This window comes from Mirounga leonina, unplaced genomic scaffold (genome assembly GCF_011800145.1).
Source record: "Mirounga leonina isolate KUSES-001 unplaced genomic scaffold, KU_Mleo_1.0 Mir_153, whole genome shotgun sequence".
NCBI lineage: Eukaryota > Metazoa > Chordata > Mammalia > Carnivora > Phocidae > Mirounga > Mirounga leonina.
Genome location: NW_023270387.1, coordinates 7,075,246 through 7,147,334, shown reverse-complemented (window position 1 = coordinate 7,147,334; position 72,089 = coordinate 7,075,246). Strand labels below are relative to the sequence as shown.

The following is a 72,089-nucleotide window of genomic DNA, read 5'->3' as shown; positions in this document are numbered from 1 at the left end:
CATGGTGCATGCATAAATGTTTACAAGTGTTATATCTTCTTGTTGGATTATCCCCTTTATTCTTACCTCATGCCTATTTCTCTTGTTACAGTCTGTTTTAAGGTCTGTTTTGTCTGATATAAGTATTGCTACTCTGGGTTTCTCTTGACATCCAGTTGCATGATAGATGTTTCTCCATCCCCTCACTTTCAATCTGTTAAGTGTCTATAGGTCTGAGATGAGTCTCTTGTAGGCAGCATATGGAAGGGTCTTTTTTTTTTATCCACTCTGTCATTCTAGGTCTTTTGATTGGAGCATGTAGTCCATTTCCATTCAAAGTAATTATTGATAGGTATTTATTGTCTCTTTGTTACTTGTTTTGGTGGTGTTTTGTAGTTTTACTCTGATCCTTCTCTTGCTCTCTTTCATGGTTTGCTAGTTTTCTTTAGTGATATACTTGGATTCCTTTCTCTTTATTCTTTGCATGCCTATTAGTAGTTTGCGATTTGTGGTTACCATTAGGTTTGTATATGTCATCTGCATAGAGCAGTCCATATGAAGTTGATGGTTGCTTAACTTTGAACCCATTCTCTTTCCCACCCTCCCCTCCCAACATGTTAGGTATATAGTGTCATATTTTACATCTTTTTATTTTGTGAATCCCTTGACTAATTTCTTACAGAAATAATTATTTTTATTGCTTTTGTGTTTCCTACTTTTCGTACTGTCACTTACGGTCTTTTCTTTCCACTCAGAGTTTCCTTTAATATTTCTTGCAGGGCTGGTTTAGTGGTCAAGAGTGTTTGTCTAGGAAACTCTTTATCTCTCCATCTATTCTGAATGACACCTTGCTGGATAGAGTATTCTTGGCTGCAGAGTTTTTCCTTTTAGCACAGATACTCTTTGCTAATTGATTTTCTTCCTGAATGTTTTATCTATTAATGCAAATGGGCTGTAAGGTCCCCTACTTTTATTACCATCAATTTCTCCCTTTTTGTCTGTTAATATTTCCTTACGCATGCATTTGCTTTAATACTGAGTGAACTTCTAACTGTTATGCACTATTGTTAGATTGATTATTATTGTGTAATGCTCTTCTTTGTCTCTTGTTACACTTTGTGTTTTAAAGTCTGTTTTGTCTGATGTAAGTATTCCTACCCCAGCCTTTTTTTCCTTTCCTTTACATGGAAGATCTTATTCTATCTGCTTACTTTCAATCTGTATGTTTCTTGAGGTCTGAAGTGAGTCTCTTCTAGGCAGTATGTAGATGGGTCTTTTAGAAATCTATTCTGTCACCCTGTGTCTTTTGATTGGAGCATTTAAACCACTTAAATTTAAAGTTATTGCTCTGAGGGTCACTGGAGGGGAGGTGGGGGGATGGCATAACTGTGGAGGGCGTTAAGGAGGGCACGTGATGTCATGAGCACTGGGGGTGTTGTATACAACTAACTGAACTCTACCTTTGCAACTAATGATACATCAAGTTAATTGAATTTAAATAAAAATAAAATTTTAAAAAAGTTATTGCTGATAGGTATGTACTTATTGCCATTTTGTTAATTGTTTTCTGGTTGTTTTTGTTACCCTTTGTTTCTGTTTCTTGCTCTCTTGTGATTTATGAGTTTCTTTAGTGTTATGCTTGAGTTTCTTTTTGTATTTTTTTCTTTAAGATTTTATTTATTTATTTGACCGAGAGAGACACAGTGAGAGAGGAACACAAGCAGGGGGAGTGGGAGAGGGAGAAGCAGGCTTCCCGCGGAGCAGGGAGCCCGATGTGGGGCTCGATCCCAGGACCCTGGGATCATGACCTGAGCCGCAGGCAGACGCTTAACGACTGAGCGACCCAGGCGCCCCTCTTCTTGTATTTTATATACCTTTGGTTTTTGGTTTGGTTTGACGTCACCATGAGGTTCGTAGACAACATCCTAAGTCTGTAGTAGTCTATATGAAATTGATAATTACTAAAGTTCAAAAACATTCTAACAGAATTCCATTTTTATGCCCCTCTACATTTTATGTGTATGTTGTCATATTTTGCATCTTTTTATTTTGTAAGTCCCTTAACTAATTTTTTAGATATAATTGATTTTACCACTTTTGTCTTTTAGCCTTCATCTTAGCTTCATAAGTGATTGACCTACTACCTTTACTATGTTTTTACTCATGAAATTTTTTCTCTTATAATTCTAATTAAGGCCTTTTCTTTCCACTTGAAGTCCTTTAACAGTTTTTGTAAGGCTGGTTTGTTTGTTTGTTTGTTTATTTTTTGGTGTAAAAAGATGGTTTTATTAAAGCACGGGACAGGACCTGTGGGCAGAAAGAGCTACCTATGTAAGGCTGGTTTAATGGTGTTAAACTCCTTTAACTTTTTGTTTGGGAAACTCTATCTCTCCTTCAATTCTGAATATAACTTTGCTCGGGTCATGTTTTTGGTTGTAGGTTTTTTCCTTTACGTTGGCTATATCATGCCATTCCTTTCCGGTCGTTGCTTTTTCTGCTGGAAAATCAGTTGATAGTGTAGCAGTTGATAGGGTTTCCTTTATACATAACTAATTACTTTTCTCTTGCTGCTTTTAAAATTCTCCATCTTTAATCTTTGACATTTTAATTATTATACATTGTGGCCTAAACCTCTTTGCATTCATGTTGATTGGATCCCTCTGTGCTTCCTGAAGCTGGATGTCCGTTTCCTTCTCCACATTAGGGAAATTTTTGGCTCTTATTCCTTCAGATAGATTTTCTGTCCCCTTATTTCTCTCTTTCTTTTCCTTCTGGGACCCCAAAACATGCATATTCTCTTGATATTATCCACGAGATCCATTCATTTATCCTCATTTTTAAAATTCTTTTTTTTCTTTTTGCTGTATAACATGGGTGCTTTCCATTACCCTGTCTTCCAGATCACTGATTCTTTCTTCCACATTCTCTAATCTGTTGATTCCCTCTTGTGTATTTTTCATTTCAGTTATTCTTTGGTTCTGATCGTTTCTTGCTTCCATTTGCTGTCTCTTTGTTGAAGCTGTCACTGAGTTCATCCACCTCTGAGTCCAGTTGGGTGAGCATTTTTATGACTACTTCTTTGAATTCTTTATTGGGTAGGTTGCTTTTCTCTGTTACATTTATTCCTTTCTGAGGTTTTATCTTGTTTTATTTGAAGCATATTCCTCGTTCTCCTTACTTGCTTGACTTTCTGTGTTTGTTCCTATGAATTATGTGGAATAGCTACTATTGCTAAAATTGAAGGAATGATTTGTGGATGGTTGTTCCGTTTGTAGATTTTGTACGTTTGGTGATTTTGACTGGCTGGCTGGAGCTGTGGTTGGCATTGGATGGGGGTGCTGGGGCATTCTGTGCTAGAGCCTACATGGTGTGATGGTTGGAGCTGACCTGGCAGTGGGCTGGGGTGATCTCTGGGCTCTCCACACAGAGTTCCTGGTTGGACAGCTGAAGCCAATTTGAACATGTTTTGGGCAGTCCCATGGCTCTCTCAGAAATCTGAAGCCTGAGTGGGTGCAACGTGGGTAGTCCCAGGGCTATCTCACAGAGGGCACCCTTTCAGGATCTATGAAGCTAAAGTGGGTGCCGGCCAGGGAGGTCCTGGCACCCTCTGTGCCGAGGATGCCCTGGGTGTACAGTTGAAGCAGAGTGGGTGCAAGCTTCGGTGTCCTGGGGTGCTCTGTGCAGGGGACACCCTTGTGGGGTGGCTGGGGTTGATGCAGGTACAGGCCGGGGTGTTGTGGCATGCTACATAAAGGGGGTGCCCTGGCAGGGTGATGTAGCCAAGGTGGGTGTGGGTGAGGGAATCCTGGTACAATCCTGGCCAGATTGCTGAAACTGAAGTGGGTGCAAGCTTGGGGGGTTCTGGAATGCTCTGTGAGTCATCTGAAGCCGAGCTGGCATGGGCTTGGGTGTTCCGGATTCCTTTGTGCCTCTGTCACTTGGGCGAGATGGCGGGAGCTGTAGTTAGTACTGACCACGGACATCCCGCTGTGGATCACTCTGGGGTGGTCTCGGTGGGATGGCTAGGGCTGGCGTGCCTAGAGACCTGGGTCTCACTGAACTGATAGGTCAGCTCCGGTGCCCAGACCTGCTCCAGCTCATGCTATCAAGGTGAAGGGGTAATGTAAACAGTGGTGCTTGCCAGTGCCTCTGGCCCACAGAGAGCGCCAGTAGCTTCCCTGCCATCTGGCAGAGTTCTAGAGCTGCATCTTTTCTAGTCTTTTTTTAAACCACATCTTCTTTCTGTGCCCCAGGGCATCTGGGGCTGATATGGCTAAGGGCCTGGGGCTTGCTGGCTGGGGCGTCTGGACCCGTTCCCATCTGCACTATCAAGGTGGAAGGGGTACATACACAGTGCTGCTCACTGGGGTCTTGGGGCCTGCCTTGGGGAAACAGCCGGGGCTGGTGTGGGCTAGGGTCCTGGGCTGGCCGGGGTGGCAGGCGGGGCGTGGGGGGTGGGGGGGCGGGAGGGTGCTAGAGCCCTGCTCCTGTCTGGGCCACCAGAGTGGAGGGGGGATGCAAGCTGTTGTACTCGCCAGCACCTCTGACCCCGGAGAGAGTCCCAGCAGCCCCCTTGCCATTTAGCAGATGCTCTAGGGCTGGTTCCTTTATATTCTGGTCATCCTTTTCAACTACAGCTTTTTTTTTTTTTTGTCCCCAGGGCAGACAGATCTGCTCCGGGTCCCTGAGTCCTCCTCCCCACTGCGTTGGCAACACTGGGTGGGCTGTGTACCCCCCACTGTTCTCTCTGTGGTCCCCTGTCCCTTGGTGTGTGGAAGCTGTTCCACCAGCCCTCAGTTCTTCTCCAGGAGGACCTGCTACATGCAGGTGCAGATTCGGGGTGGCTTGTGAACCTGTGCTGTGTCCACGAAGGAGGTGAGTTCGCGGCCTTCTGAGCCGCCATCTCGGACCCCCCAACTTTGGAGCAGGAACTTGAGGGCTGGGGGTCAGGAGGGCCTCGCTTGAGGACAGACTGAAGACGTATGGGAAGGAAACCTGCAGGGACGTGGGGATAAGAGCAGGGGGAGAGAGCGGAGAGCAGAAGTGCCCCGGTGGCGGGAGGTCGGAGAGCTGGGAAGCTGTCGGGAGGCTGGTGAAGGGGCCAGATTTCCATGGAGCGGAGCCGAGAGACCCTGCTTCCCGAGGGTGACGATGGTGCCGTCTCCTGCCCATGGAGCGCCCGGGGGAGCCAGGTGACTGTGCGGGGCGGGACCTGTCCTGAGAGAGGTGTTGGAAGACGCGCCCACGGGGCACGCTCCGTGCTGGGAGCAGCCTCAGCTCTGCGCCCGGCGTGGGGAGGACCGAGGCTAGGCCCCCGGGGGCAGCTAACCCGGACGCCCTTGGCCGCGGCCAGCTCTCACGGTGGTGAGCACTGATGGGCCAGCCAGATCTAGACATTTGGCCTCACATTTGCAACTGGGTGCCTTTCACCCGGAGTAGTGGGCTGAGGCCCGGGGGATGAGTGTGCAAAGCCACTGCAGGGTTTCCAGCATGAGAGTGCCCGACCTTCTTCACAGTGGTGAGAATATTCTGGTAGGTATGTGGAGAGTGGGTCTGGGTGGCAAGGGGGCAGGGGAGACAAGAATTGGGAAGAAGGGGTCTTAATGTTCTAGAGGTTCTTTATAGGCCAGGGCCAGACAGGTATCGACATTGGGCTAGCTGCCCTGGACCCGGAACACTGGCAGTCTTTGTGGCGGGCACAGGATTTTACATGTCCTGGATGGCCGTGTGGCCAAACCCTCATCCAGCATCAGCCAAATTAAAAGTCCGATTTGATGTGACTTCAGAGGCGGGTCCTTACATGGGCTCCTGGCCACCCCCTGAGTTGGTCTTATTGATCCTCTCACAGGGAGGAGCAATTGCTGCCGGCCCCCCATTGCCGACCCTCTTCTAGATTTGTCATCTTCCTCAAAATTGTGATCTGCCATTTACTTTCTGTTTAAAAACCTCCAGTATTTTTACTGGCCCCAGTATTGCCTCTTTGCAGGGACCCCACAACCCAATTCTTGAGAAAGCAGCCATGACAAAATGGAGGGGCCAGTGGTGAGGGCCCCAGTCCTGAGCTTCTCAAGCAGCGGCATCTGCCATCTGGCCTCTGTGTATCTCCTAGCTTGCTCCCCATGAGCTCAGTAACTCAGCCAGTCTAGGGGCACCTGGGTGGCTCAGTCGGTTGGGCACCCCACTCTTGATCTCAGGGCTTGATCTCAGGGTCATGAGTTCAAGTCCCGAGCTGGGCTCCATGCCCCGCTGGGTGTGGAGCCCACTTAAAAAAAAAAATATTTCGGCCCCTCTAAACCCTCTGTGCTTGGAAGGTGCTCTGACACACCCCGCTTCCCTCTGTGCATGTTTCTTCTGACTTTTATGTTCTCTGCTCCTTGCTCTCTTTTCCCTGGACTAGGATCTTTGCAGGGCAGAAGGCAAGGGACATAATAGCTAAGGTGTAGCCCTGGACGTGAAGTAGGTGGTGGTAACCATCAGTTCTCTCCACATATTGTCTTCTTCAGCACCTACCTCAGCAAGAGCTAATTTAGCAATTGATGAATGGATGAATGAATGAATGAACGAATCAGACAAAGAGAAAAGTTGAACCTGACACAATCACCGCTCTTGAGGCATACCTGATTTGGGCCAAGGGAGAAAGACCGTGGACAAGCTAGCCAACTCCTCGAAATCCAACACCCCACAGAGGTCTGTCCGAGGGGAGCGTGGGCCTCACTTCTGTGAGAAGGGCTGGAGGGAGGTGTCGGCGTGTATATGGAGCCAAGCATTCTGTCTTGGCCCGTGAAGCAGGGATGCCTGTAGGCCACTGCCTGGAGGGCTGGGAGCTTGCCGGCTGCTGGTTGGGAAGGGTCAGGGGTCTAGAGTCTGCGATGGGTGTGGGGTGAGATGGGGCATCTGGAGGTCACTGTGACCGGGTGGGCTTTGATTCCTAAGGCTGTCTGTCTTCATCATACAGGCAGTGTATGTGCTGGGGATGAGCTGGAGGTGGGGGTCCAAAGGCTTCTAGGAAGCGCGTCGGTAGAAGGTTAACTTTAGCTAGGGAGTGGAGGGAGGGTTGGAGGGAGGCTGGGAGGCCGTGGCTCCCGGGGGCCTGAGTCAGAGCAGGGGTTTGGGGGGGTGGGCAGGAGGTGATGAACGCGAGCTCTACCAAGAGGGCCGAATGGAGGGCTTGGCAACTGCCATGTGTGTGGTGTGAGGGAAGGAGAGAGCGGGGTGCAAGGCGTGCGTCTCCTGCAAACTGTGTCTTTCAGCCCCTGTTGTGTCCCAGCCTCTGGCGCTGGACATTCTACACAGGTATTTTATTGTACTGACAGCCCTGGAAGGTTGGGGAAAAGAGCGCCCGTTTCAATAGAGAAAGTGGCTGAGCGTCACGATAAAGGACTTAGCTGCGCAAGGTCGTGCGTGCCCCATGGGGGCATCGGACTGGCACCAGGGTCTGGCTGCCAAGTTCAGGCGCTTCCCGCTGCACCCCAGCACCTCACCTTCCCCCAGCGGAGAGGGGGCGGACCCTCGCCAGTTCTGGTGTCACCAGCTGGAGGCGGGAACAGGGGAACAGCTCAAGTGCCTTCCACCCAGCTCTCCTTGTAGCTACTTTTCCTGCTTTGGCCAAGTGTTGCTGTGAACTTCCATCTTCTGCTTTACAACCGGAAAGAGACAGGGCCTCTCGGAATGTGCTCTTTTCCTCTGGGAGGACAGTGAGCCTCAGGAACGCTGGCTCTCAGGGCCGTGTGGGCAGAGCTTGGCGGGCGGTGGCAGGGGGTGCTGTACCCTGACCTGAGGCTGATCGGGGGGTGGGGGGTTGTGCTTGTCCCCCCAGGTTAGCAGAGAAGGCTTGGAAGGCAGCCCGGGGACAGTGCTGCCCGTTGAGGTGGACAAACAGCCCCGCAAGAAAGCCAGCTGTGACACTGTCCCCTGGCTTCTGCTAGGACCTCTAGAGCCTGGCTGCTTGATCCTTGATGCACGTATATCTTTGCAACGTAACTGGAGCTTGTGCCTGGATTCAAACGTTCCCTGCGTCCCCCCCTTAACCACGAGGCATTTCCTGCTCCCCGTCCAGAACGTGGCATCGGAAATCTGTATATTAAATTCGTGTTTGATGGATCAGGATCTTCCAAGGCCATTTGTCCTCTTTCCCCACCCCCATGACCACGGCCACCTGGTGAGCTGCTCAGTGTCACCAGGCCGCCTCTGGCAGCGGGGCTGGGGTGGGAGGGGGTGGGGAGGAGCAGAGCTGAGGATCCTGACCTTTCTGCATGACTGGGAACCAGGGAGGGTGGGGTGGGGAGGGTGGCGTGTGAAGACAAGGGCCTGATGGAGGCAGTGAGGTTTTGCAGAACCTGGGGCTGGTGGAGCCTTGCTGTGCTGCCCTTGGGCCAGTGGCAGCCTCCAGTCCCGCTCAGGCCCCCGCCCATGGCTCTGGGCCTCCCGAGTGCACATAGGCCACGCAGCTGAGCTTGGACTAGAAGAACATGCCTTTGCTCTGCATCTCCCTTGAAAGATTCAGATTCACCGCATTTTAGTGCGCGTTGCATTCGCAACTTGCAGTGCGCTTTGTCCTCGCCTTGTTAATGTGGTAGCATACATAGCAAACCCATGAGTCTCCCCCGGGGTGGACTGAATAGCGTTTCATGTGGTTAGAATTGTGTTTGCCATCTCCCACAATCTTTCCACGTGCACATTCGAAAGTTACTCGAACGAATGGTAATTACAGGTTTGGAAAGTGGAGTGTAGAGAGAGCAGTTGTGAAGGGACCCAGTGTTAGGTGCTGGCGGGGCTCACGGGGCTGGAGGGTGGCCGGGCTGGGACGTGAGAAGGGCAGGGCATTGGGTGAGTGGGATGTGCATTTCAATTGCGTACTTCCTGCCCCTCACTGAGCTCTCCTGGGGAACGGAAGAGAATCTGCTGGGCCACCTAATTAAACTTGTCTGGCTCTAATCTCATGCTGGATTTGTGCAAATAGAAGGCCTGGGAACTGCAAATGGCAGCCCCTTCACATGAAAGGTGTATTTGCGGTGGGCATTGTGAGAGTTGCAAGCTAAGTGGGGCTTTGCAAAGGACACCCAAGAAAGGGAGCTGTGTATGATTGGAAACAGAAAAGAATGTATTGCCTTCTACTCTTTAGGACCATAAAGGGTGCTGGGGGGGTGGTGCAGACACGGAGTCCAGACTCCAATCCTTCTGGCACAGAACTGCCCAGCGTTGTTGGTTTTCCCGAGGCCCTGAGCAGGGAGCCCTGGTCAACCGGCCTGCGTCCTGGGCCAGGGCCACCAGACAAGCCTTCAGGACAGGCCGATCTCGGGTCATCTTTCCCTCCAACACGAGTTACCCCTCGTCGTGACTATTGGTGCATGAAAGCAGAGTCTTGAATGCATGGGGGTCTCTTAAAGTGCAGAAACACAAGTTCTAATTCCTGTTTTTCCCTAGTCTTCCCCTGCCCTCAGTGAAGTCCTAGCATGGTGTTCATTCCTAAATTTTTACACAATAACCCACACCGTGGATAGTCACGTGCGCGTTCTGAATGTTGTCCTGTAGCATAGTAAACAGAAGAAGGAATTTTGGAAGCAGTAGAGGGATTTGCCTCGGAGCAAGTGCTTTAACCTTTCTGAGTCTTAGTCTTCTCGTTTCTAGAATGGGGTAATGCCTATTGCACAGGACTGTGGTTTAACTCCACTATGGTACTGGGCCCCCACTAGCCCTCTCCAAATCTGAGGGGAGCCGTTAGTTAAAAACTAGGAGCAGGTGCTCAAAGAGAAAAACAGTCCCCCAGTTGGATTGGACGTCTTCCCAGAAACGTGCATGGTCCACCCAAGCCACCATAGCACCCACTGCTCTGTCCAGATTGGCTTTGGAGTCTCCCATCAGGAGGGACTGACCTCTCCTTTCACGCAGGTCAGGGGCAGGGGTGCTGAGGGGAGTGCTGAGCGGCAACTTCAGGAGAACTGGGCTGGGGGAGCGGTGATGCCATCCATGACCTACTGAGCTGTGAGCTTCTGGAAGGTTTACCTTCTGTTTTATCATCATTTTTGTCATTCCATTTATTTCCCTATTAGGATATATGGAAAACTTAAGCCGAGAAGGGCCTTGCAGTGGGGTAGCATGGAAATAGGGTGCCAAGAACTCTTTAAAAAGGTTAAAATGTCCTTCCTGAAATAGACGCCACCATTGAAAATACATCACCCGTGTGTTCAAACTGGAACTCTTCCACAACACAGTTGTAGATAAAGAAGGCTCTAAGGGGAATATCTGAAAATGACAATGTATTTGCATGCCTAGCATTTACAGAAGCATGCCTAGGTGAACTCACGGGGCTGCCTGTGCAGAGGGTCTAACTCAGTCCTGACAACCTGGCCGATGAGGCGGTGGTTCTCTCCATTCCGTAGTCTGCCCATCTCTGCACATAGGGGGTGTGCAGTGGGACTCCGCCTCCAGGGGCCATACTCCAACGCCAGGCCTGAGGGTTGCACAGAGCAAGGAATGCATTTTGTAAAAGGTTGCTTTGGAAATCTTAAAGCCAAGGGGCGCCTGGGTGGCTCAGTCGGTGAAGCGTCCGACTCTTGATTCCGGCTCAGGTCATGATCTCAGGATCCTGGGATCGAGCCCCGCATTGGGCTCCGTGCTGGGTGTGGAGTCTGCTTAAGGTTCTCTCTCCCTCACCCTCTGCCTCTGCCCCTGCTTGCTCTCTCTCTTTCTCTAAAAATTAACAAATCTTTAAAACAGCATCTGAGGCTGAGGCACAAGTGCTGATGAGTATGTATGTTCAACTAACGAGAGACCCAGTGACAGGTATTTTGTTGTGAATAAACTCAGCATTTGAGTTGCTGCTTCACCCCTCGCTTTCCCCAGCATTGCTTGATTCATCAGGATGTGTGAATCCTTTCTCTGCAGACGAAGGAACGAGCTGGGGGAGGAGGACACTAGGAGCACGAACCCACGGGGTGGCCTCCCTAGATCTCAGTCCCGCCCTCCTGCCTCATCCGGACTTGGAATGTGCGGCGTTCTCTGCCAACGACAGCTGAACATCACCGTTCATTCTGGGGCCGGAGAAGAGCTAAATCACCTCAATCCAGATCTCAGGTAAAGAGCTTAAGGTGAGGGGGGAGGGGCGGAAAGAAAACACCCGACAAATGATGTTAGTAAAAACAAAAACAAAACCCAAAAAACCAAGAAGCAAAATGAAAACCTGAAAAACAATGGAGGAAAAGAAAACCCCCTCTCTGATCTGGAAATTTCTTAGACACGGACATAGAACATGAATATGCTAGATCATTAGGCCATTTTGGATTTGTGACTACATACGAAATAGATTATTTTCACTTCCCAGTGGGTATAAAATAAGGGAAGTGAACCTACTTAGAGTGGGCATTAGTGGGATTCTAAGCTTGATTCGTGCCAGGAAGGGTGCAGGGAACAAGTCCACACACGAGAACTGGTCAGGTCACGAGATGATGCAGAAAGCCCTAAGCAGCTTAGGTTAATCACCGGTGGGAAATTATTAGGATAGTAAGGAATGACTAGTTGTCTTTGGCTTTTAATTCCAATTTTCACAGGAGTTAATGAGGGCTCTAACACGGTGGTAATGAACATGTGCATGTCCTATGTTCTTAACCACTGGATGTGGACAAGCCGCGGGACTCGAGAAAGGTGCCCTTGATTATTTGGCATCTGTGCTCCTGCAGGAGGTCAATTGCTTCATGACACAAAGACAAACCACCATAAAAAAAAAACAAACGGAAATTTTAATTTTTTTTTCTCAGTGGCAGATTCACATCACTGTTCCGATATGGATTTCCAGTAAGTCTAAAATACTGCTTTTTGGAGTTGTAAAAATTCCATTACAGAAACACAGAGAACAGAGGATAAATAGAATCACATCAGTTTGTCAGATGGTTGTTCTAAACATTCTGTACCTTATTTTCCTGTAAGAAAAATTGGAGGAACCAAATTGGAAATTCCATCAGCATAGGACGAGGGTCCGGGGGGTGGGAGTGGGGGGAACAACCTAACAGGAAATGATGACATCAGTCATCTGGTTCACTGGCAGCCCTGGGTTCACGTCTCTGAGGAAGTTGGCCTGTTTGTGGGTACTTTGTATTATGTAGAAAACCTGTAATTTCAAAAAACCAAAGAAAATCTAAAACATATACTATATAAAAACAAGCCATTGCTTTTCAATGTTTTTTTCCCTTGAGACACGAACTGCTTTAAGTGAGAGAGGGGTCAAAAGCTTTAATGGACAACAATTTGTTATTCAACCGAAATATTTTATACAGACACTTGGCAGATTTGGTACATGGTTTAAAAGTGAAGTTTTACAAATTTTATCAAACTAAATTAATAGATGGACAGACTTTTCAAAAAAGTTTTAACTGCCAAATGGTCAAAACCTTAAATTGTTTTTAAATCTCAAGACTAGGGACCATAGGGAAAAAGCTACTCCTAACACATAACTGTTATTGTAACAAAGAGCAGGTTAACAGATGGCGTTAAAGAAAAATTAAAAAAAAAAATTTTTTTTTAAAGCTGTAAACACTGTTAAAAAGCTAGAGTTGTATTCCAACTTTAAAAGTATAACTGAAGTGGATGGTGATGTTCAAAACTAATGTTCTTACAGAAATAATGTCATAATGTTAACACAGTTTATAAAGCACTGTGAATGAACACGCTCAACAGTGTGTAGTTTCAATGAATTTAAAATCACACATGATCAAAATATTCACCAAGGACAGTCTTAAGGTGTCTAAAAAGATCTATACTAAAGGTTTGGACAGAGAAAGCAGGGATACGCTTGGTTTCTTAAAAGAGTCACAATACAGCAAATGCACATTATAGCTACAATTACACTAGTCACAATTTTTAATCTTACAGAATAAAGCTATAGTATGTGAAATTACAATATATTTATCTCCTTTAAAACCATTTTTAAAGAAGGGCACATCTGTCATTTTTTAGAAGTCAAAAAACCAGCAGAAAGATGTAACTGACAAATGCAGTCTTTAAAATATTTTGTGGCTAATTACATGCTAATTTTCAAAATACAACAGAATTTTTGGTCCATGAGGCCCATAAAAAACTAAATGCAGGTAAGGTATTCCCATTTGTCAAGAGAAATACAAAGTTCATGAAAAAATTTCAATACTTATTAAAACATCTGTTGCCAGAATGCTTTTTTGTGTGTGCGGTTAAACACTGAGAAGTACCTCTAATAAGTAATGGATAAGACAGAATAAACAAGGAAATTCGGATGCTTTAATAGGACCGCCTTGCAATCCTCTTTGGAAGGCCATCAGTAATAACACTGTCTTTGAATGTCAACTGACACAGTTCTTATTTCTTACATTAACATGTGTCAGGACTTCCGGCTTAATAATCCTGGGTTTTCTCCCTCTGGGCCGGGGAGGCGCGAACGCCGCCCACCAGCCCAGCCGGGCCGCTGCTAAGGAAGGTTTTATTGCCCCACGGCCACACTGCTCATTTACTTTCTCATCTGCGCTGCGTTTGTGTTGTATGAGCCGAGATGAGCAGTTTAGAGAGACCAGATGACTCTCAAGGCCTGGATGAGTTCCTGCCTGATCCTTGACCGAAAAAGTTGGGTCAGTCCCGGCCCTAGGGAGTTTCCCAGGCCGATCTGAAATAATGCGTGCTTCTCTAGCTTGGATTAACTCACTTTCTCTGATGCTAATGCACGTGTGTAGTTCATGGATTTTACACTTCGTTGTATTTGTGGGTGTATACCTAGGAACTAGCTCATCTTGAGTAAGTCAGTTGGATAGCAAAAATGAGAACGAAAACAAATATACCTTAGGGTCAGTGCCATTAAATCGGGGGAAAAACAGCTCGAGAGTTTTCAAAACACACACACACACACACACATACATATCCAGAGCCCTATCTAACCTATCACAAACTAAGAGCTACAACATAATCAAAGTATATTTGTTTCATAAATATATTACTGTCCATATACATGGATACATCCGTAAAAGACATGTTAAATAATTATCTGTATAATCAATACTACTTTAAGTTTTTTGTGTTTTAAAATTACACATTCTATTAAAATTATCAAAATAACTCTTTAAAAATACCAGGAATAAAACCACTGAAGAGTTGCTTTCCGTTCAAGTGGTTCTAAAACCTTCTCGTTGGTCACTGGGCTGCAGGCTTGGTCCTCCACAACTCAGACGTAGTTCGGTGAGGGGAAGGTCAGACCGACAGCATAACACCCTCTCCCGTTTTTAATACTTTTGACAAGTATGTAGGCGTGGATGTATATATACATATAAAAATGCTCTTTTTTTAAGTTATATTACATATTCTCATAAAGGAAATTTCATAAAAGCACAAAGTTCAAGTTTCTACCAGTATCACACATTTGATACTGGGGTGCGTTTCTTTCAAACGTTGAGGTCAACGACAAACTCTATCAGGATACAGAGATCGTAAACGGACGGAAAACAGACGTATCACGTGCAGGGAGGAAGCCGTGAGGGCCGGGACTCGGCCAGCTGGATGCTGCTCCCTCTCTACTGAGACACCGAGACCGGGAACTGGCTAATTACTGGGTAAAGTACAGCCAACTGTCAGGGGCCGAATGCTCCAATCGGAATTCTCTCTCTTCTAGCAGGTGAGCGCTCTGGGCATTTCTCTGCTAACACCTCCCTCTCCAGTTATCTGCTATCAAATCTGGTCGAAGATAGGATTAAGGTGAAAGTTTTGGCTGCAATGAAGGTTGGGATCAGCTATGGACTTAATTTAGTGATGGATCCTTTTACTTATTGCTTGAGAGAATTAAGAATTTGCTGTATCTAAAATCTTCCAAATCTCTCATTCTTAAGCTCCGAAAGCAACATGGGTGCTTGAAAAAAAAAAAAAAGGGAGGGGGGAGGGGACACATTGTTCTCTTGACCTAAGAAAACTGGTACTTCTTCACTCCCAGGTCATTCTACTGAAGGCTTTCAGTGCGAGCAGTTTAGAGCTATTCACTTCAGGACAGGCAGTGGCGAGCTACACTCTTTCCATGGTTTAAAACCCACGAAGCAATGACAAATAGTTAGCTAAAAACACGAGCAGCTCAGACTGAAAGTACGATACACAAGTCACTGAAGATCTTCCTGAAATCGATTTAGTAAAGTGTGGCAGAGTCTTCAGATGGTGAAAATGCTAACATGAAGAAAATGGGAGCAAAACCTACAATTTAAAAAGGATTTCATACTAAAAAAAAAAAAAAAAAAAAAAAGGCTTAGAACAGGACTAAAACAAACGGTACTCCACATCTGTAACCCTATTTTTGGTACTGGTTTACTTCCACACTTAAACTTGTTCTACTGAGAGTGACGGACGAAATCAGGGAGAAGAGATTCACAAAGTGAGCAGGGTCGCACCCAGACATCACTCAGAATGGTTTGCGTGTCACCGTCTGCATGGTTTCTGGGTACAGAGGAGGGCCACACTCACCTCAACAACAACAGCAATAATTGTGTAGAACACCACTTTCCTGAATTAAGTTTGCTGAACACGGTTCAGATTATTGGATATGTCAATATGCACAATGCCTTTTAGAAGCATTTACTGTATACCCAAATCCTACTTCGTGCAACACACAGTGTCACACAAGTAGTGAAAATGTTATCCTAGTCAAAGGTGCTTGGACATTATTTTCAGGCAGCATTTTACCTTTATTTTTAAGTTCTCGCTAGATAAGTTTTAGGAGAAAGAAAATGCCAATAAATGTATTTAATGTATTTTAATATATTCTATAAAACTAAGACAGACACTTTTACTTACCTAAATTGTTACTTTTATCTTCTACCCTATCCTAGACCTCAATTTTACTTTAAAATTTTGTATTTAAATAAGGGATAAAATGTTGCCCAAAAGTCTAATCATAGTTACACATTTGTGTTTTCACTAGATCTACAAATCAAAATAGTTCTTATAGTTAAAAAGATACAATTTGTATCAACAGTAAAAGGTACTTTCTGGCTTTTCAGGGCTTTCCTTCAAACTGCAGCATGGAGAATGGTCGGAATACCCCGGGCATCGAGGCAGACGACAGACACAGATCAGGAGGGGGTCTGTCGCACGAAGTGAAATTCGGAGCCTGGAGGCAACAGTGAAGTCACGTGAGGTACCCGACTGCCCCTCAGTGCGAGGTCTGTCTGCTGAGGACAAAGATGAATTCGCATCTAGCAAAACCCATGACTCTGAAACCAGAAATATCCCTTACTAATACTAGAACAGACTTTAGTCTGTAGCTAAAACTACACTATTTGTGGCAAGAATCTGGCCTTAATAATATAACAGGCCCCCCAAAAAACTACCTTCAGGAAAATGGAAAATATACAGTATCTTACAAACATTTTTAAGTTACCACTTAACAACACGTCCACCACCACCATTCCTATAGTGCAGTATCGATAAATTTTGCATATCCTCAACACATACACCCACCTCAGGCCAGCCTTGATAAATAGCAGGAAAGCTAAAGAGTATATTAAATATAAAAGTTGCATTGAGAATAATTAGATTCATTAAAAACAGGCAAGTACTGTGAAAGGGTTCTTTTATCCAGTATTGTGCCCCGAAACAAGAAGGACGAACACATTAAAAATACAGGTTAATGAGAATCTGGGAATTCAATTCCATTTTCTACCGTCTAGAAGCACATCATAGCTGGATAACAAAGCTCTAAACTGGAATAGTTACGGCTTTTGCCTTACTCGTTAAAAAAAAAAAAAAAAAAAATGGAAACAATTTTTCCATTGATTGCATCTGCTTTCCTTTAAGTCAACCGTATTAAATTAATTAACAGAAAAAAAAAATCCGAACAAAAATAAAACGATGAAAAGTGCCATATTGTAAATCATTCTAATATAGACTGTTACCCATTTCCATATAAACTGGTAACTTACATTTTGTTTAAAATATAAAGTCAGTGCTGTAGTATATCTTTGTTTCTATAAATAATGATTATAGCACAAAGGAGCCCACCTTCCCCAAATAAAAATAACTTAAAAAGCTGTAAAAGATTCCAACTAAGCTTGGCTTGCAAAAATAGTCGGCTAGGGTCTAGTGAAATGTTCGACATTCTGAAAGTATCGTAACTGCTTGCAGTTGATAGACAAACACCAAGTTAATAAAACACGAAACAAGGATAAAAAGTGCTGCATATAAACCCCTGATGCACCAAAGATTAATATCAAAGATCACAGGGACCTCTAATAAATCAAACTGGAACAATTTCCAGCCAAGGAGAGAGCTTTAAAAAGGGAAGGCTTAAAAAGAAGTTCGAGTGTAACGCAATCCCGTGACACTTGCACTACGGGGGGCTATGCATACAGGTTCCAGGATACAGTGTTTCACATAAATGGATACTCGATAACCTCCTTGCCGAGAAGGGATCACGTGTGCTACTGTAGCAAACCTCCCTCAGCCTTTGAGCTGAACACAGACTACTCGACACCACAAGGGTGCATCATCTTTCAGTAGCCCAGCTGTGCCTTCTCCACCAGGATGGCCGCGGCGAGCTGCTGGGCGTCGGTCACGTGAGGGTTCCTCTTCATGACCGTCCTCACGAGGTCCGGCGGGAAGATGTTGCACAAGTTGACGTAAACCTTCTCTCGGCTGTCGCGGTACCGCGGAGGCTCCGGGGCCGTCCCGCCGTACGGCACGCGCCACGCCGGCTCCGGCGGCTCGGCCGGGCTCTGGAAGGGGAAGCGCGCGGCGCCGTCGGGCAAGGAGTAGGTCTGCCGGTAGCCGTACGCGTCCGGGCCGAAGCCCTGCCGCTCCCAGCTTGCCAGCCCTTCGGGGCGCGGGTAAGGCTTTCTCGGCCGGGAAGGAGAGCCGTCGTACAGCCGGGAGTCCGAGATGCTGTCTGTGCGCGTGGCCACGAGGGACCGGCCCAGGTGGGGCGCCTTCGCGGGCGCGGAACTCGGCGCGGAGGGGTACTCGCCGGGGCGGCCGGAGCGGGCGCCCACGGCCGGGTGCTGCAGGTGCACGGCCAGGTGCGGCAGCGGCGGCTTGTGATGGTACTTTGGTTCTTCGTGACTGTAGCTTTGCACTCTAGCTAAGGGGTCGTGGAAATTCTGCAGGAAGGGCTGGGAGTTAAGGCGGCTGTGCGGGCGCATGTGTTGGCACTTGAGACTCTCTTCCAGCTGCGGGTCGGGGGAACTGACGTAGGACCGGTCGCTGTACCCCACGTACGAGTCGCTGCTCCCGCAGCTCATGCTCCCTTCACTGCTGCAGTCGGAGGCCACGGAGCTGATCCTGTAATCCGTGTCCAGGGAGAAACGCCTTTCAGGACTGCGCGGGCCTGAGATACTCAGATTTGAATATGCATTCAACATGGAGTAGTACCCGATGTCAACAGGCGAGTCGCATTTGGGATACTGTTCATAAGGCATTGGCGTTCCATGATTTTTGGTTGCCATCACCATTGGAGGATATTGTCCCTGGGGTCTTTGATCCTGAGGTGGGAAGTGAACTCCAGATGGAAGGCCATTGCTTAGAGATGTAGTGCTTTGGGGTTTTGCAGTAGAAGTAGCCGGGATACTAACTAAAGAGGGTACAGACCTGGTTTCCAATTTGTTTTTGGTGGGAAGCTTTTCCTCTAGGTCTTGGTAGACTTGGGTCCGTATGCTCGGGTCCGACTGCCTCTTCGGAGCACCTCGTTTGACGTCGGAAGTGCTGTCCGCTTTCGTGCTGCAGGGAACGCTGTTGCTCTTCACCAGTCCGCCTTCGTTGGCGGTTTTGGCCGCGGTGTTTCTAGACATGGCACGAAGCTCATCGGCCACCGACCGCTGCGGCTGACTGCCCCTCTCGGGATGGTAATATTTGCACTTGTGTCCATAGGTACACTTCTTTCCTACGAAGAGGAACATTAATTAGGCAAAGCAGCGTTCCACCAGGCCCTGGCAGCTCAGGGTTTTAACTTGTGAGAGGAACAAAGGCCGAAATGGAAGGTAAGCTAAGTCGCTCCTCTGTCCCTTCCTCTGGAGACCTGCTCCCCGGCAGTCCTCCCCGCTTCGGTCCTCTCTAGAGTGGCCGACACACTGGCTGGGTGATTAAGTCACCTCCAGGGGTTTGGGTTAATACCATACCCTGTGTCCTCAACTCCTCCCTGCCCATCCTCTTCCAGTCTGGCTTCGCAATCAGGACCTTCTGTTCTGAAGAGCAAAACGTACCGCGGTAATGTGCTAAACCCCTGCCCATCTGAGGTGTAGCTCGATGTCAGAACTCCACGTTTGTACCTGCCCGATTAAGCAGAGTTTTTGGAACCCATGTTTTAACTCTGGGAAATGCATTTGCATGGAACTCGACTAGGTAAAAATAATTACTTTTTTTTCCCCACGGCTAAGATGTTTAATTACAATTCAAAGAACCACATACTATGCCATCCAAAATATAACATATTTATTTTTATTACCAAAAGTTTAACAACAGACTGTGTTCTGAAGGCATATGTTTAATAGTTACAAGGAAAGTTACCGTATGGACAAGGCTGCTTTTTGTGTTCAGGAACAATAGGTTTCTTCCTCAGAAAATTATCCAGGCTTGGGCCGTGTCTGCCAAGAGGGTCATCAGGGGGCATGAACCTGTCAGGGACAGAATACGAAGTGATGTAGGAGGCTGATCATTTAATTCTGAAGACAGAGGGTAGAGACTGATTCACTCGAAGGTCTTTAAAACATTTTTAATCAAGTATTTTGACTCAGCGTTTATGGGGTAAAAAAATCTCAGTACACAGAATTTTCTTAATGAACACAAAAGTAGAACGTGTCAAGCTGAACTTGTACTGGTTTTAAGTCAAGTAAGTTTTGAGCCTTGCATGTTCTCATGAATTCTTTCTTCCTGTCAGTCTTGGGATTTTTGTGAGGACTTCAGAAAACAACACAATGCCATTTTAGGGGGACTCCGTGAGCCTCGATCTTGTCAAGTATAGAGGCCGGGGAAGCGAGGAGCAGTGGACAGGAACACGGACAACGGACCAACCCCGCTCCCGGCCTGGGAACATGCATACCCCCTCCTCTCCTTTCTTCCTGACCGTGGGCCCTTCAGGTATTAATTTTTGCAGATTAATACACTTTCCTAATTAAGTGACTGAGTTCACGCTGCACAGTTGAGATTCCACATCGAACCCCACAGCCCACTCTCTTTGCGCCTCAGCAGAGAGATGGAAAAAATCTCCCGGATGCAAGAGTTCACGGCATGCATAGCACAACAGGAAGAAGTTACAACTGAAGAGCTCTGCTACTTGTTATGTCAATGCTGGAACTTGAAATGGGCCAAGCAGTTACCCATGAAATGTGAACAATGTTAAGGGAGTGTCAACGTGGCTAAGAACACTTAACAAATACAGTGTTCACTATTTGTTAAAACAATGTGGCAACATTAAGAACAGAAGTGTCACTCAATCCTAGGATCTTAATACAACTATTTTCCATTCATGTGTTGCATTTTAGTCGTTTCTGTATGCATACACATTTCCCAACACAAATATAATTTTGTTTTGTCTTTCTAACAAATTTCCATGTTCCTCAATAGCCTTTATACTCATAATGCTGAAGAGCTGAAGAATATTCTGCTAGATGCAGAGCGGCTTAACTGATTTCTCTGTTGTACCTTCAGCTGCCTCTGAATTCTTGCAATTATAAAAAATACAGAAATGAACATATCTGGTCTTTTTCTCCTCAGACTATATATTCCCAGAAAGGAGATGATGGGCCTGAGAGGGTATACGTATTTCCAAGGCTTCTGTTAACCCACGCCAAACTGTGTGAGCAGTTTCACTGTATCTTTAACAGCACAGGGCACATGCAACAATATTTTTGTGAATTAAATGGGTGAAAAAATATGTTCTTTGTAAATTTAGTTCACATTTTTGATTATCAACAGGCGAACTTCCCCCCATTTTGGAAATACACTTATTTCTCAGGAGACCTGCTTTTTATTGTTCTCTGCCCATTTATCAACTTAATCATGACTGGAGTCTTACCATTGGTATAATATTTACAAAAATCACGTATTTTAAAAATAGATCTAAGTGATCAAGGCTCTAGGCAGATTCTGAAAGGCAGTGTTTTGGGGGGGTCGATATGTTCCAGAACCGTCCCTGTCCGTTCTGACAGATGTGCCATGTTCGCGTCCTACAGCGCAGGGGCCTGTCCCTCACCCACGGCTTCCTGAACCCCCCCCTCCCCCGCTCTGGCCCGGGGATCAGAGAAGTAGGCTATGGGGCTGTGGGAAGAGACGTGACTTGGGTCTGGCCTGTGGCAGGCGCAGCGAGGGCTCTGCGTGCAGGGAAGCAGGACCCCCCCGCCCTGCCCCACCGCCCCATCAGTGAATGGGTTCACTTACTTGTCATTGACAAAGGAGTACATTAACAATCGCTCATCTATGAACTTCTTCCACTCCGGTTTCTCGTTTGCCAGGTCCCTGTAGTTGTCATTGGACACAATGATCCCGTCTGACTCAAAAGCCAGCTTCACGATGAACCGGTCATCATAGCACACCACCCGCCTGCCCTGCACTCGTCGGGATGGTGTGAACACCAGGATTTTCTCCTTCTCTAATTTCCGCAGAATTTCTTGATCTGCAAGGACGATCGGGGCAGAATTTCACGAGTAAGTACAGACATAACACACGGGGCAACTTGCATACAACGTGAGCTTTTATGAGAGGAACTGATTTATGCCCTCATTTCATTAGGGATTATGATTTACAGTTTGTAGATAGAACACATTTTTAATTCCCAATATTTTTCCCTGAGGATTGTAATAATAACGGCTTTAATCATAGCCCCCAAAGTCATTAAAAACGGTTTAAAACTTTAACAGAATAAACATCCATTTGCTCAGTGATGTTTTTCATTACGCCGTTCTGACAATGCAGCTGTGTGGGGTTCAGGGGCGCCCGCGTCCTCCCCCCGCCAAAGCCCGTTTATTTTGTTCTTCTGTTTTCTGACGAGTGGAGGTGATGGGGGAGACTTTGAGGAGCACTAGTAGGGCCCCTGAGGTGGCGGGGAAGAGTCTTACGATGCGGAAGCTTCACTGAGGACACAGTGGAGGAAGTACTGTCACTACAGACGTGACCTTCACCTGTTTCGGGTCCTTTCCTAGGAAACACGTGGCAACAAGTGCAGCATCCTCACAGGGTGGACTGCGTGAGGAAGGGCTCAGATGTGAGTAGAGGGGAAAGCTGCCCCAGACAGAGTAAGGCTAACTAGAGGAACGCTCCTTGTCTTCTGTGGGCATGTTCGTCAGCACTTTGTAACTCGGACTTGTTTAGAGGGGTTTTGGTTTGTTTTGTTTTTTTAGAGGTGCTGGCGTCCCTATTTTGATTAACGATAAAAGTTCTCTCTCCACCATCCCTTCTTCCTACTTGGGCTCTTCTACCTCCTGTCTTCCCACAATTGTACATTCTGGCCCAGAGTCAGGAGGTCATGATTGAAAAAAAAAAAAAAAAGGAAAGAAAAAAAGTCCACTTCTCCATGTTTATTAACTGCAATTACTAATTTTTAAAAAATCTCTGTCTTCAGGGGAGACCAGGTATGGCGTGCCAAGTATTCTCCTTAAGAAGGTGTCAGTCACCAGACAGACACGCAGACTAGGTGAGCAAGGGCTGTAATCGCCGCAACAGGGTACTGGGGATGAGCCAGGGTCCCTCGGAGGGAACAGCGAGGGATTAGGGGTCGGCTGGTTCCAAAGCTGGCGTACAGACTTCATGATGTGCCTGACATGATTTCATCAGGACCGGAGCATTGGTTTAGAAGCGCACCAGAGCGGAATTGCTGGAAATGTGGGTGTTAGAAGCAGCAAATCATGCAGAAACCTCAGGTTCTGGCATTTTCTATACCTGGCAGTCATCCCTTATTGAGCCTCTGAGGCAGTCAGGAGGCTAGAAGTCAGGGAGCTGTCACACATGTAAGCACTTAGCACAGAGCCTAGCAAGCTCTCAACACTGTTCAACTGAATTTTAACAGCTGTAACTGTTGATCTCTTAATTACAGAAAACCAGGACAAACTGAAAAGCTCAGTCTCAACTACAGGATTTGTCATGTTATAATTATTTTTGTGTGTTGCCCTGATAAATGAAATGTCCCTGCTCTCAAAATGTTTCTCTCTCTTTCCATTAGCGCTCGGCCCAGGAAGCAAAGCAGGAGATACTCAGTAAATGTCTGTAGAATGAATGCATGGGGTACTTAGAGATGGATCTTCTTAGGTCTTCCAGGTTAGTGACTATGTTCATGAATAAGCCATGCTACTTTAATTGTGGAAGTGTTTACTCATACACGATACGCCACGGAGTGATTAGAGAAATAAGTGTGGTGGCCTAAGGGTCAACATCATCTTGCTTCATTTGCTTTTTCTAGAATAGCTAATGAGGTAAAAAGAATAGCCAATCTGGACAAATAATCCTAACTTAAATAGATACGGGTTCAGTATGGCTAGTAAGTTGAACTGCATCTCTAATTCCTAGCACAGCACCTGATACAGAGCTTTGTGCTTATAAAATCGGTGTTATCTCACTGGAAAAAGCGCTCATCTGAATCTCTGGGAGAGCCTGAAAATGTGGGTCAAGTTTCCTTTTTTGTACAGTGAAAAAATAATGGACTATTCAATTTACCAGGTTTTATCTGGTTGAAGGTTTTAGTTAGAATTATTACCCAGGGGGAGAAAACACCTCCGGACCTTTGAGCAGCCCTAAAGGCAGGGGTTAGGGTGCTGCCTCCCTCACTTTTGAGCCCCCAGAACTTAACCACCGCATGGAAGCCACGTCTTGTGTTATGTGTATTCTATACTGTATTCTTATTATGAAGAAAATCATAAGCGAAAATGTTTACTATATGATAAAAAGTCCGTTTATAAGTGGACCCAGGCAGTTCAAACTTGTGTCGTTCGAGGGTCAAGTGGAGCTGAATGCAGTTTACAAAGTACACTGCATCCTGATGCATTCCAGAGCCCTGGCGTGCTGGTACTTTAAAAATTAAACTCAGACACACCTGCCATGCCCACGATCCTTTTCCCTTCTTGGGCTCCTGTTCCTTTCATGTTCAAGCTTTCCAGTCATTTACACGTTTAAATATTGTTTTCTCTTTTTCGATTTATTTTCCCCCTGATTATTAAAAATATTTTAAGTTCCTTAAGCAAAATTAAGAAAGTAAGGGAAAATACTCAGAAGTAGGGAGAAATAAAACCTCAAAGTCATGACACAGAGTCAATTACTGTGAACACTTCGGCGTATTTCCTTCTAGTCATTTTTTGTGTATTCTGTTCTTGCCATCATTGGTCTAGGTATAAACTTCTATGGAAAAGGGCACTTCCTCAGATCATTAGAAATTCTGCCTAAATATTCTAATACATATTATAACTTCTTGAACCATTCTAGTGAATATAAATTTCAATAATAATGCACTGGATGTCTTTGTGGTTCTAAATCTTTGCCTGTAACACTGCTTATTTTCTGAGGAATTATGCCTAGAAGGGGAACTAGTAGATCCAAGAATATTAATATTTTAAGACCCAACTGTTCTTTAGAAAGGTTGTATCAATTCGTTTCCACAGCAGTGAAGGAAGAGGTCCCAGAGGCTTACCAGTTTTTCAATCTGCTAATTTGATGGGTGAAATACAAGAGTTGTTTAAATTTGTCATTTCTTGAGCTGCTAATGAGGCTGAATTTTTTTCTCTTATTGGGCACCTGCATTCTGTGAGCTGTCTATTCCTACCACATTACCATTTATATGCTGGGGAGAGCTCTGTTTGTTTTCCCAGCGTCTACGAGCTCTTTAGATGTTAAGGACATGGATTCTTTATTTGTTGTATTTTTTTCCCCTTAGGCAAATAAAAAAGTTCTCATTTTAAAGAAAATTTTCCAAAATACAGAAGTTTAGATTTTCATGCAATGAAAATTATCTTTTCCTTTGTAATTTCCTCCAAAAATTTTAACTTTACTAAAGTTTTCCCCAGCCATTCAAAGACTAGTGTTTTTGACAATTCTTCAACCATCTGGAATTTACTGTTATATGGTGGAAGATAAGGATCTAAATATGTATATTTTTTCCAAAAGTTATCCAATGTCTTGGTGCTTCTGGTTGAATTCTGACACCTTCTTCCCTTTACAGTTTATATAGACTAGGGTCTGATTCCACAGCTCTGGACTTCACCATGTCTTGCCTATTTATTCCTACCCTGGCTCAAGTAATGACTTGATGATTAATCTTCCCTTCAGGTATGTGGTCTCTCTGTTTTTGATTTGAAAAGTATAGTTTTCTTCACACAAGTTCCTCAGTTTTTGTTAATGTTGGAGGTGGGCAGAGGGGCAGGAAGGGTTAACTTCAGCAAAATGTTCAGCAACAATCATTAACAGTTTTTGCCTGAAACTCATACATTTTTAAATTACATTTTAAATTAATGTAAAAATTATAAAATAACACAAAATACACTGTATTGAGACGGAGTCCCTTCCTTCTACTTGACCCCAGAGAGCAGAGCTCCAGGGTCCTGCAGGTCTGTTGTGAACTACATCACTGACTTCATATTGCAGAAAGAGAAACAGAGGTCCAAGCATGTTGCTCAAAGTCCAACGGCTAGTAAGTGGCAAAACCAGAATTTTAATCTAGGTCTCCTGACTCCTATGCATGTCCCAAAGTCAAAATTTTACAAAATTTGAAGTAAAAAGTTTCCAAATTACAAAAAGAAAACAACCCCAAACCATTGGTTTATGGAGCAAGGATTGCTGTTTGCTTATCATCAGAGTTGATGGACATCTTCATCAGTGCAACATCTGACAGCGTCTGATGACCTGCCCGGGTACGTCTGAAGCTATGACCAGACCGCTCCCAGGGCTTACCTGTGATTAGAGCATCAGGCCGGGACTGCTCTTTTCTCCAAGCCGGAACAAAAACTGTAACATCTTTGTGGCCTCTTTCCAAAAACCAATCCACTGCCAATTTGATTCCCCGGCAGGAAAATACTTCTTTGTTTCCATGGCTGAAATATGATTTTAGAACACGTAAGACACAACAAAATAAATTCAACTTAATTCAAATTTGTCAGCATAAATGACCACCTAATTACAATAGTGATGGACTTCAAATTTAAGATGGAGTTGTACAGCTCAGAGAAACACAGAGAATCTGGAAAGCTGAAAATCTGTGAGGAAACATGAAAATTGGGATCATTCTTATGGGGAGAATAAAGAAAAGTGAGTTTTTCCAGTGTCAAGTTGTAAAGGTTAACTAGTCTGAAAGTTTTAATCAGGATGGGGGAGAAAAGGAAGGGGTCTCCACCACAGCAAAAACTTCAGTCAAATGTGAAAGAAGTCACCTAGAAAAAAATCTGTAAACAGAAAATCATGTTCACAATGCTTAATTGCCTACAAGAAACACTTCCCATGTCCTTTAAAAAAGACACCTGCTTTTAACAATATTGTGTTGGACAAGGATTAATGATGACAAAAGGGCATTCAAAATTGGATTAAGCAGTCTTAGCGCCTACAAGAAAATGCTCAGATGAAAGTGTAGTCACTCAATAAATACTTAGCTAGCACCAGGCTCTGCCTATGCACTTTAACCTAGTAATTCAAAAATTAACACTGATTCTAATGTTTGTTTGTAAAAGAAACAGTCTCCTGCTTTGAATATAACAACTGTTTTTTTGTATTTTTTTTTGCAGCTTGAGCTCCATAATGGAGACAGATATTCTTCACTCCTCAGTGTGAAGGAAATAAGGTAAGTAAATGCTCTAATTTTTAGCACAAATCAAATATTAGGTGTATTAACATATTCTACTAGACCTCTTGGGAAGTACTAGAACCATCTAAATAATCATTTCAAGGACAAAACAGAAAGACCAACTTGCTTTGTAGATCCTAAAGCCTATAAATGCAAATCACACAGACTGTTCCTGTTCCATAGAATGGTCTGGGGCAAGGTGACAGGTGGACTCAGATGTAGTGGAAGTTTCAGAGGGAGGGATAAGGGAAGCAGGAGTTTGAGGTCCTGGTTCCTAGGTAACTCAGGCTACTCGATGGCCCTGCCAATGCCCCAGCAAACGACACACAGTGATGCTGAGTTTCATAGAAAATACTACAATCAGTCTTCCGAAAAACTATAGAAAAGACTGGTATCATCTCTTGAGAGAATATACATATTATTCCTAAATACAAACATTCACTGACACCTGACCATATTTTTATTTTGTATTAATGCTTTGAAATCTAAGTATATTGTGCCTTGCTAGTCGTTAATGACGTGGTTTCCTGAGGCTTGAGCATTTAACTGTTTCTGGCTCTAAAGAGAGCACTGCATCAGCACTTTCTCCCTGGTGACTTCACTTGGGAAGGGAAATGGTCACATCTGACTCAGAAGATAAGATCTTCTATTTCTGCAAAGAATGTTCACAAGATGTGTGGCAACAGCAAATCATTTACAGTCATGGGACAAAGATTCTCTAGATGCTGAAACAGGTATTATCTCATCTGATACTGACAGTAAAGGTTGTTACTGCTCTCTCCTTGCCCCACAACCACCCCCCCCCCCCCAGCTCCCATCCAACAATACCTCACATGGAGAAAGCCAGCAAGAGGATGAAAGGTGTCACAGTGTGAATGATACACAGACACATACAAAGAGCCTGGGTTTCTGAGCGGATGGATCCACACCTATCTCTGATCTTGTTATTTGAGAAAAAATACCTCCTCTCAATTTAAGAAACTGTAGGCAAGTTTTCTATCATTTGTAGCTAGACTAAAGAAAACGTGGAAAGCTCTATGAATATGTATTTTCATGTAAAAACGTTAGAAGGACAAAACTATCAAATAATAGTAAAAAGAGAGTTCACAAGGATGCTATGATAATTGTGAACTGAGTCTCCAAATGAGTAATGCAAAAGATGATTGGATTAGTAGAAAGAAAATATTAATTGAATGATGGAGCAGAAAATGTAGTAAGAATACAGACTAGATCAATTACAAGCTTGATCTAATGGACATACACAGAAACCTGCACAAAATGAGAAAATCATTTCAAATACATGTGGAAGATTTATGAAACTGGCTATGTACTAGGCCCCAGAACAGATTACAACAGACAGCAAGAAACTGTATCATACAGACAATATTCTTGGACAATGTTATTACATTGAAGATATAAGGTTCTAGTTCAAAAATCTGTATTGCTTTACACTAGCAAACCAATTTAAAATTTTAACTAAAAAATCCCATTTGTAGGGGCACCTGGGTGGCTCAGTCAGTTAAGTGGCTGACTCTTGATTTCAGCTCAGGTCATGATCTCAGGGTCCTGGGATTGAGCCCCATGTCAGGTTCTGTCCTCAGCAGAGAGTCTGCTTCAGGATTTTCTCTCTCCCTCTGCCTCTCCTCCTTGTTCACACACACACTCTCTCTCTTTCTAAAATAAATCTTAAAAAAAATCCCAGTTGTGAAAGTAACAAAAACTAAAATCTAAAGATGAAAAGATAGACAAGAGCTTTATGGAGCAAACCAAAATGGAAAGCCTGTATTGAAGGGCATAAGTGAGGACCTGAATGAAAGGAACAATAATATACCATTTTCATGGATGGCGAGACTCTATTTATGAAGATGGCAATTCTCAGATTAATCTGTAAGTCCACTGCAATTCCAATAAAAGTCCTCAAAGGGATTTTTAGGGAACCTGAGAGGCTCATCCTAAAATTACTATGAGAAAACAAAAGACCAAGAATGGTTAAGCAATATTGAACAAAAGAGGAAGAACTTTCCTGTTGGCTGCAATACGTAGTATAAAACTACAGAAATCCAGTCAAGGTTATACTGGTACACACAAAGATTAAAAAACAAAATATATAACAAGAGTGAGCTGAAGGTAATACATGTGTATAAGTGACATTAGAAATTAATGAAGATGGACCATTTACCATGGTCCTAGGACAACTGATTATTTATATGGAAAGCAACTATTTTTATCTCCTACCATACACAAAAATAAATTGTAGATCAAAGATTTAAATATGAAAAATACTGTAAAACTTGTAAAAGAAATTATAGGACATACATTAGGATGGGGAATTTTTTTTTTTTTTAAAGATTTTATTTTAGAGTGTGTGCACATGTGTGGGCAGGGGGAGGGGTAGAGGGAGAGAAGAAAGGATCTTAACCAGTCTCTGTGCTGAGCAGAGCCTGAGATGGGGCTCAATCTCATGACCCTGAGATCATGACCTGAGCTGAAACCAAGAGTTGGAGGCTTAGCTGACTGAGCCACCCAGGTGCCCTGATGGGGAAATACTTCTTAAAGACGACACACAATCATGTGCTATCAAGGAAAAGATGAAAGATTTGCATACATAAAGCTTTATGCAGAAGAATAAACAAAAATGCCATAGATTGGGACAAGGTATTGCAATGTATAGGACCAAAGAAAAGGTAGTACTCAGAGTATATAAAGTACTCCTATACATTGAGAAGGGTAACCACTTTTTTAAGGCAAAAGATATGAACAGTGAATTCACAGAAGAGGAAACCCAAATGACCAACGAACATATGAAAAGATGCTCAATAGTGAAGACATGCAAATTAAAGCCAAAAATGAGACATCACTTCACACCCATCAGATTGGAAAAAATAAAGTCTGCAAACACCAGATGTTGCCAAGGATGTGTGAAAGTAGGAACTCATACGTTACAGGTGGGAGTGTAAATTGGTGTAACTATTCAGGAGAACAATTTGGCAGTACTTTATAAAGTTGAAGGCGTGCTTTCTCTAAAACATAGTAATTCCATATCCAGGTATAGTAACACCCCACACTAATATGAAATCAGGTTCAATGCAATTAGCAATGGGCTCTCATGCTTGACCCAGGCTCAGGGCTCACATGGGGGTGGGAGAGGCAGGCAAGGGTGGGTGTGTAGAGGAGGTCTCTGAGTCTCTGACACTTTCCCAGACAATCTTTTCCTCCTGATCAGACCAAAGAAATGAGTGCTAACCACGAAATCCCTGGAATGGTTGTTGTTACCTTGGAAGTGCCTCCCAGCTACCAAGGCCCAGAATCATCCCCAGAAATATTAAAAGCCCAAGCAGATAAATGACCAGTGGTTCCAAACTGCAGCGGGGACGTCTACAGACTAGGAGAGCTTTAGGAGACTGAACTCAATCTCCCCTTACTGAGGCGTGTTGAAGGATGTGCATCATCATATGTGCTGGATACAATACTTGTAGGAGGTTCTGATAAAGAATTATAAAAACGGGACATCAGAGCAAGCACACTGTAGCTCCTGGTGCAAATGAACTATCAGTTGAGTATTTACTAAAATAAGTAGGATGATGTTTAAGAACTGAAGTTTTAATTCCATATAAATAGAGAAGAAAATTCATTATAGTTCCGTAGTCACTTATGGGCTATGTCTGCATGCAGTAGTAAAAATAGCTAATTCTATATTTATGAATTGGCATGTTCTTTTGGTCCTTGATTTCTTTTTTATTTCAACAATTTGGCAATAAAGATGGTATACCTCATGTGAGTCCTTCTGATGCTGAATTTGTTGGAAGATCTGTGGCCATCTTTGATTAGGTAAGAGACCCTGAATGTTTGATAAAACATGTCCTTTTGACTCAGTGGGATTGGGTTCCCAGGGAAAATTCCAAACTCTCACTGCAAATTCTGAGTTCCTGTATAACACAGGCTCAAAGTTGGCATGTGATTCACCACTGGCTTTAATGGTAGAAGAATACAAGAAGTCTACCAGCAGGTAACTTTCTCAAAAGGCTTATTTTACTCTGTTCATGTTTGGAATAAGCATGCTTGGGCGCCTGGGTGGCTCAGTTGGTTAAGCGACTGCCTTCGGCTCAGGTCATGATCCTGGAGTCCCGGGATCGAGTCCCGCATTGGGCTCCCTGCTCGGCAGGGAGTCTGCTTCTCCCTCTGACCCTCCTCCCTCTCATGCTCTCTGTATCTCATTCTCTGTCTCAAATAAATAAATACAAAATCTTTAAAAAAAAAAAAAAAGGAATAAGCATGCTTATAAAAATCCTGCTTTGCAATAACCAGAGAAAGGCTCATTTGAAGTAGGCAAATTGATTTATTTATAGGGATTTTTAGAAATACCCTACTTAAAAGGATTATTTTTATCTCTGAATATCAGGAAATAAAAGAATGAACTGGGACAGTCAGAAAGAATGAATTAAACTCTAGGCTCCTTTCCCCTGGTTCTCAAGCCTTCTCGCTGTTGTTTCTTCTCCCCCTAACTTCCCTTTGCCTTCTTTGCCTGGGACTGAGAAGATACTTCCCAATGGCCTTAGGGTCTGAGAATAACTTCCCTGTGGAAGAGGGAGACTTGCTAGCCTTACTTGAATGTTTTGATTTGAGTTCTACCTGCAAGATCCCCTACATTCAACATGCAAAACATAGCTAGGGAAGCAGAAATGATGAAGAGGATGGAAAAAGGAGTCTTGAGAATTTGGATAAGAGACTGTCCTAGAATGAAGCATCCAGTTGGCAGATAGTTGCCCTGATAACTTGGAAGGAAGGGGAAACAAAAGGAGTCAGCCTACTAAAGAGTATATAGAGCCATACGAACCAACTTTTCATCTTAGGGTGAGGAAAATCAGCCTGATCCCTTGAGGGCTGTGAGGAGTCTGATGCCTTTTCCAAGTTAGCCAGGACTGCTTGGTGGATCAGATATGGAAAGAGTATATGTGCCTTGTTCCTAGCTGATATTCTCTATCTTAAGAGTTATTTTCCAGTACTCCGGAGAGATCTGCAAAGATGTACCAAGGTCCTCGATCACATGTCTTCAGTCCTACAGCCCTACGCATGAAGAGGGATACCGGCTGCTTGCGTGGAGGTTTGATGCAGGGAGGAGACATGATGGGGGCCAAGGCTGAGCCCCCTCACAGTGGAGTGCCATGGCCTCAGGCAGCTCTGACCATGCAGGGGGCAGATCAGAATAGACCCCTAATCCCCTTCACTGTTTTGGCAGCCTTGCTGTGGGTGGGATTCAAGCACAAGGAAGAGACGGGGTACTTGGATGGTAAGCATACACAGTTCCTCAGGGACTGGCTTTGGGAAAGAGGTTTTCCCAGAGTTTTGGGAAAAGATGGAGAAAGGTGAAGGCAAAAAGAAACTCAAGACTGCAATGTTACCAAGCCTTATAAAGGTGTCTTTTTCCTCCTACTTTAATCATTTCCTGTCTCCTACTTTAATCATTTCCTGTTGTTTCTTATGGATCCTAGAGCAATGTATTCTGCAATTTCTATTGTTTTTTCATGTTTCACCCAGGTACAGAAATACACACAAGTTGTGGGTATCTCCAGACAACCTTTCCCCTGTTCTTTCACCTGTGAGGTTCCTGAGTGGATCTGAGGTCACCTCTTGTCTCCCAGTGAGGGTTAATCTGTTGCAAAGAGACCTGCTGTATAAGCTACCATATTCTCTACTCCAGGTAGAGTATTTTTGAAACTTCTGGGAGACAAGGCATCTGAGTTAGTAAATGTGTGCTAGGGAGCTGCCAGGCTATGGGCCAAAGTTTGAAGAAGAGAGATTTCAGAACATCAGTGGCAACTAATAAACCACAAGGGAAACTAATTGTGGATTTATTAGTCATTGCAACTTTCCCAGCAGATTCTGTAATTCATTGTTCAGCCTGTACCAGACAGTAACATGAAATTAATTTGCAGACCAAGGGGCAGAAAGGGCTACTGAGTTGGCTGGGGTAACCCTGATACTTCTACGGAGGGACTCTAACTCACAGACAGAAGCAACTCCCTGTGAACTAGAAACTGGAAACCAGGGGAACTAAAATAAACACAGAGTATCTTGACCAACATATTCTTGGTAAGACTTTCACTATCCTAACTTTTCGTTCTGTAAATTCACTGTCTCTATCTAACCATATATATTTCTGTAACAAATTTGAAAAATACATGAATTCAACTTTTTTGTCAATTCCATTAGCACTCAAAATAACATGATTTGCTGTAACAACACAATATATACTTCTCAATGGAGAATTGCAGCTTACTTGCTTATTAACGTGGCATTAGGTTAGTCACCTATGATGGTTAGGTATAAAGGCATATTTTGTAATACAGAAAAAAATTCAGGGAAGTACACATTTTCATGTAGTTCACGTCAAAACAGGACCTGGAAGAGGGGGACAATGGGCCAGCCATTCCATCAGTCATATCTAGGAAAGAGAATTTCCTACACTTCCTTAAGTTATATATACACACATATCATTAACTGGGTTAACCAAAGGATGGGAAGGGTTACTTTAAAATTATAATTTATCATCCAGTGATAGACATGAGGAATACCTGAAAACATGGAGAAATCCGAAAATGGAACAAGGCATCTATTACAGGGACTGCCTCTTTTCAATTTTAATGGCATGAAAAAAAGGGAAGCCAAAGGAGTTTCTTTGTAACTATCTTTGGTTTGAGTATTTGCTTTGAATTAACATATTTCCTGCCATGCTTCTAAAGAACGTTGGAGGTACCGGGAGGAAGATGTAAGTAGTAAAAGGATCCTGAGCATGCCTCCTTCCTGGGGCACACTGCGGCAACCCCTGCAGGTACCCAAGGGGTTTCACACCAAGATACTAATTAAAATGGCAAAAATTAAAGAGCATATTCAAAGCAGCAAGAGAAAAAAGAACTACATTCAAGGAAGACCCCATAAGGCTATCAGTTGATTTTTCAGCAGAAACTTTGCAGGCCAGAAGAGAGGGGCAGGATATACTCAAAGCGCTGAAAGGGGAACAACCTACAGTCAAGAATACTCTAGCTGGAAAGATTACCCTTCAGAACTGAAGGAAAAAGAGTTTGGCCCACAGTCTTACAAGAAATATTAAAGGGACTTCCTTAAGTGAAAAGAAAAGGCCCTAACTAGAAGAAAATGGAGAAAAAACTTCACTGGTAAAAGCAAACATAATGGTAGCAGATCAATCACTTATAAAGCTAGTACAAAGGTTAAAAGACAAAAGTAGTAAAATTCTATCTACAAAAACTAGACAAGGGGCTCAAAGATGTAAAATATAACAAACATAAAACATGGAGGGGAGTAAAAATATAATCTTTTAGAATGTGTTCAAACTTAAGTGACCATCAAATTCATATACACTGCTATATACTTAAACCTGTAATAAATAACACATAAGAGAAAGCCAAGCAAAACACTAAAAGTCTTCAATCACAAGGAAAGAGCAAGAGAAGAAACCACAGAAGTATAAAAACAACCAGAACACAATGACCAAAAGGGCAAATGGCAATAAGTACATACCTATCAATTACTTTAAATGTAAATGGACTAAATGCTCTAACCCAAAGACATAGTGCCACTGAATGATAAACTGATCTCTATGATCTTACAAGCAACTCACTTCAGACCTAAAGACACATACAGACTCGAAGGGATAGAAAAACATACACTATGCAAATGGAAGTGAAAAAAAAACTGGGATAACAATATTTATATCAAGATAGACTTTAAAACAAAGACTGTAACAAGAGACAAAGGACATTACATGATGATAAATCAATCCAACAAGAGGATATAACCATGGTAAATATCTATGTTCTCAACATAGGAGCGCCTAAATACGTAAATATTAAACATAAAGCAAATTGACAGTAATACAATAGGGGAATTTAACACCCCACTTACATAACCCAAACAGAAAATCAACAAACAGTGGCTTTGAAGGACACTTAGACCAGATAGACCTAACAGATACAGATAGAACATTCCCTCCAAAAAGAGAATACACGTATTCTTTTTAAGCGCACATGGAACATTCTCCAGTATAGATTACACATGGGCCACAAAACAAGTCTCAACAAATTTAAGATTGAAATCAAGCATCTTTTTTGAGCACAAGGGTATGAAAAAAACTGGAAGAAACACAGGGAATAAAGTTCTGCATGTCTATACATTAATAATGAACTAGCAGAAAGAGAAATTAAGGAAACAATCCCATTTACAACTGCATCAAAAAGAATAAAATACCTTGGAAGAAATTCAATGAAAGAGGCGAAAAACCTGTACTCTGAAAACTGTAAGACACAGATAAAGGACTTGAATAAATATTGTTAAAATGTCCATACTACCCAAAGCAATCTTCAGATTCAAAGCAATCCCTATCAAAATACCAATATTATTTTTTTACAGAGCTAGAACAAGTAATTCTAAAGTTTGTACGGAACTACAAATGACCCCGAATAACCAAAGCAATGTTGAGAAAGAACAAACCAGCTGCAGGTGTCCCAATGCCAGATTTCAAGAGAGACTACAAAGATGTAGTAATCAAAACAGTATGGTACTGCCACAAAAACAGACTCAGATCAATGGAACTAAACTGAGAGCCCAGAAACAAACCCACATTTCTATGGTCAATTAATCTATGATGAAGGAGGCAAGAATATACAATGAGGAAAGGATAGTCTCTTCAATAAATGGTGCTGGGGAAACTGGACCATTCACTTTCTTACCCCATACACAAAAAACCCCAAGCCTCAAAATGGATTAAAGACCTAAATGTAAGTCCTGAAATCCTAAAACTACTAGAAGAAAACTTAGGCCGTGATCTCCTGGACATCCAACCTTAGCACTATTTTTCTGGATCTGTCTCCAAGGCAAGGGAAACAAAACCAAAATAAACAGCTGGGAATACATCAAACTAAAAAGCTTTTGCACAGCAAAGAAAACCATTAACAAGGGGCGCCTGGGTGGCTCAGTCGTTAAGTGTCTGCCTTCGGCTCAGGTCATGATCCCGGGGTCCTGGGATCAAGCCCCGCATCGGGCTCCCTACTCCGCGGGAAGCCTGCTTCTCCCTCTCCCACTCCTCCTGCTTGTGTTCCCTCTCTTGCTGTGTCTCTTTCTGTCAAATAAAAAAAATCTTAAAAAAAAAGAAAAAAGAAAATCATTAACAAAATAAAAAGGCAAGCTACCTAACGGGTGAAGATATTTGCAAAATGATGTATCTGATAAAGAGTTACTATCCAAAATATATAAAGAACTCACACAACAAACAAAACAAAAACACAACTCAAAAAACCCACAAACAATCTGATTAAAAAATTGGCAGAGGATCTAAACACTTTTCTAAATAAGAAATAGATGGCCAAGAGATACATGAAAAGATGCCTAACATCACTAATCATCGGAGAAATGAAAATCAAAACCACAATATCACCTCAAGCAAGTCAGAATGGTTATTATCAAAAATGCAAGAAATAACAAATGTTAGTGAGGAAGTAGAGAAAAGAGAACCTTCGAGCCCTATTAGTAGGATTATAAATTGACTCAGCCACTACAGAAAACAGTATTGATGTTCCTCAAAAAACTGAAAACAGGAATACTATACAGTCCAGTAATTCTACTTCTGGTATTTACTCAAAGAAAAAGAAGACACTAATTTGCAAAGATATATGTACCCCTGTGTTTACTGCAGCATTATTTACAATAGGGAAGCAACCTGTCTACCAGTAGAAGAATGGAGAAAGAAGATGTGGTATAGATAATGCAATGGAATATTACCTAGTCTTTAAAAGTATAAAATCTTGCCATTCACAAAAACATGGATGGACCTAGAGGGTATTCTTTTTTTTTTTTTTTTTAAGATTTTATTTATTTATTTGACAGAGAGAGACAGAGAGAGAGAGGGAACACAAGCAGGGGGAGTGGGAGAGGGAGAAGCAGGCTTCCTGCGGAACAGGGAGCCCGATGCGGGGCTCGATCCCAGGACCCTGGGATCATGACCTGAGCCGAAGGCAGACGCTTAACGACTGAGCCACCCAGGTGCCCTTCAGAGGGTATTCTGCTAAGTGAAATAAGTCAAAGACCAATACCACGTGGTTTCATTTATATAAGGAATCTAAAAAAGAAAACAAAATACCAAAACAAACATACAAATGGTAAGAATCAGACTCAAAAATACAGAGAACAAATTGGTGGCTGCCAGAGGGGAGGAGTATAGGGGAATAGGTGAAATAGGCGAAGGGGACTGAGAGGTACAAGCCTCCAGTTATAAGTCACAGGGGTAGAAAGTACACCTTAGGGAAGATAGTCGATAATATTTTAATAACTTGTACGGTGACAGATGGTAAATGCATTTCACTGTAGTGAGCATTTTCTAATGCATATAATTGTTGAATCACTATGTTGTACACCTGAAACTAATACAGTATCTGTCAACTATACTTCAACAAAAATAAGATGGTGAACTTACAAAAAAAAAAAAATACTTGGAAATCACTGATTTTTATTCTCGTTTTGACATTTATGTAGCAAGTATATTACTTATATGATCCAAGGAAAGCAATTCTTAAAACAATCTTTCCATAACTGATCTAAAATCTAATTATAAAAATAATACTTAGAATGTCATACTAGTAATACATTAGCACAGTTAATTATTATGGTAGTTGGCAGCGTCTGTAAGGGGCTCAGCAGCGCGCCCAGCACAGAGTTATTAGTGCCTTTACTCTCTCATGACCCTGTAGTCCTAATTTGTGCAAGATGGAAACAACTCGCTTTGGAATGAAAATGAAACCAATAAAATAAATCTTTATTATCTTTAATCTCACCACTGATAGTAAATTGTGATTTTGAGAACAATATATTTGATGTCTGGAGATCACTAAACTGGAACCAAAAAGTAATCAAGGTAACCAGAGGACTGAAAAGAGAATTGCCTTTTTTATAACCTTGTATATATCATTTTTTATTTAAGTCAAAAATGTGACCTATAAGTACGCTCTATTCTCCACTGGAGGGTCCAAGGGTGATTATAAAACTCCAGTGGCTTTAATGGGCCATTATTACATCAAGCTACCCGGAACAACACAAGTTCCCAGGGTTGTCAGTCAAGTGGTTACAATGAAAAATTTAAGAGTCAAAGGTACCCCTTTGAACCAGAGAACCATATTTGAATCTTTTGCACCAACTCCTTCAAGTTTAGATTTAGCTTCGTTACGTACAGGAAGTCGGGGTGCACTGGATGTTAATCACGGAGTAACTGTAACATGGTAAGAACACTAATAAAAATATTGAACACTAAATTATTAACAGACCCAGGCTTCAAATATTTCATAACTTGATATTTTTTTCAATTTTTAGGCCTGATCATACATAAACCATGTTGGACATATGAAAATATTTTAATTTTAAAGAACTCTTTAAAAAATGGCTTTAAGACCTTCTTCACTGATCATGTATTTTTTCAATGTTTTAGGATTGTTTAAAAGAAATTCTCACATCTATCCTATGTTCCTTAAATAGGGAGAAAGGAGTGCAGCTGGATATAACCCTGAATATGGAAATAAGAGAAAATTTTACTTTCTATCATTGTAGTCTAAATTTTATATTGTATGATAATGTATAATGAATTTCATGTGCTGCCTTAAGGGAATCCAAAATTTTCTCTTACACTGCAGACTCAAACAATTGAATGAGGTCTAATAGCTGCTCAGATTTAGGATCTCTGATCTTTTTTCCAATACACCAAGAGCACTCCGAAGCTAAACCCAGTTGTTTTGGTGCTTAACACTGAATGTACCACCAGAAACTAAATCTATGTTCCCTTATTGGTGATCATTTAATCAGGGTTCATCAAGTTGTGTTCAAAACTTCCACACTGTGGCTCAGAGACACTTCTAGACAGCAGGGAAGGGAATTTTTAAGTAGAAACAAAGCCCACCTGTAGCACTCAATTCAAACAGAATTCTGATTTTGTCTGTTTAAAAAATGTGCTTCCAAGATTTGCAGGATTATACTGCTTAAAGTCTGAAAAAATCTGAAAAATCACCGATTTACAATAATGAAACTATATGAAACGTAAAATAGTTTACGATCACCCTCCACTTGGTTATGGATACAAGAGCGGTGGGGTCAAGAGAGTTTTGAGAATGGAAAACCGTAAGGGAGAAGGAAACGGGAAAGACTTGACCTTATAAGGTCCATAATTTGAAGCCAAAATTAATAATAGGAAGCACTTCTAGCTGATCTTGATCCAAGTGGGTCATGTTGAAGAGAACGTATCTGTTAAGTAGATATAAAAATGTCTTCAATTTCAGCAAAGGTAGAAAACATAGACCCTAATCACATTCTCCTATTTTATAACTGGGTAAACATTTCCCATTTCTTATAATTAGTAACACTACTTGGAGAATCTGTAGTTAACCTCATTCATAAGTAATGGGATTACTACTGTTGCTGATTCCTACGTTAAGGCTGAAACACACTTGAGGTAACAGGAAAGTTTACTGACTCCTGGCCTATTAAAATTCATGGTTGATGCCATCCAGAATTGTGAATTTAGGATTATAAAGAGATGCAGTGGGCTACTACTACTATTTGTCTTTGTCGCACTCCATACTGATATAATTAAAAACAGAAAACACTAGTCATGATTGTTTCTTTTTGTAATCTCTAAGGACTTGCTTTACAACAGTAAGAGAAATGGGACACCGCCAACTAACCTGTAAGTAATACCTAGGATACTCACCTAAGGGGAAATTAAGCTGTCCTTTAGTTAATGGTAAGCCCCAATTAAGCTGGGGCATAAAAAGCATTCCACTGAGAGGCTATCTAATAGAAATATAATGTGAACCACACACATAATTTTAAATAATCTAGCATAGTGCATTTTTAAAATCAAAAAGCAAAAAAAAAAAAAAAAGTAAAAAGCAGTTGAAATTAATTTTGTTTGAAATTAATTTTAGTAATCTTTCATTTAACTCAATTTATCAAAAATTATCATTTTAAGACATAACCAATAAAGAAGTTATTGATATATTTCACATACTTTTTCAAAATGTGGCATGTATTTTACATTTACAGAATATCTCAATTTGGACTAGATACACTACAAGAGCTCAAAACCACATGTGGTTAGTAGTCACCATGCTGGACCACAGAGGTCCACTGCACAGAATTTTGATTAATTTTTGTTGAGAACCAAAACCAAATTTGAATGAACGCTCTCTCTTCGTGTAAACCAAACATGTGTGGACTAGGTGTCCAGGAGGATTTTATTAACTATATATTGGGGCTGTACTTAAGTGTTAAACAGGCAATAGGACAGCAAATCCACCAAATAACTGGAGGCAAATTTTAGAGCCTAGCTAAGATGACCCTCAATACTCAAATTTACATTGAAACGAGTTCTCAAGTTCACAAAGCCTCACAAACCAGATTAGATACATGAAAGCCTTTGTGCGTTTCAAAATCAGAAGCTAAGTCCCATTATACAAATCGCTAAACTCTGCTCGTATTTTATAAATATCTGGGTTTACCCCACTAGTCTTTTTTTTTTTTTTTAAAGATTTTATTTATTTATTTGAGACAGAGAGAATGAGAGAGAGAGAGAGAGCACATGAGAGGGGGGAGGGTCAGAGGGAGAAGCAGACGCCCTGCCGAGCAGGGAGCCCGATGCGGGACTCGATCCCGGGACTCCAGGATCATGACCTGAGCCGAAGGCAGTCGCTTAACCAACTGAGCCACCCAGGCGCCCCCCCCACTAGTCTTGATATAAAGAAAAGTTATCACAACTTACCCATTTTCTCTGCTCATACTCTAAAATCTAGGTCTGATTTCTGTTCAAACTTTTAGCCATTCACCTGGAGTGTTTGTGTACATCCCTGTTGACACTGAGATTTGTACTAACACCAGCTGGTTCCTATCACAAGCCTTTTTTGGGAGTGGAGGTAGAAACGGTTAATTTCTCCATTCCCTGCTGTTTGGTACACAAAAGCAATGAATATTTTTAGCTCATCTTTTTTTCCAGTTGCCCATAATTTAACCTTTGCATTTATTTTCAAATATAAGTAGGTCTCCTTGTCTGCAATCTTAGTGCTGAAATCCTTCTCTAAATTTCTTTACACAGTGAATTTTTTAAAAAAAGATTTTATTTATTTATTTGAGAGAGAGTGCACAAGCCAGGGGAGCAGCAGAGGGAGAAGCAGGCTCCCCGCTGAGCAGGGAGCTCCATCCCAGGACCCTGGGATCATGACCTGAGCCAAAGGCAGACGCTTACCTGACTAAGCCACCCAGGCGCCCCACAGGGAACTTTTTTAAGGGCATATTTGACAAGCCCCTCTTCCCCTGCTTGAATTCTTTTGGTGGCTCCTTATCATTATCAGAGAGGCAATACAAGCATGGATCCTACTAGCCAAAAGTGGTCCAGCTGACATTATTAGCAAAGAAAATATTTATCCTAATACTCTGCACAAACGTGCATGCAACAATAAAGCCCATCCACTAGTCAGGAGATTTGACCTAAATCCAGAAATCTTGGTTCCCTACCAAGACAGAGGACTTGCCATGATTGGGGAAGGCGTGGGGAGGAGTTTGAATAATTCATTCGTATCAGAAAGAGAAGAGTGGTGTGCCTAGTTTTTATTCTACTCGACAGGAGACTCTGGTACATCATCATGTAGGGGGAGTGATGAGGCTCTGGGTTTTTTCTTGTTGACTACTCATATAATGGGTAGAAGCTAAAGCAAAATACAGAGATACAGTTAATTTTAATGAAGTCAGGTGACCAGGTCATTGAAGCATACTGAAGAAATCCGGTACTAGAGTTGGGAAGATGGCAGAATAGGAGGATCCTGAGCTCAACTTGACCCACGGATACACTGACAGCTACATCCTTATAACAAATCCTGAAAATGACCTGAAGACTGGCCGAACAGACCTTTTACAGTTACTCATAAGAAAGACGCTTTACAGCAAAGGGAAGGAGGGGTGGAGCCCTGGTTGGGAGCCAAACCTCTGGCGGGAATAACCACAAATGGGAGGGACATCACAAGCAGGGAGAAGCAAGAGGATCAGAACCCACGGCAGGTGCCCATGGCACCAGGGACCTGCACTGGGAAGATGAGCCCACAGAACATCTGGCTTTGAAAACCAGTGGGGCTTAACTTCAGGAGCTTTAAAAATCATCAGGGCTCAACTCAGGGAACCAAAAAAATCAGTGGGTTTAATGCCAGGAGAGCCAGAGGGCAATAGGAAACTGAGTCCCTGCCCTTAAAGAGCCAGGGTAATAAATAACTCCACTGAGACACAGCATAGTAACAGCAGTTTGAAAAGTGCCTGGGGTGTACGCGTAAGAGGTTTACTGACTGATGTTAGAATGTGTGATGGAGGGAGGGGCAGAGAACCGCAAGAGATTTCTCCAAGAACAAAAGTGCTAGTGGGTGCCATTTCTCATCCCCATCCTCCCCCTCCCAGAGAGCCAGATGCTTGTAGCAGTCAGCCCTATCAACTCTCCCTCTACCTTGCTAGCACCACAAACCGTGCCCTGACATTCCCCTGCGGACCTGTCCCATCTAATCCACCCACCTTGCTGGGCATACGTCCAAAGCAGCTCTTGCCCCACCATACCCTGCAGGCAACCCCAGAGGGACCGGCACAACTGCTAAGTGACTCCTGTCTGGGGAGGGAGAGATGCCTCTGCACACCAGCATGCCCACAGTTCCAGCAGCCCAGCCTCTTAGCTGGCTGCATAGGGAGTAAGCCCTGCCCTTTGGTGCACCTGCGGATGCGGCAGAGAGGCTAATGGCACACACCTAGTCTGACTGCCAGCCGCACTCACCAACAAGAGCCTCTCTGACACACACGGAGCAAGGCCTGAAGTGGTGCCTGCAGATGCGGCAGAGAAGCTAATGGCAGACACCTACTCTGACTGCTGGCCTGCCCAGAATCCAACCATGGCAGTTGTCTCAGGCCTCTCAACAGCCTGGGGACCAAACTCTACCCAGTAGGCCCACATCAGGCAAAGCGGGTCACTGCAGCTTGCTGGGCTGAAAGCAGGGGACACAAGGCACCGCAGGACCTCTTTTACCCAAGACCACTACAAGACCAGAAGACATAGCTAACCTACCTAACACACAAAAACAAATACAGAGTTAGACAAAATGAGGAGACAGAAGAATAGGTCCTAAATGAAAGAACAAGGCAAAATCACAGTAGTAAAAGAGCTAAATGAAATGGAGATAAGCAATATGCCTAATAAAGAATTCAAAGTAATGATCCTAAAAGATACTCACTAACTCGAGAAGAGTGGATGATCTCAGAACTTATAGAAAGAGGTAGAAAATATAAAAAAGAACCTGTGAGAGCTGAAGAATTCAGTAATAGAACTAAACAATACACTAGAAGGAATAAATAGCAGATTAGAAGACACTGAAGAACAGATCACTGATCTGAAAGACAAGGTAATGGAAAGCAACCAAGCTGAATAGCAAAAAGAAAAAAATAATAAAAAAAATGAGAGTAGCTTAAGGGAATTCAGCAACATCACTAAGTGTAATAACATTTGCATTATAGGAGTCCCGGAAGGAGAAGAGAGAGAGCAGGGGGCAGAAAACTAATAAGAAAATAGCCAAAAATTTTCCTAACCTGGGGAAGGAAACAGACATCCAGATCCAGGAAGCACAGAGAGACCCCAACAAGATGAACCCACATTGGTCCACACTAAGACACATAATAATTAAAATGGCTAAAAGTGGTGATAAAGAGGGAATTTAAAAAGCAGCATGAGAAAAGTTACATACAGGGGGCATCCCATAAAGCTATCAGCTGATTTTTTAGCAGAAACTATGCAGGCAAGATAAAGTTTTGGATAAAACTTTGCAGGAGTGGCATGATATATTCAAAGTGTGGGAAAGAAGAAAAAAAAACCCTCTACAACCAAGAACACTCTACCCAGCAAGATTATCGTTCAGAATAGAAGGAGAGTTTCTCAGATAAAAATTAAAGTTCATCACCACTAAACGAGCCTTGCAAAAAAAATTAGAGGTAGTCCTTTAAGTGAAAAGGCCACAACTAGAAGAAAATTATGGAAGGAAACAACTTCACAGGTAAAAGCAAATATGTAGTACAGGCAGTAGATTAATCACTTATAAAGCCAGTATGGAGGTTTGAACACAAAAGTAGTAAAATCAATTATATTTACAAAAATTAGTCAAGGGATACACAAAATAAAAAAGATGTAGACTATGACATCTATATATAAAATATGGTGCTTTTACAATATAAAATTTAGTGCTTTTAGAATATGTTCAAACTTAAGTGACCATCAACTTAATCTAGTCTGTTAATACACATAAGATATTAAACATCAACCCAATGATAACCACAAATCAAAAACCTATAATAGATAACACAAAAACTAAGGAGAAAGAAATCGAAGCACAACACTAAAGAAAGTCATCAAACCACAATGGAAGAGAGCAAAAGAAGAAAGGAACAGAGAAGAACTAAAAAAACATCAAAAAAACCCCCCCAGAAAACAATGAGGAAAATGGCAATGAGTACATACCTGTCAATAATTACTTTAAATATTAATAGACTAAATGCTCCAATCAAAAGACAGAGGGTGAGTGAATGATAAAAAGCAAGACCAATCTCTATGTTCCCTGTAAGAGACTCACCTAAAGACACATACAGACTGAAAGTGAAGGGGTAGAAAAACATACACCATGCAAATGGAAGCAAAAAAGAAGCAGGGGTAGTGATACTCATATCAGACAAAATAAAACTTTAAAACAAAAACTGTAGCAAGAGACAAAGGGCACTACATAATGATAATGGGATCAATCCATAAGAGGATATAACAATTGTAAATATCTACGTTCCCAACACAGGAGGACCTAATTACATAAAGCAAATATTAAGGGAGGGCATAAAGGGAGAAAATGACAATACAGTAATAGGGGACCGTAACACTCCCTTACATCAATTGGATATATCACCCAGACAGAAAACCAACAAGGGAAGAGTGGCTTTGAATGACACATTAGACCAGATGAGCCTAAAAGATACAGAGAAAACATTTCCTCCAAAAAGAGCAGAATACACAATTTTTAAAGTGCACATGGAACGCTCTCTAGCACATATTACATGATAGGCCATAAAACAAGTCTCAATAAATTTAAGAAGACTGAAATCATATGAAGCATCTTTTCTGACCACAACTGTATAAAACTAGAAATCAATTACAAGAAAAAATCTGGAAATAACAAGAATGCACAGAGACTTAAAAATGTGCTATTAAACAATGAATGGGTCAACTGAAATATTAAGGAGGAAATTAAAAAAATACAGGGAGACAAATGAAAATGAAAACAAATGGTCCAAAATCTTTGGGACACAGAAAAAGCAGTGGTAAAAGGAAAGTTTATAGTGATACAGGTCTATCTTAAGAAAAAGGAACATCTCAAATAAACAACCTAACTTTACATCTAAAGGAACTAGAATAAGAACAAACAAAACCCGAGGCTAGAAAGAAGCAAAGAATAAAGATTATAGCAGATATAAATGAAACAGAGACCAAAAAAAATAGAAAAAAAAAATCAATGAAACCAAGAGCTATTTCTTTGAAAAGATAAACAAAACTGATAAACCTTTAGGTACGCTGATCAAGAAAAAAAAAAAGAGGACGCGAATAAATAAAAAATGAAGAGAAGTAACAATGAACACCACAGAAAAGTACAGATTATAAAAGAATATAATGAGAAAACTATATACCAACAAACTGGACAACCTAGAAGAAATGGATAAATTCCTAGAAACATAGAATCCTCCAAGACTGAATCAGGAAGAAATAGAAACATTGAACAGACTGATTACTAGCAATGAAATTGAATCAGTAATCAAAAAACTGCCAACAAACAAAAGTCCAGGACCAGATAAGTTTCACAAAAGCAGAAATAAGCTATTGTGAGTACATCAAAATAAGTTCTTGCATAAAGGAAACCAACGAAACAAAAAGGCAACCTACTGAATGGGAGAAGGTATTTACAAATCATTTAACTGATAAGGGGTTAGTATCCAAAAAATATAGAGAATTCATACAACTCCATACCAAAAAACCAAACTGGTGAGGATGTGGGGAAACGGGAACCCTCATGCACTGTTGGTGGGAATGCAAACTGGTACAGCCACGGTGGAAAACAGTGTGGAGGTTCCTCAAAAAGCTAACAATAGAGCTACTACATGATGAAGTAATTCCACTACTGAGTATTTACTCAAAGAAAAGGAAAACCCTAGTTCAAAAAGACATTTGCACCCCTATGTTTATTGCAGCATTATTTACAATAGCCAAGACATGGAAGCAAACTCAGTGTTCACCTATAGTTATATGGATAAAGAAGATAGAGTACACACACACAGAATATTAGTCATAGAAAAGAATGAGATCTTGCCATCTGCAACAATGTGGATGGACCTAGAGACTATCAGGCTTAAGTGAAGTAAGTTAGGCAGAGAAAGACAAATATGTGGGATCTAAGAAACAAAACAAATGAACAAAGAACAAAAGAATAACCACACTTAAATACAGAGAACAACCAGGTGATTGCCACTGGGGAAGTTGGTGTGGGGGGGTAGGGGGTGGGTGAAATAAATAAGGGGGCTTCAGAAGTACAAACTTCCAGACAAAAAAATCAGTAAGTCATGGAGATGAAAAATACAACATAGGGAATATAGTCAATATTATTGTAATAACATTTGGTGACTACACTTATCATGGTGAACAGTGAATAATGTCAAGTCAATATGGTGCACACCTGAAACTCCTGTAACACTGTCTCTGTGAATTATATTTCAATTAAAAAAAAAAGTGTTGAGGACTCTCAGTAATCAAAGTGCACGGACACACAAGTCATCTTATCATCCTCCCATCCCTGTGGTGCTCAGGACTGCACTGTTAATGACATGACGAGTCATCGGAAACTTAAACCACATGTGAATGAAAAGAGCACTGGATTTAAGGAAAAACATAAACTACTGGATACATGTGGACAGAGGCGAATTCGATACCCACTGCTGAGCTACCTTAAGTTGAATAGAATCACAGAGTGTGAAAAATTATAAAGCTACTTGGAGGAAATAACATCACAATAGTCTCAGAATTTCATTTCAGAAATGTGATAAATATTACTCATGCTTTATTTCTGTGTCTATATCTGGGGCATACAGCACCTGGTTATATCTATATTATCCAGTATCTGTCCCTTTAAGGAAAGAGGCCTATTTGTCCAGTGACCAATTTGCAGGTTTTTTTGTTTTGTTTTTTTAAAGGAATTAAAATCAACTGCACTTTTTGTCAGGATTTATTAGTCCAGCTCCACTAAATATAAATTTCATTCTGGGACATATTTTACAAACCAAACACGTACTGAATGCTTAATATTTTATATGTAAATGTTTAGGGCTTTCCCTAAACTTAGTTTACCTTTCTGTTTTAATATACTAATGCCCTCCACACCTAGCAGTGAAATAGGTATCACAAATTATGCTGGACTAAGTTCTGGGTCACTGTCAATTATTGGTGACTTGCTTATTCAACAAACGTACCCACAACTTCTATCAATGTGGCACATTTTGAAAAGCATATTAATCGACAGGAAGTAAAGCATGCTGTCTCCACACCGCCACAGGATCCCTGCAATCCCAGGACCTTTGGTGTCTATCTCGCTTACATGGCTTGTCCCTGAGTGACTTTGAAGGCACCCGGATCTATGGGCGCAAGTCTCCTTTATGAAGCTGTAGAAATCATCACTGAAAACCACTGATGATATAAACTTGAAGCAAGAATTAAAATATTCCTATAAATCATACAAATAAAACAGACTGCGAAATTGCTATGCTTATTAAATACTGGGGAAAAAAAACCCCAAAAAACAAAAAACAAACCAAACCCTGGGATAACAAAGTATTCATTAGTTACTATATTCCGGATTGAAATACAAAATCTAACTCTAATGCAGTAACTGTAATTTACTGTGTGCCTAGGACATGCCAGGCACTGGGTATTAATTACCTTTAATTCTCATAACAAGCCTGTAAGATAAGAATTCCCCTTTTTAAAAACAATTCTGAAAAGGAAGGCTGGAGAGTTTTAACAACTTACTTAGAATCACAAAGGTGGTAGGTACATAGAGAACTCATTTTTTTTTAAAAGTCTACTTTGGTAATTTTAATAAAAATGCCCCTGACTTCCTACTTTTAATTTCTGTCTAAAGAATCATTTTCTATCAGTTCTATAGCTGGCATTTAAATGAAACTAAAAATATATTCATCTTATATATGGACTACTTCTGCCTGAGAGATGAGAAAGAAAATAAAATAGTATTCTATTCTTAACTCACCCCCATATTTACTTGCTATTTTAAACATGATGTGTACAAATTTATTATATAATAGGTTTGCCTAACTTAGCATGAGTGGGCAATTAATTTTAAAAGTAAAAGCATGTTCTATTTTATGAGACATGAAATGGGTGAAATCCGTCTGCATTTTTTGTTAAATTAAGATTTTGAATCTGAAGTAGATAGGTATTTTTAAATGACTTTTTCCCCCTACTCTATGTAGATCTTATACATGGCAGGATATAAAAGTTTACTATGAATTTTCATGAGCTCTGGCACTTTCAGAGTTATGGACGTGGTACAACATTTTATTGTGACTGACAGTATAATGCTGCTAGAATAAAAATTTCCTGTCAACTTGTTCTGTCCTGAAATGCCTGGAGCACTTCAGTTTAAGTGTCAGATTAAAATATATGATGGCGAGAAGAACAGGCTCTGCGCTGTCCCACCGGTCCAGCAGGGGAAACGGGGTGGCGCCACAGGAGTGTGGGGGCAGAAGTTTGTTTTCCTAATTACTTAAGAATAGACTGTTCGCTTGCCTTCCTGATGCCATCTATTTTTGTAGCACAGGTTTCCCGTGCCTGATTTTCACCATGTGTGGTAAGTAGAGTTTAGAGTCTGACGTAAATTTTCAATGATTTCCAGTGGAAATCTTCACTTCCATTGGGAACTAGGTGTTAGTCATGGGAGTGGAGGTGAGGCTGATCCTACTGTGACATCATTTATCTAAATGACATCCATCTTAGAAATTCATTTCTGTGGGCTCCGAGTTTTAGAAATCTCATGCCCTTTTCCCCTTCCAAGGTCTGTTTGTGCTTGTCTAAAGGTGCATTTACCTCCAACGCCAAATACTCCACTGGTGCCTTTCGTGGTACCCCCTTCAGAACTCGGCTTCCAAAGTTCAACTGTCCCGCGGTTACTGCCTTCCTCTTCCCTCTCCTGTGGACACGCTTTCCCTGTCCCCTTGGCGTAGACAGGCTCATTCTTAAACCCCAAATTAAACAAAATCCTCCCTCCCCCAACACTTCTTCCTCCTCTTTCTTCCCTTCCTCTGTCAACTTTCTAGAATACCGGTCTAGCTCTATTTCTTTCTTTTCTTTTCTTCTTTTTTTTTTTAAGTAGGCTCCATGCCCAGTGTGAGGCTTGAACTCACAATCCTGAGATCAAGAGTTACACACTCCTCCAACTGAGCCAGCCAGGCGCCCCTCTTCCTGCATTCCTGGACATCCCTGTAACTGGGCTTCTACCTTTCAGGCCATATGGCATTCCTGAAGACAGTGACTTCCTGGCTGTCATGTCCTCTGATCTTTTTCCAGTACTGCACACAGGATATTCTCTCCTTAAAGCCTTCTCTTCTTCCAGTCCTGATGGCATTTGTAGGTCCTTGGTTTTTCTAGCACTAGACTTTTTTTTTTTTTTTAAAGATTTTATTTATTTATTTGAGAGAGAGAGAGAATGAGAGACAGAGAACATGAGAAGGAGGAAGGTCAGAGGGAGAAGCAGACGCCCTGCCGAGCAGGGAGCCCGATGCGGGACTCGATCCCAGGACTCCCGGATCATGACCTGAGCCGAAGGCAGTCGCTTAACCAACTGAGCCACCCAGGCGCCCTAGCACTAGACTTTTTTCTAACCCTCGTGTTTTTCACACTATTCTTTCCCCTCCCGACCTGTAAATATCCGCATTTCATGCTGAATGATTTTTGGCACTGGCTATGCATCAAACTACCTTGGCACTTAAGAAACAGATTATCGTTTGGGCTCTACCATAGCCCCACTGATTCAGATTCTCCGAGAGTAGAGAGAAGGTGTATTTTTTTAAGACTCCCCCTGGTGATTCTGATCTCTGCCTACAGGTATAGCTGTTCCTCCAGATCCTATTACCTTCCCCCATTACTCTCTCTCCTGGAGATTTCATGATGATTTGGCCTTACAAGTTATCACTCTGCTGAGGTAATTGTTCACTAGTTCTGGATTACAAGGGGGAAAAAAATCATTCTGTGGCTAAGTTTGGGAAAGACTGAACAAGAGAGAGGTTATTTTACTGAAAGACTTCCTGAGGCCATACATACACTTCGTACCTCTAGGACACTCGAGGCCCTCTTCACTCCATCAGAAAGAACTGCATGCATCCAAACTGATCTCCTACCTCCTATGATCCACTTTAAGCGTCACTGCCAGGTTATCAGTCTAAGGCACAACTCTACTCTTACATCCTCTCCTCGAAAGTCTTCAGTTACCTTTGGGTCAGGGTCAAGTTTAAATTCTCTAGCTTGTCACTCAAGGCCTCAAAAGGCCTGGCTTGAACCTCTATCAACTTGTTTCTATCTCTCATTATCCGATAAAAAGTGTACAGACTTCGAAGTCAGACGTGCTTGGGTTTGAATTATGCTTTACCTTGGGTAAGCAATTAATACCCTGCAAGTCTCATATGTGTATAAATGAAAGAAAGATAATACTGTTTCCACCCGAAAAGGTTATTTTGAGGATTATAAGTTGGTCCTTCTCATACCCTGGGTACAAGTCCTTACTGTCACCTGCTAAAAACCAGTGGCTCTCAAGTTTTAGTACATATTCTTATTAGCTGGGGTACTTGTAACAAAAGGTGATGCAGGAGCTACCCCTTGACCTGGACTCGGTAAGTCTGTGTGTGGAGTTGGCAGGTCTCTAGAACTGCACTGTCCAGTATGGTGGCCACTAGCTACAGGTGGTTACTGGACACTGGAAGTGTGGCTCGTCTGAATGGAGATGTGCTGTAAGTAAGATATCCAATTTTAAGACTTAATATCAAAAGAATAATGCAAAATATTGCATTATCGATTACATGTTGAAATGATATTTTGGCTATATGAGTCTAAATAGAATATGTCATTCATATCAATCTTACCTGTTTAATTTTTTAATGTAGGTACCAGAAAATTTAAAATGATGCATGTGCCTACATCATATTTCTGTTGAACAGCACTGCTCTAGATGCTTCCCCAGATGATAGGAGGCTTCCCATGATGATACCTGTGGTAGATATCCTCAGATCACTAAGAAACAATGTATGAAATTCTAAGCTCTCTGGAAGAATTGACACCTTTACATATATTTATATCCCCCACAGTGCTCTGAACATTGTGGGTCATTAACTTTATACTAATTGCATTTAGAGGCACTTAAAATGTTGTTATCAAAATTCGTAAAAAGAATTTCATTAGGAGTTTTGCTTTTTTTTTTTATCCCCAGTTCCTAAGGAGTTATTTCTGAATTTACATTTCTTAAGTGAAACAAAAGGAATCTGAAACTCTAACTTTGATTTGTTCCCAAAGCAATAAAAATATTTCTCTAAAAGAACTGGCGATTTTCCCTGTGGTTATTTGACTTGACACAGAAATAGACTATTTATTTATCTGACTAGATTCCAAAATTGTTGAGTATCATCCTGCTCAAGTTCTTCATTTAAAACCAGCGGTTAACACTCCCCCAGGAACGTGCGCTAATGTTTATGCCACAGTAATTGAGCCAGAGGAGGGGACAAAAAGAGGCTGGTCTGGAGAAAGAGGGTCTCTTCTTAAGGACAAATGGGCCGAGAATGGCCGACCGCCCTGGGGGCAGATTGAAAGAAAACTAAGAGAGACATCATCAGAAACCCGTAAGCCAATGCTGGGACGCGGGGTCATCTTGACCTTCCCGACTGTCAGAAGAGAAGCGGCCGCGACTCGAGGAGGGCCCTCCCGGGACCCCAGGGAGGAGCGACGCTCGCCGCACTCACCTCATTGCCACATTGCTCCCGTCGATGACCACCGGCCTCAGATTCTCGCCCTCGTCCGCGGCGCTCTCCTGCGTCGGGGACTCAGACCGCTGAGACTCCAGGGACGACGAGTCCCGCGGGACGCTGGCAGTGGGACTCGCCGTCTGCTCGGCCTCGCTCTTATTCCCGAGCTTGACGAGCTCCCCCAGGATGTCGTTGATCAGAGCGTCGGTACCGAGCTTATTAAGCACGAGCTGAACCTGTTCTTCCGAGTAGCCTAACTTCAGCGCGAACTCCAGTTTTGTTTGGTATTCTCGCACCACATCAGGGGGCTTCTTCGCTTCCTTGGACGCCGTCTGGGACTCCTCGGGTTTAAAGTCCTGCAGAATGTCGCTGCGTTTGAGTCTGTGGGGCTCTAAGCGGGGAGACCTACACAGTTGTCTGTGAGTCTTGGTTAGTAAGCATGGCTCTACGGAAACGCCTCTCAGGTGTTCGGGCTCATTGTCAGAATGTGTGCTTTCTTCCGAGTCGCCCGAACTCGTGTTCCCTTCAGACACCTCTTTTTCTTCCCTCCCGGAACTGACTTTATCCATCGTTGGCTTCTCTACCATTGACCAAGGTACAGGTGTACTTAAGTGGGGGTCAGTACTCTCCACATAAAGGTGGCCCAGGTCGTGCCCCAGATGATCCTTCAAGCCCATGAAGCTGTTTCGTGTACTTGACTCCACTTTGCTATTTTTTCTGTATTCCTGAATGCAAAGCACCCCGTATTCCTAGAGGAAAAAAAGCGTAAAACATTTAGAATTTTGTATTTACTGGTTCATTCCTGTTCCAGTAAAGAAGGTGAAAGAATATCGCCCGACCACCGAATATTCAACTTTGTGGTTCCTCTACATCTTCTCAGCCCTCGTTAACACCTTTGCCCCAGATAGGATCATGCCCTGTTTTTCAGATGAAGAACTTAGGAAGTAGAATGCCATGCAATTTTTCCGAGGCAACAAAGAAAATAACTAGTGGAACTGGATTTTTTTTTTTTTTAACCCAGTTTTGCATGACTCCCAAAGCCGTGCTTTCCCCATTCTATCATGAGGCTTCTCACCCTTTCGTGGAAGAGATCTTTCCACTGTCAGAAAGGCCAATGTTTCCAGACTGACACCTACATTATTACCAAAAAGCATGTTCTAGATAAACTGTGATAGGTTACATACATTTTCTCTAAAAGAATTCATAAACATTTGTAAAGATTATTTTGAAGGGAAAGCCATATGGAAAGAAAGGCAAACGTTAACTTACTATAATTGGAAAACTGACATTAATTTGGATCAAGCTTAACAACAATCTAAAGACATTCCAGATATAATTTAGGTGGAGTGCTAAAAGAGCACAGTTCTACAACAGCCAACAAAGAACTAAATAATCACAAAGTGAATTATATTCCATTGAGGAGATGCATAGTTTTGCCCTAACAATCTTCATGTTGTGGATACAGAGCACAGTAACAGAAGACAAATTTTAATGTTATGTTACCCTTACTAAGTGTCAGGGACACTACCATCTATTTCATTCCAGGCGGAAAAAGTGCTTTTATTCTCTGTACATTTATAGAAAGCAGAGAAATGGTACAGTTCACAGAAAATTAACAGCAAATAAAGTACGTTGAATACGTGTTACCTTAATTTCCTGAATTTAACGTAAGAAAATACTTCTGTATCACATCAGATAATTAGTTACCCATTATCTGCATTTGGTTAAAAAGTCATCTTTTCTCCCACTTTGCTTCCCCCCGCCCCAAGGAATACTTTCACTGTTTAAAACACTTTTGCTGTTTTGCTAATTTTCCTTAAAGTCTACTGGGTATTCATTATTCTTTCTATACCAGGAACAGGTTAACAGAATAAAATTTTCTGCTCTTGTGCTTTAGCATAAGGACTATATTCACACCAGTGGCTTACTTATTAAGGCGACTCTGGTGTTCTATCCAGGGGTAACATTAGTCAGGCGGTGGTGGCTGGATTTGAGACTAGTCATAAAACACCTATTTAAATCATCTAAAAAAGAAAATTGCAAAAACATTTTATTCTAAAGCTCTTCAACATCTTATTTACACTAGAAAGGAGCTATTATATAAATGTTAAGAGAAAATGCTAAGTGTTTTTCTAAGAAGTCACACATTTGAATGCATCCTTGGTGAACTTATTAGAGAGGGGAGTATTTCTATAATGAAATAAATTATATTCAGCATGGTAAATACTAAAGACTAGAACATGGAATCTTTAGCTTGATAACACCACATTTAAAATTTCGTCAGTGTAGAACTCCTACACATTCTACAGGAGTTTCTTCAGGTTTTATCCCTTGAGAAGACAGATAACACTGTTTTCTTAATGTAGCGTTCGTTTATTAGTTTTAAAGCAACATCAAGCTCTCCTGGCTCCAGAACTGCTCAACTGATAAAAAGAAATACTCCTTAGCAGATGCTCCATTAGGGAGCTGTATCCATTTCATTTTTTTTTTTCTATTAATACGGATATGCATGAGCCCAATTATTTAGAATTAAAGGCAGGGATTTTGAAAGCAAATCTTTACACTTTGTGATTTATTAACTACTGTAATATACTGACACCATAATGCAAGTAACAAATCACAACAGAATCCTAATGAAGGGATACAGTTAAAAGAAAAATCTGCACTGTGGCCTTCGCAGAGCTCCCACCAAAAGTATCTTGAACAAGGAAAACCTATTGGAAGCTGGGCTGCCTGGCAACCAGAAGCTGGTTGCTAAGCTGCACTCTTTTAACACGCCATCATGAATGCTAGCACAGTGAAAGAATAATTTGGTATGAACAAAAGCCTATAAAAGAGACTGGGACTTAAGTGCGTCTGGTTTACCCTCCGAGAACAATGCAGCTGCCAAACCAATCTGGAAGCTCCGACATCATTGTTCCGTAAACCCCACAATCTGCTCCGACTGCAGGAAGTGTATTTAATGGGCAACATTTCTGATCTCCCCTGAAAAGTTTGGGTTTTGCAGAAGTGCTGTTGTGAGATAATTCTTCAAGATAATGACTCACTGACCAAATCCCTGACTTCAACTAGGAAATATTATTTTAATATCGGGCTGAAGTGTTTTCCTTTCGGACTGTTTCAAACAAGATGAACACTGCATGAAAACACAGCCACTGGGGAACATGGAAATGAAATGTTATGTTTAGAGAATAAGGGAAATTATTCTTAATTTTCACAGTTTTCAAAGAAACAAAACCAAATACTATAAAGTTTTTAAACTAAAAATTACCCACCCTAAGCAAGTATCTAAATCTTTCTGTATCACTTCAGTCTCATATAAAAAAAGTGTTCACGGTACTATGTAAATCGGCTCTCCTATATAATTTTATTATATAGCTATAATGATAAAATAGGGAGGAAAAATTAGATTATCAACATTTGCTTTTTATAATATTAAACCAGAGAAATATATACATGAATATATTTAGTGAATACCACACACCTTTAACTTGTAATTTACAATTCATCTAATTATAGATACTATGTAAGTAAAAAGTTTACAATAATTGGGCTAACATGATTTTTAATACTGATCTGCCCTACTTTAAAAAAAATTAACATCTAATTTGGTTAGGCACAATATTTTTTCTTTTAAGATACTCTGGTTGAACTCTTTCCCCACACTGACAGGCCTCTCTTCATGTTCCATACTTCACTGGTTACTTGAGAGGAAGTTACCCAATGTCATCTTGTCCTCAACAAGCAGTTAAACAATTATTTTCGGCTCCTACCCATCAACAGACTAAATATGAAATAGTACAAATACAGGCAAAGGAGTTCAGTCACCAGGCCTAGATCTTCTCTGTTATATAATCCAAATCTGAAATAACCTTACTTGTAGTAACCAGATGGGAAACATTTGGTTTTTAAAACTAATCTGAAGTACTTCCTTACCCACTTGAAATTAGTAAAAGATTGCCCTGACTTAACATGACACTTAAATTTTTTTCCCCCACAATATCTTGAAATCACTCAATAAAAAATTAAATGCCAGTCTTAAGATTTAAGAGCTGAAAAAAAGTATTTTCATAGGCTGCAGTACTTGTTAAAGTAATGTCATGTGTAAAACTTACAAGGAATTGTTATAAGAAATCCTAGGACAAGTAATAGTAGAGGATCTTTATTTTTGCTCAGTGCCTTAAAAATGATCAATATAATGTTGAAAAAGATAGCAGACTCCAATAACATCACCGATTTATTATTACAGGTAAGGTAGAAAATACTTTTCTCCCTAACTTCTAAATCATTTATTAGACTTTTAAGTTTTGCATTTACTCAAATGCAAATGTATGTAAGTCATCTTTAAATTAATCAACTATTAACTAATAAGGATAATTTTCCTCATTTCATGAAGCAGCAGCATAGACAAAATTTCACACACAAAACAGGTCAGTGTTTATACTCCCATAGTTATCAAAAAAACTATCAAACTGCAAAAAATATGGCTTAACTTTTAAGCTTTCTATCAGGAATCCATTGTAATTGGCCTTTACACACTATATTCATGAACACAGAAAGCACTGGGCAAAAATATAATGGTCTGAACACAGATTTCTACACTTAACAAAACTAAAGATTCCCTCCAGATACTGTACTGGAAACTAAAATGATTTTTTCTGGCTAAAGGCCTAAGAAGTTAAAAAGTCAAATAATATTTGTTGAAAAAGACCCAAATTCTCATGCTAATTTTGTAGATGATGAAGTGTAACTGATTATTTTAATTGTCAAAAAGAAACTTTGTATTAGCTGAAGGCAGGCTTAGGATATGGTTATCTACTAGAAATTTGTTGTAGATATACAAATTCCCCCATTTGGTGAGATCTCTGAAAGTTCTCATTAGATGACTTGGATAATCCTTCACCTCAAATCCAGTCGGGGAAAAATTTTTTTTTTATTTCTGAAGAGCCTCATATTAATTAGGAATATTAGACCACAAAGTTGTTACATCAATTTGTTTGTTTGTAATGTAAAGTTACAATGCCATAAAGTGGGTTCTGGTTGTTATCCAAATGGTAATACCGTGAGAACAATGAAAATAAAATAATGAATATGTAATAAATACCTACTGCTGTAGTCTCTGTGTATTTAATTGCCATTGTATTTCAGGGAGTGCGGCTGTCTGCATCCCTCTGGCTAACAAAGGAAGGATGTCCCTTTGAACAGATTGGTTGATGCTCTGGGGCAACAGATGTCCTGCTGGAACTGCAGGAGGCCAGCAACTGGTGGCCTGCCCATCTTCTGAGAACTTTCAATAGACTCGTGCATGTGTTCACACAATAGGGCATGTGGTAGAAATGAAAACCTCTTTTTAACCCTTTATGCTCGCTCTTTCCCTCCCAACTGATAGATGAAAGTCTTTGTCTCCTCCTCCTCTCCCCATTACGGAACTCCTGAAAGCAGTTCTTGGAATGACACCTTCAATCTAATATTTGAAACTAATGCAGGGGGAAAATTTTTTAAAAAGGTGGGAGAAATTAGAAACTCTACGTGACTATCGAAACTGCTGACAAAGCAGGTGAATGCTTAATCATCATATTTACAACAAGCTGTCTGAAACATCTACCTGTGTATCAATCCATCTCCCCTCAAGCTGGATTTTTAAGACAATGGAAAAAAAAAAACCCTATCCAATCTTACTTCCAGTTCACAGTGCCTAAGTCTGACAGTGACACTTGAAGAAACACAAGAATGTGATAAGATAAAACCCAAATTCATTGTTTATCAAAACATCAGGACGTGTCCGAACTCATCCTTCAGTACCAAATGACCCCATGCCATGCCTAACGCCTTGCAAATGTTCGTGAGGCTGTAATTATTTATGTGACTCCAGACATAAGTCTACAGAGAGAATTTTCTTGTATTTTGGCGCCAGGTAATCATTTGTAGCCTGCCACTGGAGGGGTTTCCTGTCCTTTACAGAGTTCAAATTAATTCTCTCAAGATTTAGCAAAGTTTAACTTGCAAGGCGTGAAGTAGCACAGATACTCACGTTAGCAGGAAAATACAAAGACATTGGTTTCTGTAGCGGCCTCAGCAGTAGCTCCTTAACCCAGTTTTAGCTGCAGACTTGCAGGCAGGCAGGCAGAACAATGAATGGCTGAACAGATGGAAATGGCAGTGTCTTTGCTTAACCTATCACCGAGTGGAGTAACAGCCAATCCTGGGCCAGAGAGCTCACAATGAGTTGGCCGGGCCGGTGCAAGCCAACCTCAGCACCCGGGGTCAGGTTCACAGGTTTCTCAGATAAGCAAGTTGATGTCATTCTCGGGGCCTGCCCCGGGCCGCATGTCGTATTAACGAGGGCTGCGCTCCAGCAAGAGGCCGGACAAAGCCGACCCGCCGACCCCCGGCAGCTGCTCGTGGGAGCCCCGTCATCAGGCGGCAGGCTGCCAACAAGAAACACCTGGCTCGGGCAGCCCCCAGCTTTTCCTCCTTGCTTTTCATGCGCGGAACAAAGAAGCCAGTTCTAGTTTCAAGTCCTAAGAGTCGCACGTTTCCAAAAAGTTGAGGCTATCCTCCCGTTCTATTGGCTTTTGGGTTTTGAGAAGTAAAGGACATGAGGTGTGTCAAAGTAGCAATTCGCTACCGCAGTAATCCCTTTTCTTTAGTAAATGAGTCCGTAGTGAAATGGGACAGAGGGCTATAGTAAAACTATTTCCCTGGAAGCACCGGGAAATCCAAAGTATTCTTAGGTATTGGTTAATTTGTTGCAAGGCAATAAAATGAAAAAAAAAAAAGAGAGAGAGAGAGAGAGGGGTAATGAAAGTAAGACCGCAAGAGACAAAGGTTTAGGAGCTTACAGTTTTAGAAAGTTCACTAAGAGCATAGCGTAGGAAGAGAAAACAAGTGTGGTCCAACTGTGTCCTCTAAACTGCATCTTTAGACAAAACTATTAAACTTCAACCTAAGCCACCAGCACAGGCCACCTTATAGTATGCCCAATAGCAATGTAAAATTCTTTTATGATGGATTCTAGTTACTCGTCATTAAATAAAGGCTTTCATTACGTTCTAATATACAACATATTACACCTGTTAAAAGCATTTGATTTTTTCATAAAATTTGTTCAGATGTAATACTCAAATTTCAGCTCAGGGACAAGTTAACTTCACGAAGAAGTAGTATGGTGGTGTTTTTTGAGGAATATAAAAAAATCGGTCCCCTCGGGGAGGAAGCTGCTTACCTCCCGATTTATGTCCAAAGTTCCAGACCGCAGTATTTATAATGCTAAGGACTACTGGCTTTTGAGGGCTGCGTAAGTTCCATCTCTAGTGGCCTCTGATTATTACAAAACTTCAACCAAAATTTAAACACCATCAGGTGTTGTGTAAGGATCTCCCTGCTCAAGGAAAAGGAAAAAGACACCTACAGCTGTCCTACGACGTACTTTGGAGAAAGATCTCCGCCCCCCACCCGCCCACACGGGCGTGCATCCACTCTTCATTCCAGTGCCCAAGAGAAGGGCAAAGGCGAGAGCAGCTTTTACGACTTTCTGATACAGGCTGAATTACGCAGGGCCCAGGCTTTTCCAAGATACAAGATTTGGGTAAAGCACCCCAAACCATCTAAATCAATCTCTCTTTACATATATACAAATACCGAGGATACTCACGATTAGGGTCCCTTGTGACTACTTGGGGAACAGGAGTATCTGTTGGGACTCCTGGCCGGTGGGGACTTAATTGTGACCACTCACGTGTAAATGAGATTTTCCCCGTTTACAACACAAGAGGAAGAAGGCCTACTCTACATAGTTGAAATTTTTCAGTTATCTCACGGAAGAAAACATTCCTTATGTGTACTAAAAGCCTAAAAAAAAAAAAAAATCACTGTTACCAGAAATAAAATAAAAATACAGAGTATGCTTTAGATCACCATTGGTCTGTATTTTTCCTCCAAAGAGATTAATCTTTTATGAAAGTATATCATTCCCAAAATGTTAGAAAATTTCAAACCTGTGAAAATATTTAACTGAATGTCATTATTATTAGGTTTGCATGTCACACTGATTTCTAAAGCAAAACTGTTCTTTTTCAACCAAAGGTTGCAGGAATGTTTCTGCCTTTGTTAAGCCTATGGTCTGATGTCAGAAGCCCGTTAAAGATAAAGCATATCTAATATTACCGTTTATTGCAAATTATAAGGTGAATTACCCAGAATTCAAATTTTATGTCTTAGGTAAACATATGAACATAGAAACGAAGAGAGTTAAAATTTATTTTTTTTAAGTGGTGTGGTGGTATTTCTTTTTGAAATTTTATGAGTAAAAGGAGTGAAGAATATAAGTCAAGGCCAGTCAGACAGTGAGTAAATGTACTTCTTTTGGTAAAACTGAGTTTGATTTAGTAACATAAAAATAAAACATATACATTAATGCAAAGTGATCCCAACAACTAAAACCTAATAAAACTTAAGCAACGCACTGATGAGATCAGAGACGGTGAGGTCAGTATTTACGAATTCATATTAAAACTTTTTTGTGTATAGAAAGTAAACTCTTTAGTATGAATTGCAAGTCTTCTCTTTTGCCCTGGGTTTTCTTCCCTTGCTACTATAGTTACTACTTTATAGCTTTAATTCGGGAGGAGGTGGAGGTATCTTCTCACTAATTCCAGCCACCGGTGAACACAAAGGAAAGAAAACTACCCAAGGGCTCAGCAGGAAGCCTGATCTCTAGCACTGGATTAAGCTTTTTTGCAAACAGCAAATAAAGGCAGTGATCTGAAAAAGCTAATCAGATCCTGCTGTGGTATTTAGACTACCTTGGTTGCTAGTATTGGATAATGTTAAGCACATTAAAACATCTGTAGGTGAAAGGCCCGGCTGGCTTCCCCAGTCACAGGCCCTGGTCCACTTCCCACCCTGGGCTGGGTGGGCACTGCAGTAGAGGGCCGAGCTCGGTGGGCTCTGAGGACAGGAGAAAACCAGGCAGTGTAGCAGGGTTCTGGGCGCACACGGACATCCGTCAGTGCCAATGGGTGTGTCTAATGTCAGGAGCTTCAACCACATGAGAGGACCTTGTACGTCCGCTGAAATTTGAACGTGAACACGTGGGCTTTGCCTCTGCTGTTGGGAATCAATTCTCTTCATCGCGGGTGACCCAAGCCCACTTCCTGGTACCTTTCTCTTAATATGGATTTGTTCCCCCGTTAATATACAATCTCTCCCGATCCCAACAATAACACCATGGAAGCAAAATTGTTCTATCAAATTTCCCCAACTGTCCCCCAAAGGTTGAAAGGTTAAAATTTCAGCAAAACCCTTTATTATTTTTGAGAATTAAAAAAAAGAACCAACAAAAACCCCAATTTATACCCACAGTGTAAGAGAATGGAGCAAAATCAATCAGGTACTAACATGTGAACAAAAGTGCCCCCGGGCAGGTTTTATTTCTCTTTTACGACAGGGTGAGCTCCTCCAAGAGCCCTCAGCTCTTTGCAGTGTTCCTGTAACCCCCTCCACGGAGGCTGCTGTCAGCCGCGGTGGGCTGAGGGAGCTCCAGCCTCTCTGGCCTGAGAGGCTCCTCCTGCGGGTCTCCCGCTCTGGCTTCAGCTTCCCCACTAGAGTGGCCTCCCTTGGTGCAACCCGCCCTCCGGCCTCTGCCCCCCCACTGGAGGATGACTTATCTGGTGGGTGAGTCTGGGAAGAGGAATTTTGTAAGCAAAGCCCGGCCCCTTTCCTCTGCACTTTTCTCTTTGGGATCTGCCCAGGCTGCCTTGCTCCCCAGCACTGCCTGAGATTGGGTGGTTAAAGCTTTCTAATTTGGAGGGTTCAACATCATTAAGCTCTTTAAGCTGGGCTCTTAAGTCACATCCTGCAATAGTTCCATCAGAAAAGAGCTATTTTGATGTCCATCTGCCTGGCTCCTTTGTCTATTTCTCAGGTGGTTCAGAACTAAGGCAGGAAAAACACCCCCTCGAACAACATTCAACAAAAATTTTGCTATAAAGAACTATTACGGAAAAAAAAGTGATAAAAACACTTACATAAATTAACTCTGATCAGACCACTTTTAAAACACATATGAAGGGAAAGGTTAAAAAAATAAAGAAAAAAATTCCGTAACAAAGAGGGAAGATAATGTTCCTCAAAATAAAAATTCTATGGGTCTGACGATCTTTCAGTGCCACATCACTAAGAGCAAATAAACCTCAATTCTCTTTAGGGTTCAGAGACAAACAGTAAATAAATCCACAAAAAGTTATTTCTTCCCAGTGCTCTAAAAAGAAAAACTTTTCTGCAGTCATTTTGTGGTAACATAACCCACAGCATAAGACTTCAATTATTTCCCAGTATTAACTTCCCATTCAGTATTTTTAAAAGTTCATTAAACAACTAAGTCTTTAGAAAGATGATCTTCAATTCTCATTAAACTTGTAAATAATCAAGGAATTTTAGAAAAGCGCAGAGAATATTAAGGACATCCTAAATGCCAATGAAGCAGGTTACTAGAACAGCTCATATATAAGGGAGGAAGGGAAAGAAAATTCATGAGGGAAAAAGGCCATAAATGATTCTAAAAGAGGTTTAAAAAGCACATGATATCATCCATATTAATAAAATACAGTAAACTGAAACTGAGGAAAAGCTGACCAAAAGTGAGTAATTTTATATAAAATACAGACAAGACATTCTCTGAATTCTAACAACTTAATGAGACTTTGCCTCTTGTAGTAATGGTAATACTGCCAACCTCATCGTCGAAGCCAAGTCAGAACTTAACTCTTCTCTCCTGATGCTGCGGACCTTTATGTCCCACGGTCTGTGCCATTCCTCGCCTTCTACCTGGTGTGTGCTCGTTTGCGTCCATCATGCTCTCTCTGGGCTGTGCATCCCAGCTGAAAGCCGAGGTCGGGCATGGGGGCTTGTTCTTTAGGCATTAAATTAGTCTACTTAGCAAACTAATTCAAACACTGCTTGGTCAGGAGCGTTGTGAAAAGAGAGACTGGCAGAGTCAGGCTAGAAAGAGCATCAGATAGATTACAAGAAAGCTCTATCAGGAGGTCTGTCTAGAAGAGCGTGTCAGAGAGTACTCTGTAAAGGAACAGGAAAGAAAAGCATGATACGCAGCAAGCGATACAAAAGCAACTACAAACCGACTATAACCCAAAGTTCTTTGTTAATTAGGAGTTCTATCTAAATTCTCATTGATAATCAAGAGAGTGCCTTACCTACCAATTCTTTCTAAGATGGCAAAATGAACTGCTTCAGTTAATACTCCCAGAGGCCCTCACAGCGGTGATTTTAAATTCCTGCACACGACTGGATTTAGACAACTGTCCTGGTGTGCAAGAAACGGAAAACCACTAAGAGGCCAATACGATGTGTGGTGGTGTTAGACAATGCTGAGTGAAATCAGCACAGAGGTTTATAACAATTTCTCTTTATAGCGTTCTGTTCATATCAGAGGGCGACGTAATAATTTCAGTAGGAAATTTAGCTTTCTGAGCACTGAGGACAAGATTCCTTCCAAATACAAATCACCATATACTATCATAAGTTAAATTTAGAATGTGAATAATTCTAAACAAATGCCAACACCATTCGCTTGTAAACTCGAACAAGGCGGGATGCCTGGGTCTTGTTTCCTGATGTGTCTCCAGGACCCTGCAAAGTGCCTGCCACACAGCAGGTATTTAGCAGGTATGTGCTAAATCAGTGACGGCATGTCCATACCTGGGTCAAAATCCCTTTTCCAGATTTATTTGCTCTTCCCTTCACATAACTTACATCCTACCCAAACACGAGTATTTACAGCAGTGCTTTATTTGGTTGTCATCTGGGGAGATTTAAAATACACCAATGCCAGAGTCTCATACCTAGAGATGTTTATTTTTGGACTGGCCATAGGCCAAGTGAGTCTAATGTGTACCCAAGTTTAAGAAGACCAGTGACTTACAGGATCTTTCTTCTAAAATACCTTTTTCTCCACGGCTTCACTTATTAAAATCCTACCCACTATTACCGAAGATTCAGCGAAGACCCCTCCGTCAGGAAGCCTTCCCTGGAACACGGTTAAATTCGTCTTCGGATTATTGGAGTTTTGCACAGGGCCGGGCACAAGGCCAGGACTTGATAAATGTCTGAGTGGTGGGTAATTCTGGGAGCAGAGCACACAGAAAGGCAATAAATATTTATGGAGAGAATGATGTGTGGTTGGTCCTCATTATTTGCAGATTCTGTATTTGCAGATTGGCCTACTTGTAAAAATGCATTTGTAACCTCCAAACTAATACTCGTGGTGCTTCAGTCATCCTGTGGACTGTGCAGAGGCGAAACATCGGAGTGGCCCGAGGACACATTCCAGCTGAGGCTGAACACAGTGAGCCTTCGCCTCCTTGCCGAAGCTCTCATACTGTAAACACGTGTCCTAAAAAGTACCATCTAGCGATACGTCTTCCGCATTTTGTGCTTTCTGCTGGCGCACGTGCTGTTTACCTGGCCCCCAAGCCCAGCCCTGAGGTGCTGGCCAGTGTTGGTAAGTGCGAGAAGGCCGCGGGGTGCCTCACGGAGAGCAGACGCGTGCCAGGTGAGCCTTGCGGGCAGGAGATGGGGCGCTGCCGGCTGGGAGTTCGGCATCCATGCATCAACAGTACGACATAAGGTGTCTTTAAACAGCAACACGCGTACAACAAGGTCATGTGTTGATCGGGCCGTGAAAATGTCGACTCGAGGCTCACAGACACGGACTCCTGTACGTTCTCTGGGAGCCACGGGTCGGTATTTGCAGCAACTTCATAGAACAGAACTACAGTGAAAAACAAGAGCTGGGTGTCATTTCTCCCTCTCTTCAGAACTCCTAGAGAGCTTACTTGTAATTTTTAATACCAGTTTCACTCAGCATCGGGCACCTCCTAGGGGCCAGGGGCTGGGGATACAGCAGGAACGAAGCAAGTCCCTTTCTGTCACCAAGCTCACCGCGTACTGGGGCGGGGGGGAGACAGAATCTGAGCGACACATCCGTGTCAGGTGAGGGTGAGTGCGACAAAGAAACTCTGGGTCAGGGGAGGCTTCTCTGATGAGGTGACGTGTGCGGAGACCTGGAGGAAGCAAAGGAGATGTGCACAGGAAGAGGGAGGACTACGTATGAAGCCCTGACAGGTGAGTGTGTCTGTGGAACAGCCACGTGGCCAGCCACGCTGGTGGCAAATGAGCAGGGGGAGCAGTGATAAGATGGAAGGCAGGAGGGCAGTCTCAGGAGAAGCCAGGTCATGTGGGCTCTGAAGGGCAATGCTTCTCAGACCTCACATAGCATTTGCACCGTGAAGATCTTGAAGATTCTCATTCAGGAAGTCCAGGCTGGGGTCCGAGATGCTGCATCCTAACAAGCTCACAGCTGAGGCCACTGCTGTGGGCCCCGGGATCCTAAGTTGAGAAGCAAGACCGTAGGTCACACTAAGGCCTTGGCTTATAGTCTGAGATGGAAAACTTCGGGAGAGTTTGAGCGGACAGAGTGATAGGACCCTATGTTATACTAACGCCTTGTAAGCCTGGGTTTACGTCCACACTTCCAATTGTGTCCCACTGATCTTCTTCCAGGTCTCTGCCTGTATCGTATATTAAGACTGTAGACTTAGAATATATTGGGAACGCTGCATGTGCAAGTCTTCTTTCATTACATGTTTTCTCCTCGTTTTCATATTTTTATCCTGGCAATTTTTACACGTACATGCTTCCAAATACTTTAGAATTGTTTTGATGGATTTTAACCAAAAAGCTGTTGGGAGTTTGATGGAGGCTGTGCTCCCGTAATACTTGCTTAAAAAGCACTCTGATTTGTTCAACTGTTCCATCAAGAACAATTTGGTACACACACAAATATTACTCAGCCATAAGAAGGGATGAGATCGTGCCATTTGCAACAACATGGATGGACCTGGAGGGTACGATGCTAAGTGAAATAAGTCAGAGAAAGACAAATACCATATGATTTCACTCATGCAGAATCTAAAAAACAAACGAACAAAACCGAAACAGACTCACAAACAGGAAACAAACATAATTTGTTTACCAGACGCAGGAGGGTTGCGGGGGTGGAATAGATAAAGGGGATTAAGAGGTACAAACTTCCAACTACAAAATGAATAAGCCACAGAGCTATAATGTTCAGAAGGGGAATATGGTCAAGAATACCGTACTAACTTTGTATGCTGACGGATAGTAACCAGACTTTTCGTGGGGATCATTTTGTAATGTATAAACATATTGTATCACTATTGATGTACACCTGAAATTCATAGGATATTGTTGTAAATTATACCTTAGTAAAAAAGAACTTATTGAAATTTTTTCTATCTTTCAATACAGTTCTCTAGATTTCTTCATGAGACATAAATTTCTTTTTTTTTTTTTTAAGATTTTATTTATTTATTTGACAGAGAGAGAGTGAGAGAGCGAGAGAGCACAAGAGTGGGGAGCGGGAGAGGGAGAAGCAGACTCCCCGCTGAGCAGGGAGCCCGATGCGGGACTCAATCCCGGGACTCCAGGATCATGACCTGAGCCGAAGGCAGTCACTTAACCAGCTGAGCCACCCAGGCGCCCAAGACATAAATTTCTTACTAAGCTTGTCTTAAGATATTTTGCTTTTGTTCTTGCTGCTGTGAATGAAAGTTTTTTTTTTTTCTTCTCTCATTATATCTACTGACTGTTACTATTGGTGTCCAAAAAAAAAAAATCACTATTTTATTCACATAAAGCTTTAGTGAACCAGGTATCTCCATGACTCTTCATGTCTCCAGCAGTGCTTCATGGAGGATCTGGGGATTTTCCTGTATATATAACAACAGAAAATCATCAGATGGCCTCTTCCTTACCAATTTTTATATCTCTTACTCCATACTTTTATCAAATTACACTGTATTAATGGCAAAAGATTTTGCGTTGCTCCCAATATTGATGGGAACGCCTCTAGGGTTTTATTATTAAGCATTATACGGATTGCCGGTCCGGCCGTACACACAGACATACAACATACATATACATCACCTCGGCCAAGTGCACCTCCCGGTACCTCACTTTTCTCAATTGTAAAAGAAAAAAAAAAAGAATATGATTGTTTCGAAACCGAGTGAGCTAATACATATACAACACCTGGAACAATGTCAGGCACACAGTAGGCACTCAGAAGTGTTAGCTGCATGTCACTTTGTGTCTATAAACATCTACACATAAACACCCACACTGTCAGAGCCTTTGAAAAGCCATTTATAGAAATACATCTTCCTCCTACATGAAAGAGTTAGGAAAAAAATAAGGAATGTGGATGGCAGTAAGATATTAAGATGATCATACTTTCTTCTTAAACTAACATTGTGAATTATACTAATAGACTGTCTAACATAGAAACATGACTACATTTTGAGAGGGTTATATATGCTGGTATTACCCCAAGAATTTTTATATCAATAATCCTAAGACTGGTTTATCACTCTCCTTAATGTATGTGCTTTGCCATATTTGGGTACCCCTATTTTGAGGTTAGAAAAGGGATATGGTATTCCACCCAAACTTTTTCTCAGTGACAAACCAATTGCTCAGTGTACCAAACAGAACTGGGCTAGCTAGACTGGGCCATGCTTTCCTATAAAGGCACCACGATTTCTAGAGATCTGATTTAGTGGTCTTCTGAAACTTTACTATAAATTCCAGGGAAGAGTTTACTCCAGCACGGGGTCCAAAGAAAAGAGGATGAGCAAGAGGAAGATGTTATAATTTATGAATATAAAAACCAACACCATACCATACCCTCTTCCAACAACTCAGTAAGCTGGACAAGGTATTTAATTGCTGTGTCTCAGTTTTATCCACTAGAAAACACACCACCAACAGCGTAGGGTTGTTATAAAGATTAAATGAGTTAATATACATGGTAACTTAGAACAGTGTTTGGCACATAGTAAATGCTAAATATTAAAGTTTACGGGAAAAGTGAAATTGTAAACAAAAAACAGAAAACCTGATTTTCATTATTTTATGTTCTCACTGATGTAATCCTAAAAGTTCTCTCTTTACTAATGACAAGAAAGAATATGGAGGCAAAGGCTATGTTGGTGTCCCGCTAGCTCTTCTCACCACGTGTTTATACAACCAAAAACTCAAGCCATTTGTAGTTCAAATGCCCCATGCTATGCTTTTGTTCATAATCTTGCCATATGAATCTTGTTAAATTAATAATTTAGAGCGATGTTTCTCAGAGGGAATGGGAGGGGTAACCATTAGTTTGGAAAAGCCAAACATACTGAAGGTGTAAGGGCCACGAATACCTCGGCCAGTGAAGATCATCAGGAGATGGCGATGGAAAGCCGAGAAGAAACATGGGCATCAAAGTGGTTGGGAGCCAGTGACTCAGAAGAATAACACTGGTCTGACAGTGGGCAGGAGTAAAGGGACGAGGGACAAAATGCAAATATAATTAGGAAAAAAAGAAAAAAGAAACAGTAAGAGACACCTGAAAGGAAGCAAGGATTTTTCTGGTAGAAAATGAGACAACTGAGGTGGTGGACTCTGAAAAAGTATTTTAAAATAAATGGCTCTAGACAAGGGGCAGGCACCCCCTCCCACCTCTCTCATAACATAATTTCATTAACATTTTAATTTCTAGCCACAGAACTCTCTCCTCAAGTAATAAATTGCTACACTTTTCTGAGTTAGCTTTCTCCTAAGATCTAAAAGTTATTAACTACTGAGAAATTAAAGCCATGATGATTTTTTTCCCTTAAATAATTGCTATTTAACAAAATCTTCTATGAAAAAAAGAGATTCTTATGACCGAGGGATTTTACCAAGAGTAGTATCATTAATTACAGAGTACCTCAGTTCTTAGGGCATTTTTATATATAAATGTTAGCTAGTTGATCACATTTCATTTTAAAACTGTGTACATTTAAGAAGTAATACTCTGGTGTCAGGCAGGAAAATAGCAGCATGTTCCACGATTACCCAACCAAACTGGACGAGAGGTTAAGCCAGTACGCCGTGAACGGATGTGCTCACTCAAGAACCGTGTATTTGAAAGCCTGCTATGTCAAAGGAATAATACTGAGGGAAGATGAGAGACGGTATAAACACGCAGACAGGTGCTACCCTAAGGAATAGAAAACTGCACTAGGGAAACCAGGTAAACGAACATCTAGAATGTATAGGGTACGTCACAATTAATGCTACCAACAGCAGTATCCGTCAGGACAAGAGACAAGGACACTGGCTATGATTTGAGGTTTGGAGAGGTGGCATATAAACTGAGTGGAGACCAACGGGGACAACACAGTCCCACCCAGACTACGGTGTATGCACCTGTGCTTGGGGGAAGATGGGGAGCAAGGTAAGGCAGGGCAAGAAAGGATTTTTGCCCAGAGAACAACAGGATCAAAGGCCCAGAGATGTGAGAGATAATAAAATATGCAGAACACTGTGCAATTAATACTGCTGTCGAAGAGGCTAGAAAGTCGGGATATAGCTAGTTCATGGAAAGTTCTGAACGCCAGCCATACCAGAGTTTCAACTCTGCTACTGGGAAACCACTGAAAGTTTTTCAGAAAAGGGAATGGTAGAGAGCACAGGTAGTAATGTCTCTGACATTGGCCATAGGAATATTTTTCTAGATAATGTCTCCTGAGGCAAAGGCCGCAAAAGCAAAAATAAACTATTGGGACTACATCAAAATGAAAAGCTTCTGCACAGCAAAGGAAACAATCAACAAAACTAAAAGACAACCTACTGAACATGAGAAGGTATTTGCAAATGACATATCTGATAAAGGTTTAGTATCCAACATCTATAAAGAACTTAGACAACTCAACAGCCCCAAACAAAATAATCCAACTAAAAAATGGGCAGAAGACATAAACAGACATTTCTCCAAAGACATGCAGAGAGCCAACAGACACGTGAAAAGATGCTCAACATCACATCATCAGGGAAATGCAAATGAAAACTACAATGAGATATCACCTCGCACCTGTCAGAATGGCTAAAATAAAAAACACAAGGAACAACGAGTGTTGGCGAGGATGTGGAGAAAGGGGAACCCTCGTGCACTGTTGGTGGGAAGAATGTTAAGCTGCTGCAGCTACCGTGGAAAACAGTCTGGAGGTTCCTCCAGAAGTGAAAAATAGAGCTACCCTACCATCCAGAAATTGCTCTACTGGGTATTTACACAAAGAATACAAAAACACTGATTCAAAGGGATACGTGCGCCCTATGTTTATTGCAGCTTTATTTACAACAGCCAAATTATGGAAGCAGCCCAAGTGTCCACTGATAGATGACTGGATAAAGAAGATGTGGTGTATACACAATGGAATATTACTCAGCAATAGAAAATAATGAAATCTTGCTATTTGCAACAACATGGATGGAGCTAGAGGGTATAACGCTAAGTGAAGTAAGGCAGTCAGAAAAAGACAAAACTGTATGATTTCACTCTTCTGTGGAATCTAAGAATCAAAACAAAGGGAAAAAGGAGAGACAAACCAAGAAACAGACTCTGAACTCTAGAGAACACACTGCTGGTCACCAGAGGGGAGCTGGGTAGGGGGAGGGGTGAAGCAGGTGATGGGGATGAAGGAGGGCACGTGTTGTGATGAGCCCCGGGTGACGGATGCAAGTGTTGAATCACTATATTGTACACCGGAAACAATATTACACTGTATGTTAACTACCCTGGAATTAAAATTTTAAAAAGGTAATGGCATATTTCTACCCACATTTTAGAAAGGTAATGGGAAACCCCCAAGAGTTTCTGGCAATGCCAATGACGTGTTTCTAACTACATTTTAGGATGATAACTCCAGCTGCATTAGTTTGGGAGGAGGGGCAAGAAACCAAAAGATGCATTAGGAAGGTATTTAATAGTTCAAACAAAAAGTGACTGGTATCTAAAGTTATAATGGGAAAAAAAAAAAAGGAAACAAATAGGATATATTATCTAAGATAAAGCCAATGGATCCAGACAAAAGATAAAGAAGTAGAATAAAAATATTTTTAAAAGTATTAAAGAAATTGATGGCATCAAATGACACAAATACACTGCAAAATGATCGAGAAGAAGACATTGGGTAAAGGCATCCAGTGGCCCCGGAGGGAGCTATCTCAGTGAGATGAAGAGAGGGATGGACAGCAGATGTTCTCAACCAAGTTTCTGGACCATACACCCTCTTCTTGGGCTCCTGAAGGCTACAGACCTCATTCCAAAGTAATGCTGTTAAATATGTAAAATAAAAACACAGACGGCATTACAAAGAAGCCTAATACAGTAAAATATAGTCATCGAGATAAGTAAAAATTGTGAATTTAGTGACATATTTTTTTTTTATGAACACAGGAAAAGAACAAGATAAAGGAGCCGCTCTAATAACTACCATGATTTTGAAGTAGCTAAAACTGAAAATGGTATTTTGGAGTATTTACTTCAACTGTGACACGACAGGAAAACATTTATGATTTCTGCAGGTGATAAAGTCATACAGGCTGTTATTGATACTGGATTTATTACATTCATAATTGAGGGAAATGCTCAACTTCAATGAGGACAGGAATATAAAGATGTAAGTTTTTTCCCTGTCCGACATCACAAAAGGCCCCCGTTCTACCCACAGGTCCTCTGGGGAACCACAAAATGCAGGTGACAAGTCCCAGCTCTGGAGCAAGTGTGTGAGGAAGAGGAAAGGATAGCTCATGTTTTCTTTTAATAAGTTAGACAGGAAAGATGTAAAATAAAGATGATTGGGGTGGGGGGTGTGTTAGGGAAGGATAAGGTTGTTTTTTAAGAAGTGTAAGCCAGGAGAATGGATTCGGTGGGGCAGAGAAAAGGTGTGCACATCTGTCTATGAACGAACTGAGTGTAAGTCTGTTAAAATCACCCCAACTCTGCACGCCTTCCCTGCCTCTATGCGACCCAGGGGGCCAGGAATGCCAGGAGTCAGGACCAGAAGTCAGGAAAAGCATCTCTGGCAGGAAACTGAGGGGTCGGCGGAGGGGGGCGGGGGGAGTCGTTTTCTTTGCTCTCCCACCTTCTCTTCTGATCCATCATCAATCTTTTGTCCCAGCCCTGGAGATACCTACAGGCTTAGCGCTGCCATTTAGTAATCCACTCTAAAGACTCCTCTCATAGCTCCTTCCAGACTCCCTCCACCCAAAATCAAAACTCCCAAAGAAAGATCAGTGAGCGTACTGG

The 72,089-nt window shown here is 41.9% G+C and overlaps 1 protein-coding gene across 3 annotated transcripts; it reads right to left on the bottom strand.

Annotated features, from left to right (window-relative positions):
* Window positions 1-12,167: 12,167 nt before the first annotated feature.
* Window positions 12,168-66,274, bottom strand: ZC3H12C (zinc finger CCCH-type containing 12C). Of its 3 annotated transcripts, XM_035008882.1 has the most exons (7): window positions 53,803-66,274; window positions 51,872-52,623; window positions 25,825-25,964; window positions 21,528-21,568; window positions 21,334-21,488; window positions 19,465-19,571; window positions 12,168-18,841 (listed from the first exon to the last, which is right to left on the bottom strand). In XM_035008882.1, exons 2-7 carry the CDS (start codon window positions 52,549-52,551, stop codon window positions 17,460-17,462), a joined length of 2,505 nt encoding a protein of 834 aa, XP_034864773.1. In that variant the 5' UTR covers window positions 52,552-52,623; window positions 53,803-66,274; the 3' UTR covers window positions 12,168-17,459. The 3 variants fall into 3 exon arrangements, with proteins under 3 accessions (XP_034864773.1, XP_034864771.1, XP_034864772.1); XM_035008880.1 differs by having other exon boundaries at window positions 21,334-21,568; window positions 53,803-59,572; XM_035008881.1 differs by lacking the exon at window positions 53,803-66,274 and having other exon boundaries at window positions 21,334-21,568; window positions 51,872-53,603.
* Window positions 66,275-72,089: the final 5,815 nt, after the last annotated feature.

Excerpts from the sequence above, each read along its gene's own strand:
- ZC3H12C (XM_035008880.1), bottom strand. The coding sequence starts at position 52,551 with ATGGGCTTGAAGGATCATCTGGGGCACGACCTGGGCCACCTTTATGTG. Across the intron at positions 21,569-25,824 it reads GCCTGATGCTCTAATCACAG|ATCAAGAAATTCTGCGGAAA; the intron begins GTAAGCCCTGGG and ends TCGTCCTTGCAG. Across the intron at positions 18,842-19,464 it reads AAAGCAGCCTTGTCCATACG|GAAAGAAGTGTACCTATGGA; the intron begins GTAACTTTCCTT and ends TCCTCTTCGTAG.